Source organism: Taudactylus pleione, unplaced genomic scaffold (genome assembly GCF_031769625.1).
Source record: "Taudactylus pleione unplaced genomic scaffold, aTauple2 ptg000006l, whole genome shotgun sequence".
NCBI lineage: Eukaryota > Metazoa > Chordata > Amphibia > Anura > Myobatrachidae > Taudactylus > Taudactylus pleione.
In genome coordinates this window covers 27147033-27219121 of record NW_028284409.1, presented here as the reverse complement: position 1 = coordinate 27219121, position 72089 = coordinate 27147033, and the positions used below count along the sequence as shown (strand labels likewise).

The 72089-nt window shown below is 44.1% G+C and overlaps 1 long non-coding RNA gene and 1 pseudogene across 1 annotated transcript; one reads left to right on the top strand and one right to left on the bottom strand.

Annotated features, from left to right (window-relative positions):
* The first annotated feature begins 14888 nt into the window (after positions 1 to 14888).
* LOC148543159 (5S ribosomal RNA) lies at positions 14889 to 15007 on the top strand (annotated as a pseudogene).
* A 7649-nt stretch (positions 15008 to 22656) lies between these two features.
* Positions 22657 to 56960, bottom strand: LOC148543158 (uncharacterized). The gene is made up of 3 exons (XR_015871118.1): positions 56874 to 56960; positions 55442 to 55578; positions 22657 to 22750 (listed from the first exon to the last, which is right to left on the bottom strand). It is a non-coding gene; the product is annotated as an uncharacterized LOC148543158 (long non-coding RNA).
* Positions 56961 to 72089: the final 15129 nt, after the last annotated feature.

Genomic DNA, 72089 nt, shown 5'->3' with positions numbered 1-72089 from the left:
TTAAACCCCAGTGTGAAAAAAATAAAATAAAAGTGTTTTTTTTCTGCGTGTGCATGCGTGTTAGCCACACATATTAGCAACGTAGCTGTGCAGGGGTGCTGTCTGTGTCATTTATCGAGGGGCTGCTGCCTCGTTCAGGGGTGCTCTCCTCCCCAAGTGCAAAAAATATAAATATTAAGGTTTTTTTTTCTGTGTGTGTGCACACATTAGCCACACTTATCAGCAACGTAGCTGCGCAGGGGTGCTGCTTGTGTCTTATCAAGGGGCTGCTTCCTCGTCCAGGGGTGCTCTCCCCCCAAGTGAAAAAAATATATATTAAGTGTTCTTTTTTCCTGTGTGTGTGTGTGCATTGGCCACACTTAACAGCAACGTAGCTGTGCAGGGGTGCTGCCTGTGTCATTTATCAAGGGGCTGCTGCCTTGTTCAGGGGTGCTCTCCTCCCCATGTGCAAAAAATACATATATTAAGGGTTTTTTTTCTGTGTGTGCGCGCACATTAGCCACACTTATCAGCAACGCAGCTGCGCAGGGGTGCTGCTTATGTCATTTATCAAGGGGCTAATGCTTCGTTCAGGGGTGCTCTTCCCCAGTTTTAAAAATAGTTGGTTTTTTTGGGGTGGTTGTGTGCATAGTGGCAAGTTAGCTGCGCTATAATTGCTTGGTGACACTGCTGCAAGACTGCAGTGAGTATGGAGGACAGTCACATGACAGGAGAGCAGGAACCACATACCAGTCTTGTAGCTGCCGGCAGCAGTCATGATATCGATTCAAGGCCGTCAACGTCATCTCTGAAGGCCGATGCCCCAGGGCTTCAGTCAGGCCATGTAAAATCAATTTTTACCCTGTTAAAATCTAAAGCTAAATCAACTTTAGAAAAACAAAAAATTGGCTATATGCCATTCACTTCACAAAGTGGCAAGGAAAGGATATGGCATTGGCCTTTATTTATGACTGGTGGTTCTAGTTGTGATGATTTATTCCCTTCTGCTTGTAGTAAATTAAAATTGTTAAGACGAGTAAGACACCGCAACCAACTGTGTGCTCCAAAAAGTCACATATCCCTGAGGAGAGTCCAAGTGTGTCCACGGTTGCCATGTGTGAGCCTGACCATTCTAATACTGTACTTGAAGAGGATCCTCCTTCCACCATTTGTGTGCCCTCTGCAAATGTGGGGGTGAGCAGCACAAACCAACATGCTGACATAGAAATCGAGGATGCTTCTGTGGAATTGCACCAGTAGGATGAGGAGGATATTTATGTAGTTGGTGATAACATCAAGGATGATGAGGATGTCGATGATGATGAGGATGTTGATGCCAAGGATGTTTGTGTACAAACTGTAAATCAGGCAACAGTTGTTGCCCATGGTGGGAAATAATCACATTATCGTCATGCCTGGGCAAAGTACCAAAAAAATCCACTTTTCATGTGTGGAATTATTTCCACCCAAATGCCAAGTAAAAGTGAGTAGAGGTAAGGACCTTAACATCTAGGAACTTCCTCCCTGTTATGTCACTTGCAGCGCATTCATCAAATTGAAAAGTTTTTTTCAAATTCAGAAACTTTGGCTAAAAAAAATGTAACAACAATTAGTCCAGTGTCACCTAGCTGCTCCCTTCTATCTGGATCCAAGCACCTGAAATCTCCACGACCAACACCTGCATCTTCATCAACATCCTCAATCGTGATTGGAAGTAGTCCTGCATCCAATTTCATAATGACTGACTCCTCTCCTATTTGTGGTTCCTCAGAAGGATCCTTGAGTGCTATGCCTGTTGCTGCTGCTGCTGTGATTGGGTCTTCATCCCAGGAAGGGACCAGATAGAAGACTACTTTTAATTTAACCAAACAATTGACTGTCAAACAATCCTTTGCAATGGGGAACAAGTATGACAGCAGACACCCAGTTGCACAGCGGATTACTGACGCCATAAGAGCTATGCTGGTATTAGTTGTGCGTCCAGTATCCGCCATTAATGCAGTGGGTTTTACACAGTTAATGGAGGTCCTGTGTCACCGCTACCATGTCCCTTCTAGATTCCACTTCTCTAGAATAGCAATTCCCAGTCTGTACAAGGACATTAAAAAAAACCTTATTAATGTCCTCCAAAATGCCATTGTGCCCACTGTCCACTTAACCACAAATATGTGGACAAGTGGCACAGGGCAAACTAAAGATTACATGTCTGTGACAGCCCACTGGTTAGGTGTATTGTATCCAACAGTGCAAACAGCAGCAGCATCTAACACATGCCAGCTCATTCAGAGGCAGGCTACTCTGTGTATCACCGGGTTTCACTAAGAGGCATACCACTGAGAACCTCTTAGAAAAACACAGGGAAATCATTGCAAAATGGCTTACCTTACTTGGACTCTCCTCAGGATTTGTGATTTCTGATAATGCCAGCAATATTGTGCAAGCATTACATGTGGGTGAATCTGAACACATCCCATGTTTTGCTCACACAATTCATTTCGTGGTGCAAAAATTTTTTAAAAATGACAGGGGCGTCCAGGATATGATCTCGGTGGCCCTAAAGATTTTTGGACATTTTCGACATTCAGCAACAGTGTGTTGAAGATTGCAGAACCAGCAAGAATTGTTGAATTTGCCTTGTCATTAGCTAAAGTAAGAGGTAGTAACTCTACCCTCTATATGCTTCAGCGGATGGAGGAGCAGCAAAAGGCCATCCAAGGCTACACTACGGCCTATGACCTAGGGAGAGGAGCAGGAATGCACCTTAGTCAAGCGTAGTAGAGAATAATTTCCATGTTGTGCAAGGTTCTCAAACCCTCTGAACTTGCCACATGTGAAGTTAGTTAAGACACTGCCAGCTTGAGTCAGGTCAGTCCCCTAATCAGACTTTTGCAAAAGCAGCTGGAGAAACTGAAGCAGGAGCTGAAATAGAGAGATTCAGCTTGTAGATCAAGCCATCCATTCGCTTCGCCAGGATCCAAGGGTTGTCAATCTCTTGAAATCAGATCACTATATTTTAGCAATCATACTTGATCTTAGGTTTAAGTCGTTCCTTGTGTCTTTCTTTCCGGCGGACATAAATCTGAAAAGATGCAAAGAGCTGTTGGTGAAAAAATTGTCAGCTCAAGTGGCACATGACATGGCAGCATCTCTTCTTTCAGTTTCTGCGGCTGCCAGGAAAAAACTAAATATTCTTAACAGACCCACAGCTGGTGGTGATGCAGATCAGTCAGCAAAAACTAATGACATCTGGTTGGGCCTAAAAGAACTGCCTACAATGAGTGACATGTCTACCATGACTTTGTCTGATATGGTCACCATTCAGAGAATGGTGGATGATTATTTTAGGCATAGCATCCAAATAGGCATATCAGATAGTCAGTTTCACTACTGGCAGGAAAAAGAGGCAATTTGGAGTCCCTTACACAAACTGGCTTTGCTTTACTTAAGTTGCCCACCCTCCAGTGTGTACTCTGAAAGAGTTTTCAGCCCAGCCGGGAACCTTGTCAGTGATCGGCGTAGGAGATTACTTCCTCAAAATGTGGAAAAGATGATGTTCATAAAAATGAATTACAAATTCCATGAGGAAGACCTTTACCAGCAATTAAGTAAAAAAAAATACAGAAACGTCTGTAATGGTGGATTCCAGTGGGGACAAATTAATATTGTGTGAAGAAGAGGATGTACACACTGATGGGCATGATGATGACAATTACAACATCTGATCTTACCTATGTTGTAAAGCCTGTTTGTGTATGGGATCATTGCCACCAATTGGCAGCTTGTTTTGTGGGGGATCCAAACAAACCAATGATTTCAGCCACGAGTGGCAGTCCCTGTCGCTGAAGTGATTGGTTTGTTAAAAACTGTGAATGTCCTGTTTCATATATACATCATATTGGTGGGTGGGGGGGCCCGAGGACAATTCCATCTTGCACCTCTTTTCTTTGCATCACAGTATGTGCTCTTTGGGACATTGCTGCTTGACATTTTTCATTTTATGGTTTATGAATGTCCAGAAATTGTAATAGCCACAGAAAGCATCTCCTTCATGCCCCTTTCATTTTTTTTAAAGAAAATTCTGAACCACCAAATTGATGGGGTGAGCATAGAACCACAGGCTGCTTTTGTCACAACCCAGGTTTCGCGGCATGGAGGTTTGCAGTCCTTACCCGTGAGGGTGCTGTGGCATGGTCCTTCTGGTGGGGGAGCTGGCGTGTGGAGATTGGCATTGCGTGTGTGCAGAGAGCTGGCAGCATTGGCCCATTCTAATAGGGGTAAGACTAGTGGTGTCTCCGCGTCATGGCTGTCTGGGCACCACCATGTTGTCTTTGGCCATGTGACATAGCAGGCCAATCATCTGTGTGTCACCTGCTCTCTCAGCCTATCACGTTCTGTTGCTGGGTACTTAAGGGTGTTTGGAGCACCCTGTAGTTACCAGTGTCATGTGTTTCACAGTGTCAGCTGTGAGAGAGAGTTCTTGCACTCCTGGACCTGAAACCTGTGCTCCGGTGCTAGCCCTAGCTCCCTGCAGCCTGCACCGCTCTGCCTTCCCTTGCACTCTGCTGGAGATCGCCCTGCACCTCCCACCAGACCCACTCCCACCTGAACCTGCTTCCGCAGTTAACCCATTCCTGTACAGTCATCATCACAGCCTTACCGGATTCTCCTTTCAGTCATCATCACAGCATTACTGGATTCTCCTTTCAGCTATCATCACTGCATACCCGGATATCCATTTCATCTTTACAGTCTATCTGGATTCACCTTATTCATCTCTGTCACCATGCTGAACATTTGTTTATTCTCACTCACTACAGTTTCCCCCAGCTACATTTATTAGTTTGTTATTTCTGGACTTTACTTTATCTTATTGTTCATGTCTACCAACATTCACATTAAACAACCTACTTTTCAATTTAAACCTGTTCTGGTTTATTACTCCTGTTACCGTCCAGAACAGGTTTAATTTACGGCATGGCTTCTTGTCTGGAAGGATTGGAAACCATACAATAGCAATTAGCACAGTATGTACAGGAAATGGCACTCCGTCATGATACCTTACAAGCTACACTAACTACTTCAAGTATGCCTTCAGTTACTCCTGTCTCCACTTCATTGGTATCTGCCTCTGGAGTTCCTCCTCGTTAGTATTTACCTACACCCGGCAAGTTTGATGGCAATCCTAAACTGTGTCATGGATTCCTCAACCAGTGTGATGTACATTTTACTTTACAACCCTCCAATTTCCCTACTCCTAAAACCTAAGTGGCCTATGTTGTGTCTTTATTGTCCGGCTCAGCCTTAGATTGTGTTTCTCCACTCTGGGAGCGATCAGATCTGCTACTGGATAATTACCCAGAATTTTTAACATCATTGAGGAGGATTTTTGATGAGCCTGGAAGAACCACTTCTGCTTCTTCCAGTATTATGAATCTGAAACAAGGAATCCGTCCTGTCAGTCAGTACGTCATTCAGTTTCAGACGTTGGCATCAGAGCTCAGATGGAACAAAGAAGCCCTAACATCGGCATTCTGGCACGGACTATCGGATTGTATAAAGGATGATCTAGCCACTCAATATTTACCCTCTAGCCTTAATGATCTTATTTCTCTCTGCAACAAAGTTTATATACGCTTTAGAGAGCGCCAAGCTGAGAAGCACAGAGCTGATTGTTTTAGGCCTCATCCTCTACCTGCTCCTACCCGTTGTCGAAGCTGGATAATTGGCTGAGACAAGATCAGTTTAAAATTGGATCGCAGCGACGCCATCTTGCAACTGGCCACAAGACGCCATCTTGGAAATGAGATCGCAAGATGCCATTTTGCGAATGGACGCCTAAGCGCCATTTTAGATAAACTCACACTTTAGTACATGTGGCGATATTACTATTAGCATCATGCGATTGCATCTTACACCATTTCTCATACACACATTAATATGCACAACAGCGCTGTTAACTAGTCGCATATTAGCGAATGCATAAGATCCTGTATGAAAACGCTGAATATTAGCTCCATGCACACGCATCTGCCCCAAGTTAACTAGCTTCTTTACATCAAACCCCACATACTCACACATTACATATTCACATACAAGGTTCCATAAGCTTTAAGGTATAAGATTCGAGTATGCACATTTATTATCATTGCTAGGAAATAAAGGTTATTTCGTAACTAAGGTTTTATACGTGATAAGTAAGCCATGTTTGGTATTTTACTGATGCGTACTCTCTCAACAGTATTCCGGTAATATCGATGGAGAGATTGCAACATGCATTCTCAACTTATGGACCGCAGAGCCTTCAAGCAACAAAATGTACATTATATGAACAACTGTTAGGATTTGCATGAGGCGGGAAACCAGAGACCACCAGTTGTTAGAGGCTGGACTGTGTCTATTTGAACCAACCTGTTAAATGCCTTGTAACATATGCCCTCTCCTTTAGGACCAATGGTATTAGCAACAAACTTCTCTATTGTGTTGTTTATTCCTAGGGGGTATAAATATGTGTGCTCTGACCCTGGGTTCCTAGTCTTTGTGCTGAATGCTGATTGACGGGGGTTTCTTGCTGATGCCTACATCTGGACCAGAGAGCACTGCGTATGTATAATTGTACTTGGGTCTGTATAATTTCTTTGCACTAAGATTATATGAGGATTATAGCGTGTAACTGCTGTACTTTTACTTGAATAATACATTGTGCTTTGGAACCACAGGTTCTAGGTCTGGAGTCTTTATTTACTGTATGACTGCGTACGCAAATTAGCATCATCCTTAGAGGTTTATAGGCAGGATAATAGAAGGTATAGGCAGGGGTATATAGAGGTTCAAAGGCAGTATCATTGCCATTCTCCTCCCTCCTTTATAGATGAAGAACCCATGCAGGTTAAGCATACCCGTCTTTCTAAAGAAGAACGACAGAGATGCATTCAAAAGAACCTTTGTCTATAATGTTTAGACACGGGTTACCAGGTGGCTTCCTGTACCCGCAAGCTGGGAAACGCCAATTCCTAACTAGTCCCTGGGACACTCAGTTAGGAGTATTTATTCCATCCCTAAAGCAGAATGATTATGTCCACTACATTCCGTTAAATAAGTTACCTTTGGCATCTGATTTGGCTCACCTATCTGTTCACCATATATTTCATCTTCATGGACTTCCCTCAGATATCGTCTCAGACCGGGGTGTCCAATTCATGGCAAAATTCTGAAGAGCCCTCTGTTCTGTTCTGCAAGTGAAACTTAACTTCTCCATGGCCTATCACCCTCAAAGTAATTAGTCCACCGAGAGGCTGAATCAGGATCTAGAGACCTTTATGAGAATCTTTATGTCTTCATCCCAGGACAACTGGTCTGAGTCCCTTCCCTAGGCCGAATTTGCGCACAGCGCATCTTATCATTAATCTACTAACCAAACTCCTTTTTACATTGTGTATGGACTTCATCCTAGGGTCCCAGAGTTCCGTAGTCTGCCCACCTTTGATGTGCCACCTGTGGATGCCACTGTACGGAATCTTGTTTCACTTTGGTCTCAAGTGCGGGCTGCTCTAGTTAAAACCACCCTGAGGTATAAAGATCAGGTGAATAGGAAGCGTAGAAAAGTTCCTCAGATGCGGGTCGGGGATCAAGTATGGCTTTCTACCCACAATCTTCGCCTCAGGGTACCGTCCATGAAGTTCGCTCCCCGGTTTATTGGACCATACTCCATTACAGAGATAATCTATCCAGTCTCTTATCGTCTTCAGCTCCCGTCTTATTTAAAGATTCCCAATTCCTTTCATATACAGTATCTTTGCTCAAGCCACTACTTCTCAATAAATTCCTCAGTGTATCTCAGTTTCTGGATTCTCATATTTGCCATGGTCATTTGCAATACCTGCTTGATTGGAGATGCTATGGTCCAGAGGAGCATTGTTGGACTAGAGCTGAGGATGTCCACACTCCCGAATCAGCAAATTCCATGTGGTTCATCCCGAAAAGCCTAGAAAGTGTTCTGAGGCCAGAGGTCTGGCAGCATTGGGCCATCCTAATAGGGCTAAGACTAGTGGCGTCTCCGTGTCATGGCTGTCTGGGCACCACAATGTTGTCTTTGGCCATGTGACATAGCAGGCCAATAGTCTGTGGGTCACCTGCTCTCTCTGGCCTATCACGTTCCGTTACTGGTGCTTGGAGCACCCTGTAGTTGCCAGTGCAATGTGTTTCACAGCGTCAGCTATGAGAGAGAGTTCCTGCGCTCCTGAACCTAAAACATGTGCTCTGGTGTTAGCCCTAGCTCCTTGTCTGCCTTCAGCTCCCTGCATCCTGCACCGCTCTGCCTTGCCTTGCACTCCGCTGGAGATCACCCTGCACCTTTCACCAGACCCACTCCTGCCTGAACCTGCCTCTGCAGATAACCCATTCCTGAACAGTCATCATCACAGCCTTACCAGATTCTCCTTTCAGTCACTATCACAGCATTACCGGATTCTCCTTTCAGCCATCATCACAGCATTACCGGATTTTCCTTTCAGCCATCATCACAGCCTTTCCGGATATACCTCTTAGTCATTACTCTGCATACCCGGATATCCATTTCACCTTTGCAGTCTATCTGGATTCACCTTATTCATCTCGGTCACTGTGCTGGACATGTGTCCATTCCCACCCAATACAGTTTCCCCCTGCTACATGTATTAGTTTGTTATTTATGGACTTTAGTTTATCTTATTGTTCATGTCTACCAACATTCACATTAAAAAACATACATTTCAATTTAAACCTGTACCAGTGTTTACTCCTGTTACCACCCCAGGTCCACAATAAACACAGGGCCTCATTCAGAGCCGGACGCTCTTTCAGAGTGCTCGCTCTGAATCAATGCCTTCCCTCTCTTATTTTAGAGCGGCCTCCTGGCCGCTCGCATAGCTGTGGGTGACCACCCACAGCTATAGTGAGCAGCCAAAAAGATGGTCTGAGTCAGGCCCACAGACTCTAACAGCATTCCTCTGATGTAAACAGCAAGTCTTGGTTCCATTATCCCCAACAACCTCCCTGAGTACAAACTAGTAAACGTCTGTTTACAGTTGTTCTAGCAGCACCTCCACAAGCAAGGCCACCTCATTTTTTTCATTAGATTATGATGTATAAAAATTTAAAAAACCTCCTCCAGATCAAAGATGTCTTTTAAGAACTGAAGAACTTGATCCTAGATTGATCTTCCCTCATAAATTTTTTTAAGAATCAAAAGATTAAATGAAATAAATTAAAAACTAATCAATCCTTCCGGTCCTTTCCCTGTCTTCAGTCCATAAACATTCCAACTCCGTCGGGTCTCTGACCTAGTTAAGGAAAACATTCTTGGTTTTTAAAATTCCTAGGGGTCGTATAGTTTTTTAAACTGCCATCCTGTCTACCACTGCAATGCCACTCTGTGCCATGTTCGAAGCTGAACTGCCACATGTTAGTGCCGCCCACTGCTGTCGCTTAGCTTAGTCAGCCAGCTAGCTGGATGCAACCTTTTGGCCCTTAACTAGATGAAAAAAATCAATATTGTGAGCTGGGAGGTGGTCAAAATTGACTGGAAACGAGTGGAAATAAATGTTATTGAGGTTAATAATACTGTAGGAAGAAAAACAGGCCCATTTTATGTGACTTTAGCTGTTTTTATGATTTTTAAAAAAAAAAATACAGATCCAAAACCAAAAAACAAAGCACAGAAGGGCGGTTTTGGCCAAAACCAGAGGAGATGCAGATCCAAAACCAACACCAAAACACGGGGATCGGCGCACATCTCTAATATATATTTATATATTTGTGGCTAGATGTTTTTTCATTGGTTTGGTAACCAAGGATTTAGAAACCCTTCTTTCAAAATTCTGCATTTGCCACTGGTTGGGAACCCCTGCCTCACAGTATGTCAATTGGCAGTAGGTGCAGCTCACATTATGGGCCTTATTTTAAGGGAAGAGCAAGTAACTTTGCAATGTTGTAGTGCGGGTGGGGCAGATGTAACGTGCAGAAATTGCTGTATAAAAATAAAGCTTCCCAGTATTTGTGGGCTACATGCAAAAGCAGCCAGTATTTTACCCCGCATGTAAAAAGTAAAAATACATGTATTTGCACCCTTTGCATTGTAAATGGCTTGTTCAGGTATTGGACTGGGGCATGAAGGACATGTACATATATATATATATATATATATAGTGTACACAAAGGTTGAAATGTGAGCGACAAAAGTGCTTAGTACACTCTATTAACTATTTAAATAATTCAGTAAATCTGTGAAAAACGCTTAGTAATTCATATGTAGTGTTTTAAAACAAAGTGCAGAAATAAACACATAAAGTACCAAGTGAATAATTTAACCTCAATAAATAATATATGCAAGTGAATAAATACGTGTTTAAAATAATAGGAATATATCTAAATATTAAAAAAATTATTTAATTCATAAATATGACACCTACAATCATGAAAAGTACATAAAAACATAGCAATAAATGATATACATAGGATAAAAAGGAGGAATAAACTGAAAAAAGCTTATCTTTTAGATAAAAAAGGAATTGAAGAGTTCATGGATGTATGATCAGCCTCCCAACGCGTTTCGTCAATCTATGACTTCATCAAGGGGATACCTAGCTGTTAATGCCCTCCGGCTTATAAACCCCACTAATAGGGACAATTGACACTCATTATGACATCACTTCCTGTCAGTAATTTTCTTTTTTTTTTTTTTTTAAATCTTCCTTATTACTGATATATTACAGTGAATCTATATATTCTGTAGTCACGTTATGTCCATCAGTCCTAAAAGCATGTAATTTAGTAGTTTTATAAAATATAAATTGAATAACAAACTGCGGGCTGTCATCACTTCCGCCCAAAAGTCCGGCCAGTTTTGTCTTGGAAGTCCGGCCACTTCCACCCTGATGCTCAGTCTTGTGATCCCATCATCACCAAACACGCGACTCATTGCGTCGTGCTTACAGTGCTGTATAGGTACGCACTTCCACCCTGGGTTTCGATCTGGTAGCCGCGTCATCAAAGTGCGACTCGTCCAGTCGCGCTAATAGTGCTTGTCGAGGTGCATGCTTCCGCTCCCAGGATACGGTACTTCCGCTTGTCCTTTTGCTCCTGCGCATGCGTCCTCCTTTTTATCCTATGTATATCATTTATTGCTATGTTTTTATGTACTTTTCATGATTGTAGGTGTCATATTTATGAATTAAATAATTTTTTTAATATTTAGATATATTCCTATTATTTTAAACACGTATTTATTCACTTGCATATATTATTTATTGAGGTTAAATTATTCACTTGGCACTTTATGTGTTTATTTCTGCACTTTGTTTTAAAACACTACATATGAATTACTAAGCGTTTTTCACAGATTTACTGAATTATTTAAATAGTTAATAGAGTGTACTAAGCACTTTTTGTCGCTCACATTTCAACCTTTGTGTACACTATCTTTATTTTTAATTTATGGTGGCTAGCCACCACCAGACTTTTGTTGTTAAGAGCTGACACCTTTAATAGAGGAGTGCAATACACTGAGAGTCATTATAAACCCAGAAGGGTTATAAGGTGGTAATTTTTTCTGCTGTTGGCGCTGGGTACATCTACAATATCAAAATTATCTATTGGCCTTTTTTCTACCTAGCTGACGATAGAGTAAAGAATATACCATACTGCAATGTTTAAAAATATAGATCGCCTGAGTAAAAGGAGTAATCTATGCCAAAAAATTTTTAATGAAAATAATAATGTGCTACAAGATCCAACTCCAACAGAAAACATTGATAACATGTTTTGGGAGATTGAGAGACTGATTACAAAGGAAATAAAGGCATGGTGGGACATTAAAGGGCTTGAGCACTATATTTCTGTTAATAGAGTGCCAAGAGGACTGAGACTCTTAAAAAACCCTACATTTGGAATTGATAATCCTGAATTCATCAAAGAATGGGATAATATTTTACATTCAAGTTCCATGAGTTTAATGAAACTTATCATAAAGGAGAAAAAGCCATCATGTCTCAGCTTGAAACGGATATTCATAATAAAGAAGGAAAGATGGAAACATTTAAAGAGAAGGAGGAATACAAAGCTAATGAGAAGGTACTAACCAAAAAATTAGAAAGAATTGAAGAAGATGTCATGAGAGGAAAAGAAACTAAGTTTCTGAGGGACAAGAACGATTATGAAAATAACAAAATTAAGAATTGGAGTAGATTTGCTAAAACTAATTTAGTGAAACATCAGTCAAATCAGAAGTATGATATAAGGAACCGTGGCAATTTACCATACAGGAGACCTGTGAACATCAGACGTAGGAACAGTGATATCCACACCCCATATCATGGGGAGACCAAGCTTAAAAATAGATTTTCAACACTACAACGCATGGATTCTGGAAGTGACACTGAGAATTTTTTATCTCCGGACACGGAATTCACCATACAAAATCCAAAGAGAACATTTTTCAAAGAGACAACAAGATTAGCATCCCCTCTCAAAAGGAACCTAAGAGACGAAGAGGAAAACGGGGCGGTAGGAGGGAGAAGCCACAAAAGAAGGTATCTACAGTAAGACCTGAGGAAAAAGGGATTTTTAATCTATCTAAACATATCCTTACTAAACCGGAAATAACTCTACTCAGCAAAGGCTTGAATTTTGCCCCAACAAGTAGTATGAATAAATTTCAGACATTCATTGACTTGAATAAATTTGTTAGAAATGTTACACTTAAGAGACATTTTATTAAGAAGGACAATGCAATAATAACGAACTACAATGAAGGGGAATCCAAATCTGGACTTAAATGCAAATCAAAGTATTATCCATTAGAATCGAAAGGCAATCATTTGAGTATGTTCTATGAACTTGTTAAGAAAGATCTTTGTGAAAATGAGGTACAACCAGTAGTTAAACATGATTTAACAAACAGAGAGAAGGAAGGATTAAAGAATTTACAAAAGAATACTGATATAATTATTAAACAAGCAGACAAAGGGGGGGGGACTAGTGATCATGGACAGGACTTACTACATCAAAGAAGCTAATAGGCTTTTAGATGATGAAGTGTCATATATCAAATTGAATAAAGACCCCTTGGATGACTATATAGATGAATTGAGGAAACTCCTGGTTCATGGACTACATAATGGAATATTAACAAAAGATGAATTCCAATATCTTTTCCAGACTAGTCCCACTACCCCCATTTTTTATTTTCTTCCGAAAATCCACAAATCGCTAATAGAACCTCCGGGAAGACCCATTATAGCGGGTATAGATTCCCTTACGTCACATCTATCGGAATACGTGGACATTTTTCTATCAAAGTATGTAAAGCAACTGGAGTCATACTTAAAGGACACTACAAGTGTCCTTCAAATCATAGAACCCCTGAGGTGGAAGAGTTCTTATTTATGGGCAACTATAGATGTCCAGGCCTTATATACATGTATCGAGCATGAGAAGGGGATAAATGCAAGTAAAGAGTTTCTGGAAGCTGATGCAACAATCAATAATGAACATAGGAATTTTATTTGTGATCTTATGAAGTTCATTTTAAACCATAACTATTTTAAATTTTTAGAGCAGTTTTACCGGCAGATATGTGGTACGGCGATGGAGACGACTTTTGCCCCCAGCTTCGCCAATTTATTTATGGGCTGCTGGGAAAGAGAACATATTTATAATAACAACCCTTTTAAAGAACAGATCATTTTATTTAAAAGATACATTGATGGCATTTTAATTGTGTGGAATGGAACAAGGGAGTCTTTTGAGATGTTCTTCACACATATTATGAAGAATAACATGAATTTGAAGTTCACATTTAACATCAGCGAACACTCTATTGAATTTCTTGACCTAATTCTTATGCATGAAGAAAACAGAGTTGTGACTAAGAATTTTATAAAGAAGGTTGACACAAACAGTTATCTCCATTCTAATAGCAGACATCTGAAGAAATGGAAAGATAATATACCCCATTCTCAGTTTTCTAGGATCAAGCGAAATTGCAGTGATTCAGTTACAGCGGAAGAACAAATAAGGCTATATGCAGACAGGTTCATTGAGAAGGACTATCCAAAAGAACTTTTGATGGAAGCTGCAAGGAAGACTAATCAAAAGGAAAGATCAGAATTATTGACTTACAAAGAAAGAAATATACAAGATAACAAATTCATTCCTTTTGTTACTACGTTTAATGATCAGGAGAAGACAATCAGGAGTACTTTAAATAAACACTGGCATATTTTATTAATGGACCCCATCCTTAAAGATTTTCTCCCTCCAAAACCCCCGGTGGTATTTAGGAAGGCCAGGAGTATCAAGGATTCTTTAGCCCCAAGTATGATACAGGATATCACACTAAATAATAATATGCTACCAAAGTGTACAGGTAGTTATAAATGTGGGAGGTGCAATATATGCGGATATCTTCATCCACAAAGGAGATCTTTTATGAATTCAGATAACTCTAAAGAATATATAATAAAACAACATATGAATTGTAACTCTACCTCTATCATTTATCTTTTGGAGTGCACTTGTGGCACAAAATACATTGGGAAGACGAAAAGAACCCTTAAACTACGCATTCAAGAACATATAAGGAATATCCGGAATAAACTGGAGGGTCATGCTGTGTCGAAACATTTTCTTCTTCATCACAACTCTAATCCAGAGGACCTTACTTTTAAACCCATTGAACAGGTGCTCTTGGGAGAGAGAGGAGGAGATCTAGCAAAAAAGTTATCTAAAAGGGAGATGTATTGGATTTTTGAGTTAAGAACACTGGCACCACTCGGATTCAATGATAATTATGAAATCGCACCTTTTATATAAGAAGATTGATGACTCCGACTTAATGTCCATGTGATATGGGATATGCTACTGTAGAAGCTATTTCCTACAGTCAAACCATTTTTCAAACACCCAATCTCGTCTGCTCTTGGAAGTTAAGTTGAAATGGGCCCGGTCAGTACTTGGATGGGGGACCTCCAGGGAATACCGGGTACTGTAGTTGTAAGCAAAGTGCACAGTTAAGCATAATCCCTGGAATCCCATGGTAAAATCGGAGTAAAAAATCGGAAGAAAGATATGAAATAAGAAGCATTTCCCAAGATCAAGGCAAATTATGTTGGAACAGAGACTTCTCAATAATAAGCATCTCCTAAGATCAAAGCAAATAATGTTGGAATCGAGACTTTTCAATAAGAACAGCCATTCTACTTTAAAGCCTGGATTATAATTTTTTGAGTGAAGAAATTAATATTTTATCAATATTTTATTGATTTTTTAAAGCTTTTCCTGATTCTTTTAATACAGTTCTCAAGAAATTTATATACATATATGTGCCAAAAATTTTTATAAAAGAATTTTTTATAAAAAAAAAAAAAAAAATTATTTATTTTTTTTTTAATAGATATTTTTATACATATGTATTTATTATAAAATACACTATTAGGTTTTGTGGATTTAGGATATTTGCTTTATTTGCTATCCCCTTCTCTGAAACCATGTGGTTTTTTAAGAACATCCCCCCCCCCTTTTTTTTTTTTTTTTTTTTCTTCTTTTGTCTTTTTTCTTTTTCCTTTTCCTTTAGTATAATATGTTGAAAATAATCTTTTGGAACAATTAGCTATACAATTGTGGATTATCCTGATATATGTTTATATATAGGCATACATACATGCTTTTCTGAGTAGTTGTGACTAGTTATATAAAGTTTTTGATCAGCTATGTAAATCTATGTTTCTATGGGTTTATATAGGTGAAAGACAATATAGGTCTTTCCCTTATTAGGATGATTATTTAATAAATATTCTAATCCTTCCCCCTTCTTTTTATAGCTGGAATTAATTGAATATTCATTCCCTAAGGTTTTGCCCAGAGTTGCACAGGTTAATATAGGAGTGCCGGAGTTTTAAATATGGTGGCTGGTTAAGAAGTATCCAGAAAGATGGCCACGGTTACAAGATATCCTGAGGTGAATAGGATCCATAAAGATGGCCGCCGCCAGGAGGCACTACGCATGCGCAGGAGCAAAAGGACAAGCGGAAGTACCGTATCCTGGGATTGGAAGCATGCACCTTGACAAGCACTATTAGCGCGACTGGACGAGTCGCACTTTGATGACGCGGCTACCAGATCGAAACCCAGGGTGGAAGTGCGTACCTATACAGCACTGTAAGCATGACGCAATGAGTCGCGTGTTTGGTGATGATGGGATCACAAGACTGAGCATCAGGGTGGAAGTGGCCGGACTTCCAAGACAAAACTGGCCGGACTTTTGGGCGGAAGTGATGACAGCCCGCAGTTTGTTATTCAATTTATATTTTATAAAACTACTAAATTACATGCTTTTAGGACTGATGGACATAACGTGACTACAGAATATATAGATTCACTGTAATATATCAGTAATAAGGAAGATTTAAAAAAAAAAAATTACTGACAGGAAGTGATGTCATAATGAGTGTCAATTGTCCCTATTAGTGGGGTTTATAAGCCGGAGGGCATTAACAGCTAGGTATCCCCTTGATGAAGTCATAGATTGACGAAACGTGTTGGGAGGCTGATCATACATCCATGAACTCTTCAATTCCTTTTTTATCTAAAAGATAAGCTTTTTTCAGTTTATTCCTCCCTTTTATCCTATGTATATCATTTATTGCTATGTTTTTATGTACTTTTCATGATTGTAGGTGTCATATTTATGAATTAAATAATTTTTTTAATATTTAGATATATTCCTATTATTTTAAACACGTATTTATTCACTTGCATATATTATTTATTGAGGTTAAATTATTCACTTGGCACTTTATGTGTTTATTTCTGCACTTTGTTTTAAAACACTACATATGAATTACTAAGCGTTTTTCACAGATTTACTGAATTATTTAAATAGTTAATAGAGTGTACTAAGCACTTTTGTCGCTCACATTTCAACCTTTGTGTACACTATCTTTATTTTTAATTTATGGTGGCTAGCCACCACCAGACTTTTGTTGTTAAGAGCTGACACCTTTAATAGAGGAGTGCAATACACTGAGAGTCATTATAAACCCAGAAGGGTTATAAGGTGGTAATTTTTTCTGCTGTTGGCGCTGGGTACATCTACAATATCAAAAAAAATAAAATATATATATATATATATATATATATATATATATACACACACACACACACACACAGTACTGTGCAAAAGTTTTAGGCATGTGTGGGATCCATTGTCAATAAGAACTACCTTCAGCGTAAAGAAGAACAAGAATTCCAGGAAGTGAAGATTTGTGTTAATTGTAATACTTGTCATTGTGAAATCACTTGTTAACATTCAGTGACATTTACAACAGCTTTCACCCTGGTTTGTCACAAATATATTACTGTATCTACACCTTGATGAACATATTGATGAGACAATAACGGTATAGCTTTAATAATACCAATCCTCTGTGCTATCCTGATCAGACCACAGCAGTTTGGACTGTGGGCCTGATTCAGAGCCGGACGCTCTGACCAGAGCGCTCGCTCTGAATCAGTGCCCTCCTACATGGAAATGGAGCAGCCTCCCGGCCGCTCGAATAGCTGTGGGTGACCACCCACAGCATATGCGGGCGGCCAAAAAGATGGTCACGATGGTCAAGACCATCGCGACCACAGGGCTTGCGACGGAGACCCTGCAGTAGGGTCTCGCTGCCGCAAGCCCAGGAGTGATTTTGGCTCTATCAGAGCCAAAATCACTCCCACTGACATCACTACTGATGTCAGTGGGGCCGGCTTCAGACGGTAGGCGTTCCCATGGGTACGCCTCCGTCTGGCAGCCACACCCCCGGCACGCCCACCAAAGGGGGCGTGCTGTCAATCAACATCGACAGCACACCCCCTTTGGTGCGAGACCCGGAGCGACAGCTTGGCTCCGTCGTGCGCATGCGCATTGGGGGAACATTGACCCGCTTGCGAGCGTCCTGCGCTCACGAGCGGGTCTGAATGACCCCCTGATTACATAGGAATATTGTAATAATTGGAAATTAGTGTTGAATAGACCCATTTTTCTAGGAATATATGCTAATCCTCTCCAGATGTTAACATTTATCTCACCTACACTGAGACTTTATAATGTTTTAATATTCACCCAGTCGATGTTTATCCAGATAATTCACTCAGGGTCTCATTCAGACCCGCTCGCAAGCGCTGTACGCTCGCAAGCGGGTCGATGTTACCCAAATGCGCATGCGCACGACGGAGGCGCCTCCGTCGTGCTAATGTGCGAGACCCGGCGAGGTCTCGCACCAAAGGGGGCGTGCTGTCGATGGTGAGTGACAGCATGCCCCCTTTGGTGGGCGTGCCGGGGCCTGGCTGCCCAGACGGAGGCGTTCCCATGGGAACGCCTACCGTCTGGGTCCGGCCCCACTGACATCACTAGTGATGTCAGTGGGAGTGTTTTTGGCTCTGACAGAGCCAAAAGCACTCCTGGGCTTGCGGTAGCGAGACCCAAACGCAGGGTCTTGTCGCAAGCCCGATGGTCGCGATGGTCTTGACCATTTTTTTGGCCGCTCGCATAAGCTGTGGGTGGTCACCCACAGCTATGCAAGCGGCTAGGAGGCTGCTCCATTTTAAGCTAGGCCCGCCCTGATTCAGAGCAAGCGCTCTGGTCAGAGCGTCCGGCTCTGAATCAGGCCCTCTGTTCACTATCTGTATGATACAGTTTTGTATTAAATTTTTGCATATTTTTCTAACCAATTGATTAAAAGTTAATTAAGGGAGTGCTTATGGGCAGTCGCTGCAGGTGGCAAATTTTATTGGGGGGGGTCCATTGGTGCCACTGCCACTGGTGGGGTTTATTTATGTAAGGCAGAAACTCCTAAAATACTGTGAAAACTGTAGATTTTGTAAGATTTATGTTAATGCTTGTTTGCAAGCCCCCCTGCTGGCGAAGACTATCACTAGCTATAGGGATTGATAGCCTTCACCAAGGGACTAATGTGATGCTTGTCCATGCCTAGTTATCATGGACAGCAACAGTGCAAGTACTGCCTGGGCTACCATTAGAAATTGTGGGGCCCTGGATGAACAAAAAAGCAGGCCCCCAGCCAATCCTTATCCTGATGACCCCCCCCCCTTGCTCTCCCCAGCACCAAGCTCCACCCCACACCACCTTTGCCTTCCTCATGGGAAAAAGTAAACCTGGGTACACACTAGAACGATATCAGCCAGATATGTTGTTTCTAAGTGAATTGGAACAACAAATTGGCCTGACTGTTCAATATGTACAGCCAATGCAGTGCCATGCAAGGGATCGTTCCATCCTTCTTTAGATCGTTCTGATGTATACTGTGGATACGATACATCAGCCGCCATATCATCTGGGCATATATCTCTCCATTGTGTTCCCAGCTTAAGGTACCAACACACAGTCACAACTTAACTAAAACTCTGTCATCCTCACATAAACCACCACTGTATCCTGAAAGAGCTGCAGTTTAGAGTGTGTTCACTGTCACTAGTTCTCTATTCACCTGCCCCCAATGAGTTGTTCCATGCTTCCAAGAAGCCAGACTGCAGAAAGGGGTGTGGCCATGCCCCCCAGTTGCCAAGCAACCTGACTGCAGAACTCTCAGCTGCAATGTACAGAAAGACATCAGAGAAACATGGGGAGGGGGCTTGACCCTCAGGATATGTAGTGGTAAAACCTTTTCTCCTCCTTGGGCAGAGAGCAGCACTTTTAATGTAATTACAAAATGAAATGAGTCTGATAATGGATGGCTCCAGGCCCCCCAAGGTAGTCAGGGCCCCTAACTGCCTTATCCATGAACCCCTGATGGCAGCCCTTAGTACTGTTGCGGTCCTGCAATAACAAAGCCATCATGGTGTTAGTTCATACCTCCCAACATGACCCTCTCCAGGAGGGACACAATGCTCTGGTCCTGGTCTTCCCTGGTAAGAGGTGGGGCTGCAGCGCAGTTCAAAATTCAAATAGGGGAGCCACACCCACTGTCATTTCACACGCTGCCAAACATCACTGGCTGGGACTCACTGGCAGTTGGTGTGACTCCCTATTTGAATTTTGGACTGCGCTGCAGCCCCACCTCTGGAGCTGCCACCAATCATAAATTACCAGGGAAGTCCAGTTGAAGGTACTCAAAGGAAAAAAAGTTTATGAAAATAAAGCAAAATAATCAGTTTATATCACTATTAAAGAGAGGTGGTGATAGAGGAAATGCATTTCTGCAGTTGGAGGCACAATGGATCTCTTTCTTAAATACTGTTCATTCTAATGGATTCAATTAATATATATAGTTTAGGTGTGTTTTATAATAATATTTAACTTTCAGAGGTTGTATCGGATCTCAATATAATCTAGTCTGATAGTGGTAAATAGTTTACTTAGCCTTAGCTAATGGGCACCCGATGAAGCAATTGAATTGTTGCTCCATTCAAATGAGTAGCCACCGGCGCATACATTTCTGCTCGCAGGAAGTTGAGGTGGCGAGCAGAAATGTGTGAAAAGTCTGTGACTCCCTAACCAGGACTTTAGATGGGTTTAGCCACTTTAAGCAGCTAAACCCGGTACTTTTGGGCACAACAAGGGGAATAATAGGCGCCCCAAAAAATGTAATTGCTCTGCCGGATGGCCATTAATTATCGCCACCCAAAAAACTATTGAATTCCCCCCCTTATACATCTGTACGATTGTAATGTGTTTTTCAAATGGCTCGTAGATTGCTATGTTGTCATTTTGGTGGGTATCTCACAAAAGAGTGGACCCCTTGTTTCTAGGATCCTAATGGAGTCGGCACGTTATTGACGTAGTGATATAAGGCAGCTGATACACACTGATGATGTCGTCATGGTCACTTCACAGACACTTAGGTGAAGGTTTATAATGTAAGCTCACTTTTTATACATGTTTGTATCACTGTCCTGTATATAACACTTGTATACTGTACTTATGCTACATTGGAGTATGTTTTATTTAGAATAAACAATTATTAGACAAACTTCTGAGTTATCCATATTGATCTCCACCATTATATGTTGGGTTAACCTAATAGGCACTAATCCATATCTACTCTAGAGCCAAGGGAGTTTAAACCACTTTGATTCCATTTCATAACACAAAGATCCTGTACCATTATTACTATCCAAAACTATTTTTTACCTACACTTTAGGGATACAAGTTATGGGCCCCTATTTACTACAATCCACATTTGAAATGTGGTAGTATTGTGATATTATTTTTAATACGCATTGCTAATTTTGGAAATGTCATAGGAATTCATGAAGATACTCAAGCAGGGACAGAACTTAAAATAAAGCTCTGTCCCTGTGAATCAACTCCACACATTTTTTGCAAAAAGTACAGTGAGAAGGTGTTCGCGCATGCACCATCGGCTCACATCCCACCAGCGCGACCGTGATCACCTCCCCACTCCTGTTCAACTTACACTGGCCTGCCTGGTGCTCTGATGAGGTTTTCTGGGACTCCAGTCAGCTGGTCTCCTCCCATGGCTTCTGCACAGTGACCCTGGTCAGCTGCTCTATGCAGCAGCTAACCAGGGACACAGGGCCTGATTCAGACTCTGTCGCAAGCGCTGAGCGCTCGCAACCGGGTCGATGGTGGCAAAGAGCGCATGCGCACAATGCAGCCTGCTCCAACGTGCGCATGCGCGAGACCCGGATAGCGGCAGGAAGCCGTCGCTCTGGGTCTCGCACCAAAGGGGGCGTGCTGTCGATGTTGAGTGACAGCACGCCCCTCTGGTGGGCGGGCCGGGGGGGTGGCTGCCCAGATGGAGGCGTTCCCATGAGAACGCCTACCATCTGGGGGCGGCCCCACTGACATCACAAGTGATGTCAGTGGGAGAGTTTTCGGCTCCGTTTGAGCTAAAAGCTCTCTGGGGCTTGCGGCAATGAGACCCTACCACAAGGGTCTCGTCGCAAACCCGATGGTCTTGACGATCGCGACCATCTTCCTGGCCGCTCGCTATACCTGTGGGTGGTAACCCACAGCTATGTGAGCGGCCAGGTGGCCGTTCTAAAAACAAAAAAAGACCGGCCCTGATTCAGAGCAAGCGCTCTGTCACAGCGACCGGCTCTGAATCAGGGCTACAGTGCAGGAGCCCGGAGACTAGCTGACTGAAGTCCCAAAGGACCTCACCAGAGCACCGTTCACAGCTCCTGGGATGCAGGTAAATATTGGTTTTTATTAACTTTTTTTTTTTTTAGACCACAAAGCTGATATCAAAAGCCAGTATTATAATCACAGGGCTTTCCCAGGTATTTTTTTACAATTTATTTTTAGTAAATCTGAGCAGATCACATTTCCCATTATAAGTGTGAGAAATGAGATTTGCTTACTAAAAATTTGCAAATTAAAGGGCTTGCAGTAGTATTTCATGAAAAACACCTATTTTTTTTTTAGTAAAAATAATATTGATAAATAGGGCCCTAAGTGTGAATACATAGCTGTAGAGCTCAGGGGTTCAACAACTCATCTGAATTCTCTGAAACAAAAATTGAGTGTTCCTGAAATTTTTTTTCATCATTAAGGTTTTGTTCATCATCTGCCTGTGACCTGAATAAGATCTAAACTCACCTGTAGAGTATGGGTATAGAAATAAATAAAATACATACATATATTTATAATTATATATTTGCTATGGGTGGTGAGTAGATAGCTATCAGGGGATCATCCCAATCCTGCACCTGGTGGACGGTTGCTCCTGACTTGGTTGGAGGCACCACATCAAGAAGACTGGCTGTGACCTTAAAAGAATAGAGTATCAGTTAGGTAAAGGTGAACCCCGGTTACATGTATCTCTGTTAAAATCTGTAACAATGATAGATGGCACAGTTGTCATTTTGTATAGTTGGCAAAATGTCTAGACATACTGTTCTTATATTGAGTTGAGAAAGACATTTAATTAAAATGAATTGCCTCAGGTCAAGTAATTTCTCTTTAGAAAAATAACTTTATTTGGAATGGAAAAAACCATACAGAAATGATGTGTTGAGTCTGTTTCCATAATATGTGACTGTGAAATAAGCCTTGTTAATTTATCTAATTAAGATTCCCAGTTTGGGTTAGAGTATGTCCTAGTTTACGTTTGTTCCTTTGGCTATTTATCTTGAGCTAATATTAGCTTCCTTCTTTGCAAGTTAAGAATAACCTGTTTTGCTATGATACAAGGAGAGCTTGGAATCGCTCCACATCTAAATCTTAAGTACATCAACTTGTGTCTTAATGGGAAACTTTGCTTTCATAACTAGAGGCATGGAAACACTTTTCCCTTCTGGGTACACATTACAAAGGATTATGAAACACTTCCCTGGTATAAAACTAATAATATAACCACAGTTAAAGCTCATACAAATAATTAAATGTATCTCTTTTAGTACTATTGAGTCTTTTTATACTGCTGACACATATTCAAACAATGAAACTGATAAAATAAGAAAATCCAGTGTATATAAAAAACAGAACTATAAGCAAAAATAAAGTCATAATATATCAAGTATACATGTTTGTTAATATGATCAAACAGGTTAATTAAAAAGGTAAAACATATCAAAACCTACCAACTAAAAGTAGGACTCTAACAACAAAATAAAAAAGTCTATTTGTGTATCTCTAAAGAAATGCATGTCTTCTATACTTCTTTTATCAAGTCATTCTATTGTTGCATACATTTTTATTTTAAAATCTCTAGCACATTTATAGCTTTTATATAAAGAGGTGCCTAAACATTTATCTAATAGCAATTATATTCAGTACACATTTATTAAGTTGCAAATGTTGGGGGTACAAATAACAGAAATGGGCTGTCAAGGAGTTCCCAGATGGAAAATGATTGAGAAGCAGTGTTATATTGTATTATACTCCTTATAAAAACCAGTACTGTTACTACCTGTTGTCTTCTTGGACCGTTGTCATCATTACCAATTTATGTCTGTATTGTGGAGCTCTGGGTCATATGATGGCTGAATGTCCAAAGAAACCGGAAACTCCAAAGTGATAGTAAAGGAGAGGCTATTCAAGGTCCTTTTTGCTACTCTTCACTGATTTCTTCCTCTCAGTTACAAATATCCATAGTTTTACACAAGTCTACTGAGCATTCTGCATATGGGAGTCGCAGGAGGCATCATCAGTGCTCCATTTATTAAAAGGCTAGGCTTAAGCTAAATACACATCTGTACAATCAATATTGGGGCTCAACCTGCACACTGAATTGGACTATAGTGTTCAGGTGTGCTGCAGAAAGTGAAAGGTTGCCCTGCCCAGTGATCGGCGCGGGGAAAACAGCCACCACAGAGCGCTGCACAAATAAGCAAGTTTAACAACACCGGGCACGGCGTGACATCCAGGGGACAGACAAGGACGAAGAGGTGTATCACAGTGAGACCACATAGCGGGACACCGCTACTTACATAAGGAAGTTATTTGACTGACTTTTTACCCACCAACAGCTCTAAAGCATCTAAGTACTGTACCTATCATATATGACTGTACTCCATTAACTGTACTTACAAACATTACTATCTTGTCTGTTTACACCTACAGGTCTGCTAGTACAACATTGTCTCTTGCTAATTGATACCAAAGCAAGCAAGGGATACAAGTTACCACAAACTGATACATGTGTAGCTTACCATCAGTGCATTGTGTAGACATGGATTAATGAGAAAACATTTGCAAGATATACTGCCATATTTAATTCACATATGTGCATGATAAAAACACTGCAGCATATATGTGTTTTAACAGTCATCATTTACACACCATACATAATGATATGAGGGCAGGGTTGTCTAAACAGCAGTGTGGGCCCTGGGCAAACCAATGCACAGGGGCCCCCTACCCACCCATTCACGGGAAAAAAAATTAAATGTTCAATAAAATGAAACCCTCCTGCATACCCATCAGACCTCCCACACATGCAGAGAGACTCTGTCTGATTGGTCTGAAGCCGGTGGATGAAGAGAAACTGGGACTGAGGTGAGTACTCAACACTGGGAGGGCGGGGGATGTTAGATCAGAATACAGTGCACCAGCGGCCGGCTTATAAAAATATCACAAATTTACCAACTGGCCGTGGCTGCATGGTGGTGGGTTGGCGGGCCCCTACAAGCTCTGGGCCCTTGGGCAACTGCCCAACAAGCCCAATGGAAGAGATGGCCCTGTTGATCGCAGTGAGAAGTTTTTCTATAAATCCATACAATCAAGCTTTCGCGATGCAATGGTTTGATAAACCTAACTTCCGAGCAGGGCTGCCATCAGAAATGGTGGGGCCTGACTGACAAAATAGGCCCCCCTGCAGGCCTCACCCACCCCCAATCCCTTTACAACAATAATATCATAAACAATAATATCATCAAGGTGTAGCGCACCAACACTATCCGAAAATTAACAGACACTAGGAGTATGGACATCTCCTGCTCTAAGTAGCTCCCAAAATCCCCTGAGTACTGGACCTACCGTCCACGTCAATACCTTTATCTTGTGATAGCTACATCTGGCACATCCACTGTGTTCATCAGGTGCACTTTCAGACTAGATAATAGCAAAATAGATTCCACTTATATAGCCAAGTTTTAAGAACGCCCAAGACTAGTAGTGATTGTTGCTCCGTTTTACTGACCCCTAAGTGAATCTAGTTAGACTGGAGTGTGTATACAAAGTCCCCTTAGATTCTGCCAACTGCATTTAAACCATATCTGCTTTGAAGCGGTCATTAGTTCACTACCATCTATAAAGGTGAGCAGCCTTGCAGTATCTCTCTAGCCCCAGCCACTATATATCTTCCCAGTGCTTGAAGTGTACCAATATGCAATGGTATGGCATACCGGCACTTCAAGCACTAAACAATTTTTTTTCCTTTGACAGCAGAGCTGTGGGCGGAGGACCAGAGGCGGGCTGAGCCGGGGGGGCAGGGTGCCATCTGTCCTTTGGACCGGTATACTTTTAGGCATTTAGGGCCACACCAGTCAGGAGGCAGGCAGAGGATGCTTCCCAGGCCCAATCGGAGTGGCCGGTCAGCATTCCCTGCCAGGAGGGGGTCCCAAGTCTCGCACCCCAGGAGGGGGTGTCAAGTCTCGCACCCCAAGATGGGGTCTCAAGTTCCACGCCCCAGAAGGGGGCCTTCATTTCAAGTTTCATGCCCCAGGAGGGGGTTTCAAATCTCTCACCCCAGAAGGGGGTTACAAGTGTTGTACCCCAGGAGGGGGCTTTAATTTCAAGTTTCACGCCCCAGGGAGGGGTCTTCGTTTCAAGTTTCATGCCCCAGGAGGGGGCCTTTATTTCGAGTTACACACCTCAAGAGGAGACCATCGTTTCGTGTTTCACGCCCCAGGAGAGGGCCTTCGTTTCGAGTTTCATGCCTCAAAGGGAGGCCTTTGTTTCGAGTATTATGCCCCAGGAGCGGGCTGTAATTTCAAGTGTTACTCCCCAAGAAAGGGTCTCAAGTTCCATACCTCAAGAGGGGGTTCTGAGCCACTCTCCCCAGGAGGAAGTCTGTGTTCTTGCATCCCAAAAGGGGGTTTCATATTGCATACCCCGAAAGGAAAAGCCAAGTCAGCTTCCCCAGAAGGGGGTTTTAGGTCCCATACTCCAACAGGGAGTGTCAAGTTCTGTACTCCAGGAGGGGGCCTTGAGTCTCTCACCCCAAAAGAAGGTTTCGAATCTTGTTTCCCAGGAAGGGGCCTCAAGTCAAGTACCTCAACAGGGGTTTCCTGACTCTATACCCCAGGAGAGGGTTTCAAGTGTCGTACCCCAAGGAGGGACCTCTAATGCTATACTCCAAGTGTTACGCCCCAAGAGGGAGCCTTAAATATTCTTCCCCAGAAAGGGATTTCAAGTATTCCACCCCAGGATGGGGTTTCCAGTGTCATACCCCAGGAGAGGAATTCAAGTGTCTCACCCCAGGATGGGGTTCCCATTGTTGTGCCCCAAGGGGGAATTTCAAGTGTTATTCTCCAAGATGGGACCTCAAGTGTCTCACCCCAGGATGGGGTTCCAAGTGTTATACCTCAAGATGGGATTCCCAGGGTTATACCCCAGGAGGGGATTTCTAGTGCTTCATCCCAAGATGGGGTTCCCAGTGTTATACCCCAGGAGGGGAATTCAAGTGTCTTACCCCAGGACGGGGTTCCCAGTGTAATGCCCCAAGATAGGGTTCGTGGTGTTATTCTCCAAGATGGGACCTCAAGTGTCTCACCCCAGGATGGGGTTCCAAGTGTTATACCTCAAGATGGGATTCCCAGGGTTATACCCCAGGAGGGGATTTCAAGTGCCTCATCCCAAGATGGGGTTCCCAGTGTTATACCCCAGGAAGGGAATTCAAGTGTTTTACCCCAGGACAGGGTTCCCAGTGTAATGCCCCAAGATGGGGTTCGTGGTGTTATTCCCCTGGAGGGGACTTCAAGTGTCTCACCCCAGGTTGGGATTCGCTCGCTCTAAATCAGGGCATTTTTTTTTTAAGTTTCAGCCTCCAGGCCGCTCGCACAGCTGTGGGTGACAACCCACAGCTTGTGTGAGTTGCCTGGCGATGGTCGCGATTATCGTGACCATCGGCATTGTGAGGATACCCTAAGGTAGGGTCTTAGCATTCGCAATGCCGAGTGTACTTCCTGCTCTAATAGAGCAGGAAGTCCACTACTGACATCACGAGTGATGTCAGTAGGGCCTTTGGGAACGTCTCCATTTGTGCAGCCACCCCTCCTACCCACCTACAAAATGGGGTGAGCTGTCAATCAACATCGACAGCTGCCCCGTTTTGTTGCTAGCCCCAGAGCGTTCTCACTCGCTACGGGGCTTGCGTGCTGCGCATGCGCACTGGGCCACCATTGACCCGCTTGCAAGCGCTATGCGTGAGTCTGAATCAGGTCCATTATGAGTACCTGGTCATGCTATTTGGCCTCTCCAACGCACCGGCAGTCTTCCAAGATCTCATCAATGATGTCCTTCGGGAATCCTAGGGATATTTGTTGTCGTGTATCTGGATGACATACTAATTTTCTCCCTTTTGCTGGACCAACATCATCAGCATGTACGCCTAGTTCTTCAGAAACTATGGGAAAACCACCTCTATTCTAAGCTGGAGATGTGTGATTTTGATGTCACCCAGATTTCCTTCCTTACCTATGTCATCTCTTCCCAAGGATTCTCCATGGATCCAAGTAAAGTGGAGGCCATTCAAAAGTCGGTCCAGATGCCTTCCATCAAAGCGATCTAGTGCCCTCTCGGTTTCTCCAACTATTGCCGCAGATTCATCAGATCTTTTTCCACCATCATTGCACCCATTGTTGAATTGACCAAAAAGGAGCAGACACCTTTAATTGGTCAGCCAAAGCAATTCAGGCTTTCACAGCTCTTAAGCTCGCATTCACTTAGGCCCCAGTGCTTAGTCATCCTGATCTGGACCTTCCATTCATTCTTGAAGTGGATGCCTCGGAAGTTGGAGCTGGAGCCATTCTGTCTCAGAAGGATCTTGCCGATAATAAATTGCACCCTTGTGCCTTGTTTCTCACAAATTCACCTCAGCGGATCGCAACTATGATGTGGCAAATAAGGAGTTGTTGGCAATTAAATGGGCATTCAGGGACTGGAGACACTGGTTAGAGGGGATGATATATCAGATCATGGTTCTTACTGACCCCAAAAACCTGTCTTACATTCAGTCTGCAAAAAGGTTAAACTCACGGCAAGCACGTTGAGCATTATTTTTTACCCGATTCAACTTTCTTATCTCCTTCCATCCTGGTTCAAAGAACATCAAGGCTGACGCCATATCCAAGAGCTTTGAACCTATGTAACAGGTCTCCAGGGCAGACAAAGCTATCATCCAGATTACTTTGAATTTGTGCTGGCATGTGAGGTCTGTGCCTAGAATAAGACACCTTGGACAGCACCTTCAGGTCTATTACTTCTGCTTTCCATACCTAGGAGACCCTGGACTCACATCGCCATGGATTTTATCATCGACCTCAAAATGTCTGCTTGATGTTCCGTGATCTGGACGGTGGTGGACCATTTTAGCAAAATGGCACACTTCATACCATTGCCAAAGCTCCCTTATGCCAAAGAACACTCAGTCCTGTTTCTCCAACATATCTTTCATGTACACGGCTTACCAATGGATATCATGTCGAATCGAGGAATACAATTTGTGGCACAGTTCTGGAGTGCTTTCTGTGCTTCCTTGGGCATTGACCACCCACAGTCCAATGGACAAACTGAGCGCATTAACCAGTGTCTGGAGCAAGATCTATGCTATTATGTCTCCAAGTGTCATAGGCCCTCATTCAGAGCCGTACGCTCTGAGCAGAGCGCACGCTCTGCATGAGGGCCGGGCTCCTTTTTCATGGAGCGTCCTCCTGGACGCTCGTATAGCTGTGGGTCACCACCCACAGGCTATACGAGCGTGCATTTTGATGGCCGCGATGGTCGTGACCATCGCGACCATCGAAATTGCGAGCCGGAGCCTGCGGTTGAGGTTTTCAACCGCAAGCTCCGGAGTGATTTTGGCTCTATCAGAGCCAAAATCACTCCCACTGACATCACTAGTGATGTCAGTGGGCCGGCTTCTGACGGGAGGCGTTCCCGTGGGAAAGCCCCCATCAGGGAGGCACGCCCCCGGCACGCCCACCAAAGGGGGCGTGCTGTCAATCAACATTGACAGCACGCCCCCTTTGATCGGACACAACGAGCGAAGGAAAGTCCTTCGCTCGTCGTGTCTGGCGCATGCGCACAACGGAGCTCCCTCCGTCGTGCGCATGCTCAGTGCAGACCATCGACCCACTTGCGAGCGTACAGCCGCTCGCGAGTGGGTCTGAATCAGGCCCATAATGTTGGTGTCACGACCCTGTCTAGTTGTCACCTTTTTTGCCTTGAGACTTACCCCTGTCAGCTGCCCCATGGATCTGTGTGTGTAATTTGCCTGGAGGATTTGCTCTGATTATTGCACCTGGCCTCTCCTCTGTCTGTGAGCACTGCTAGCCCTGATTGGAATCGCAGGTGTGGTTCTGATTCTCAGAGCTGCAGAGATGAATACTCACTCTGCATGTTGTGCCTTCCACCATTCAGACTGCTACTGCCACACCACCTGTCCGTATCCACCAATTGCTGCCAGACCCAGGGTATGTATATCCTCCCCTGATAGCATTCTGGGCCTGAACATCTTATCTTCCCGTGGTATATGGTTCATGCTGTTTCTGCATTCAAGTATATCCCTGAAACCTGCTACAGCAACCCCTGGTGCAATCCAGAAAACCTGTTACAGCTGTACCTGGCAATCCAGTAAATCTGCTGGCAGCAACCCCCGGTGCTTCCAGAAAACCTGCTACAGCTAAACCTGGCAATCCAGTAAATCTGCTGACAGCAACCCCTGGTGCATCCCAAAAACCTGCTACAGTAATACCTGGCATCCAGTCATCCTGTTACAGCAATACTTGGCCTGTGCTCTGCTGCTAGTCCTACTCCTGGTTGGTCCCTGGCACTCTGTAAACCTGCATCGTGTCACCCTGACTTCCCTTCAGCAATTGTCACATTCCAGTCCAGAGTCAAGTTCCAAGCTCATCAGTTCAGTCCACGTTGCTCCAGTCCAGAGTCAAGTTCCAAGCTCATCAGTTCAGTCCACGTTGTTCCAGTCCAGAGTCAAGTTCTTAGTTCATCAGTTCAATTCAACAAGTCTTCCTGCCGGTCCCAGTCCGGTTCCTCCAGTTCCTGTCATTTATCATCAAAGGCAGTTTTCACTGCTACACAAGTCTTGTAAATAGAGCTATCTACATCACCCATGGTTCCAGTCCAGCCGGCCTACAGAGAATCCAGTTCATCACCTGAGACAGGTAACTCACAAGCACCAATCATGACAGACATGACAGCTGGGTATCCCATCTATCGCCCGCTGAGTTTGCTTTTAACAAGTTGTGCCATTCTGCATCTTCGGTATCCCCATTCTTCTGTGTTACAGGGCAACATCCAGGGCGAACTCTTTCAACTCCAGTTCACCAGTGTCACCTTCTGTCTCTTGGCTCCGTCATATTTGTAGTAAGGTTCATCAAAGCCTTTGGAAGGTATCTCTGCACTCCAAAAATTCTGCTGACAAACATCGTGTGGATTTAAGAAGGGTGACTTGGTTTGGCTCTCCACCAAAAACATTAAACTCTGCCAGCCTACGCAGAAGTTGGGTCCTAGGTTTATTGGCCAATTTCGTATCATTTCACAGGTGAACCCGATAGCCTTCAAACTTCAATCACCCAGCTCTCTCCGTATCAACAATACCTTCCACTGTTCCATGCTCACGCCGGTCTTCTGTTCAGCCAAGTTCAAACCTAGGTTCTCATCCAGGCCTGCTCCAGTTGTGGTTCACAGTCAACATGAGTTTGTAGTGGAGAAGATCTTGACCTCCAGAATTTCCAGGGGTTGTCTGCAGTTCTTAGTCCACTGGAAGGGCTATAGTCCGAAGGAACGCTCCTGGGTCCCTGAAACGGCTCTATATGCTCTGAGGCTGAGAAGACATTTCTTTCAAGATTTTCTGGACAAACTAGGTTCATGGGGTTTTTCAACCCCGCGTTAAGGGGGGTACTGTTACAAGTCGCGGTCACCTCGAGCAGTTTACCCAGTCAGGATGGGGTTACTCCAGCTTACCCTTTTGCTAGGTGATTGGCATGCTCAGGAAGTGACGTGTCATCCACAGTGCAGCATGATTGGTGGTTCCTCCTATTTGCACACACTGGACTTTTGCTGCCTCGCTGACTATAGCATATCTGAGAGTTCCCTCGGCTCGGCTGCATGGTCAGTGTTGTGTTCCTCCTCGTTGTGAAGATTTTGGTTTTCCCGTAGTGGCTTCTGTGCTATCTCCGGCTCCCCAGCTTCTTCTATGGTCTCCCTAGCCACACCAATACCACCATGCTGCCATCGTCTACCCAAGCCGCAGCACTGACTACCTACTCCTCTACCATCGGCTCTTGCCACACCTTTGGCACCTTTGCCGCACAAACAGTTTCCATGCTGTCTCCGGCTCTCCAGCTTCTTCTATGGCTCCCTAGCCGCACAAATACCACCGTGCTGCCATCGGTTCTCCAAGTTGCAGCACCGATTACCTACTCCTCTACCATCAGCACATTTGCCGCATCATCGGCACATTTGCCACACCATCAGCTCTCAAAGTCGCAGCATCTACTGTTAAACTGTCTACCATCGGCTATTGCCACACCATTGGCACACAAGCCGCACCATCGACACATTTGCCACATCATCAGCACAATCGGCTCCCAAAGCCACAGCATTTACTATTATCTGTCTATTACCAGCTATTACCACACCATCGACACATTTGCTGCATCATCAGCGCATTTGCTGCCCCATTGACTCCCAAACCTGCAGCATCTACTGTTAAACTGTCGGCTATTGCCACACCATTGGCACATTTGCTGCACCGTCAGCACATTTGCTGCACCATCGGCTCTAAAATCTGCAGAACTCATTATCAGCTTGCTACCATTGGCTCTAGCCGCAACATCGGCATATTGGCAACACCAGCGGCTCCCAAGCCACATCTCTCTAAACTGCACCATTAATTCTTCCTGAACAAGACTCTTTCCCTCATCATAGGATTCCAGTTGACATCCCTGTAAGCTGCTGCTACTCCGAGCAGTAAGTCCAGGCGGCCGCCTAAGTACCGGTGAGCAGTTCATCTCTAAGGGAACAATGGGCGGTTGTTAGTGGGAGAAAACAGATGCAGAACTGGCACAGGAGAATAACACTTAGGAGATGGTACTCAGATGACGTACTGAGTACACACACTGTGGATCCAGACGCTGAACTGGCACAGGAGAATGACAATTAGGATATGGTACTCGGATGACGTACTGAGTACACATACTGTGGATTAACACTAGGAAGATAACACTAGATGAAAGGAGCTTGGAACCTGGAACGCTGCAGCAAGTATTCACTGGAAGTAACGACGTTGTACAGGCAACTTGCTGTTGTCCAGAGCCTGGCTAAATACCCTAAGGTAGCAGTCCATTGGAGGACAGTGTCAGCTGACAGCAACCAATGCTACCATTGGGTAAGGGCTAATCAGGTGATGTAGACTGTCATGGCTGCATCCATAATGGTTACCGCAGAAACCAAATCACAGAGCAGCACCTGGATGTCCTAGCAGACCCCAGGCATAATTCTCAGCGCGTCACTCGCTGCCGCACCTGGCGTCTGACTGCTTGAGAGGTCAGGGGAAGCCGGCGTTGAGGTAAAAAAATGGCCGATCCTAGGCCGCAACCTGACACATGACTTCAGCGCTGGAAAGCTACATGCCTCTGCCTACTAAAATGATGCTGCTCACAGGCGGTCAATCACAGAAGGACAGCCCATAGTACAGCCCCTAAAGCAGCAGTAGGAGGGAGTGAAAGGTGCAAAGGGTGAGAAATGGAAGGAGGGAGTGAGAGGTGCAAAGTGTGAGAGATGAAAGGAGGGAGTGATAAAAACAAAGGGTGAGAGATGAAAGGAGGGAGTGAGAAGTGGTAAGGGTGAGATGAAAGGAAGGAGTGAGAGATGGATGCATGACATTCCCCTGTTTTGAGTGGCCACACCCCTCATGACACATAGCCATGCCCCTCATAGGCACGCCCATTCTTTTTGCACGCCATCGGCACAAGCACATAGTTTTGTTTCCATACCCCCACTTCAAAATTCCCACTGTATCTGCCCATGATTACTGTATATTTGGTCATTGGCAAGTATAATCTGCTATAGTGTGCAGGATGTCACCTACGTCTTTTATTACACTTAGCTCCTTCTTCTGTTCTAGCTGCTCCTCAGTTCTCCTCCCACGGCGGTGGCTCCTTCTCTCTTTCAGTGCGACGTCATGACACCACGTATGCCGACTCACAAGTAAAAAATAAACTATTCAGAACGGCCACTGCATTAGTAGGAGGTGAAGTGGGAGGGCAGCCCTGGGTTGTCACTCACTTTTATTGTGCAGCTGGGGGTAGTAGCCGGGCCCACGGGCCTGTCACTTTTAATTCAATGGGGTAGTATTAACAGGCGCAGGGAGGTAGGAGCGGGCGGGACCACCGAGTGTCCAGGCCCAGAACTCCAGTCCCGGCAGTTATTATTATTATTATCATCATTTATTTATACGGCGTCACAAGTGTTCCGCAGCGCCTTACAAAGAACATAAACAAATAAGTAACTAGCAACTTACATTACAATAAAATACAATAGCAGTACTCCTGTGATGGCGGCACTGTTCCCAACCACAGTGCCAATTACGTGTGTACACACCTACAAAATTTTACATGTCTCCCTCCAAACTATCCCTCCCTCCAAACTATAGAAAGAAAGTAATTGTACCAGCATACAAACTTTTCCAATTCGGCAGGGCCGGATTAAAGGCAGGGCGACAGGGGCGATCGTCCAGGGGCCCCCACACACTGTCCCCGACCCCTGGCCACATGCCTCAGGTCAGGTCCGGCTAAGGTTGGTCGCGATCTACTAGAAGCTTGTGGAGCTCCTGCATGTAGATCGTGACCAACTAACTGGGAACGCTGGCCTCTGATCGCTTCAGAGGCCAGCGTTCCCAGTGATTAATTGCGCAAGTGACGTCATGACGTCACGTGCGATGAGAGGAGCCTGCGCGCCTTTACTGGATCCAATTAGATCCAGCAGGCAGCGGCAGCAGCAATGGCGGGACCTAGGAGCCCTGGCAGCGTGGAGCGAAGACAGGTAAGTTTTCACAGGGGTGTGGGCGGGGAGGGGGAGTTAGTACTGGGGGCACTACATTAGGGTGCACGACTACAGGGGGCATTGCAGGGGGCACAACTACTGGGGGCATTGGACAAGTGGCACAACTACAGGGAGCATTGAATAAGAAACACAACTATAGGGGGCATTAGAGAAGGGGAACAACTACAGGGAGCATTGAATAAGAGGCACAACTACTGTAGCATTGCAGGGGCACAACTACTGGGGGCATTAGAGAAGGGGCACAACTATTGGGGGCATTGGAGAATGGGCACAACTTCAGGGGGCATTGCAGAAGGGGTATTTTATATGTGACCTTTATTGATAGGGGCCCCCACATGTTTGTTACCCAGGGGCCCCCACAGAGCTTAATCCGGCCTGCAATTCGGGCTATTGTCTCGGCAGATGTAAACAAAATTACCATAATGGGCAGGAAAAGGACATAATTACAGAGAGAATATGTTTGTTCATTTCAATCCCCATCATGAGTTTGAGGAGAACAAAGGCTCATGCTTGTATTGTTGTTGCTTCAGTCATGTCTATTATTTGTGTGGGAAAATATTAAAGGTGTACTATGGTAAGGAAAATTTTTGAAAAGACCGATATTGTTCAGTTATGATATTTGGGGAGGACTTGGAGTGTTATCTTTTATCTATAAGAACAAATTAATGGTTAATTTGTGTTTGATGTGAACATACAGTGGTATGTGTCGCTCATATAGTTCCATGGCAGGAATACATCACATGGAAACAGACTGGTATGTTACCATGTGATGTATTGTTGGCATGGAAGTATATACTGCTATATGTTTGCCCATATAAAACTGGCATGGTATATAGGCATGTTGGTTACATTGTTTAGTCTGCAAGCTAAAATAATGTTTAATTTGTGTTTGCTGTCAACATACAGTGGTATATGTTGCTCATATAAGTCCATGCCAGCAATCCACCACATGCAAACAGACCGGGATGCAGGGGTGTATCTAGGGGTCCGAGCGCCCATGGCAAAGTAATGGAATGGCGCCCCCTCCCCTCATATTTACTGTATAAATACTAGGGATGTGCAGGCTCGGATAGGTTCGAGTTTGCACGTGGAGTTCGGATTTTTCCCTCCAAAAAAACGGAACTCAGAACGAGGCAAAACGTCATCTTACATGGACGAACATCATCATTCCTGGACAAAAGACCAGGAATGATGATGTTCGTCCATGTAAGATGACGTTTTGCCTCGTTCTGAGTTCCGTTTTTTTGGAGGGAAAAATCCGAACTCCACGTGCAAACTCGAACCTATCCGAGCCTGCACATCCCTAATAAATACACACTCTGTATTTAAAACCTCTCCCTAGCCAGCCCCCATGTCTCACCTGCCAGTTACAGTAACACTACACCCTGTGCACATACTCAGCCTGTCACCTGTAACACTACACCCTGTCACACACTCACACTACACCCTGTCCCGCTGTCAGCCCACCCAGGAGCAGGAGCAGTTAATATATTAGTATGCCATAAGAGTAGTAACAAAGTGATTATTCACCATATATTTAACCTTTATATATTGTTCCATGTTTTATACTATTTTTCATACTACATATAAGAGGAAAGGGGGGCATGTGACTAGCAGTATGCCATAAGGGTGGAAACAGGTGTAGAGTGATTATTCGCTATTATTATTATCATCATCATCATCCTTTATTTATATGGCGCCACATGGGTTCTGCAGCACCTTACAAAGTACATAAACAAATGAGCAAACAAGACAAGTACATAGACAAATGAGCGCACAAGAAATAGTTATTAACAGTACAAACAATACAGGACAAATACATGATTTATAAACATTGCAGCATAACACTTAAATAAGCAGCATGGTGTCAGCAACCAAGTGTTAGGTGCTGTTGTAAATTAAAATAGAAGTAAAGGAAGGAGAAGCACATGAGGTAAGAGGGCCCTGCTCGTGAGCACTTACATTCTAAAGATATATACTTATCCTACATATTGTTCCATGTATTAAGCTAATTTTCATACTACATATATGAGGAAAGCGGGACATGGTGAAGCCACATGTAAAAGCATACCATGCTTCATGCATAGTTTAGTAATAAAGTATAATACATGTGTTTAACAAAAAAAAAAGGCGCTGCTGGAGGTGTATAATTGCAAGAACGGCCAGAGGAACGATCGAACATGCATACACACTGCACTTTTAATACGATATTACCCCATCTAATCGGCTGAAAATTAAACTGTACATGAGATGCGAGCGACCAAGGCCGTCCATTGCGGTGCATTTTAAGCCATTTATCGGCTAATGCTCGTGCATCAGGACAGCGTACACACCTATACAATCCAACGGCAGTTCAGCCAAGATGAAGAGATTGGCCCGACAATTGCATAGATGTGTACCCAGCTTAACATTTAGTCCCATTGACACAACCTGTATGTCTGATTGGCATTAATGGGAACAAGCTCTTGGAATGTGCCATTCATTTTCAGTATGAGCTTGGGGCATTGCATGAGGAGACTCTCTCTTTTCTGATATCCCTAAACTGTACAATTTAGCTTCCTGTCCACAGGTCCGGATTAAGGCCCACATGGGCCTGGAGCTGAAACTGTTCAAAGGCCTATACTGAGAAGGGGAAGAGCTGTGATCGGTGCTGTGTGAGTGTGTTCAGAGTCACCTTGGTGTGTACACCCCCTACACTATGAACACTAACTACAAAGAATTAGAAAAATTGCATAATCTTTTTTGGGGGTGGAGGGAACTAGAAAAACTATTTAAATAAATACAACTGCTAATCATGCTGTCATGTTAATGGGCCTATATTTATGTGGAGGCCTGGAGCTGTAGCTCCATCCGCCCCATTGTTAATCTGGCCCTGCCTGTCCAGACATTTAAATTTCCTGATGTTATTAGCCATCTGCCCCTCCTTAAGTTTTATTGTGATTATTCTGTTGTGTGCTTTTATTTGTATTACTGTTACTTGTTCTGCATTTGTATACCCTGGTACAGCCAGAGTTGCTATTATTGCCATCTTATCTTTAAAACACTAATTCTTTTTTTTATACCCCAGTTTTGTTGAAAGAGGAGTGCACTACTGTGCAGACTCCAGTCTTCCTGTTCTCAAGGGAGGCCTCATGTCCTATCCCAAATAGCTGCATGGTCACTACTTAGCATGTGCATGGGCCATCTTGTTTTTACTGTGTAGAGTGGCATGGTGGGAGACAGTAGCCTACAATTTAGCTCCTAAAGAGAACCTGGTTAATTCCTGCATTGAATGCTGATTCAGTATCCTTGCACCTCTACCTATTTGCATTGTACACTCACCAGCTGGTGAGCTGTATAGAACCCTATTCCACTCCATTAACAGTGTGCATGTAACATTGAGTACGGCTGTACCTACAGTACTATACTTCAATAAACCAACACCATTGGTTAAGTAACTGTGCTTTTCATAGTTTGAGTCATCTGCTGGTGTGTGCCTACATAATCTGTAATATCAACAAGAGCAACAATCAGACGCAACAAGGTATTTAAGCTGCAATACGAAATGGTTCACCAAGTTAATCAAATGTGACCCTACCAAAAGAATTGGCAATCAAGTCCTTATAGCTACTATAGTTGGCACAATCAGGGGCACCGAGAGGGAGGGGAAGCGGGTACTAATTACCCGGGCTTGCTGGAGGGGTCCGGTGTGGGCCTGGGTCCGACGCCGCCCCTCCCTTTCAGTTGAGCAGCCCAGTACAGACTGCTGTGTGCTGGGCTGCAAAGGGAGACCTCTGTTTGTGGGTGGGAGCGCCCCCCCCCTGGATATGCGCTGGGCTAACAGTATTTTTTATTTTTTTTTCTTAAGGCAACGCCTCCCGCGATTAGGCCATGCCCCTTCACCCAGGCACGGCATGGCTCTTGGCAGCCCTGGGGACAATTATAGCTTACTTAGCAATTGGAACAAGAACAAAAGTTACAGAAATCCAAGATGTAGTTTATGTACCAGAAATGGGAACAAATCTTATCGCCATCAATGTCCTAGAATAGAGAGGCCACAGATTTCACTTTGCTAAAGGAAAGTGTATTGTGAAAAACAGAAGAGGTACTGTCATAGCTACATGCCTATGTAAGTGCCTAAACCTAACGGGGCTTCCCCGCCTCCTAAACCTAAGTCCCCCGGGGGGGTGCCTAACCCTAAGTCCCCCCCAGGGGTGCCTAACGCTGACCCCCCCTTCCCCTAGCCTAACCCTAACCTCCCGGGGGGATGCCTAACCCTAAGTCCCCCCCGGGAGCCCTAAACCTACCCTCCCCCCCGGCGCGGCTGTCCACAGCGGCGCCTGGCATCTCTTCGAGCGGGGTGTCAGGCGCCGGTCTCCCGGCGTCGGTAAAATGACAGGCGTCTAGAATTAGATGCCTGTCATTTAAACCTCTCCGGGATAAAGCAGTCAGGAAGCCGGCTGTCGGGCTTACGTCCGCCGGCTTCCCGATTGCATACCGTCTGTTATAACCCTTACTGTGAGGAACAGTGTTTGTGTGTCCCTCCTCCGGACACCTCCTCACCCCCTGCCCCTAAACAGAACCCCCACACACACCCTCACTACCTTCATACATCATTCCACCCACCTACCTCTACCCTGCTTCCAGAGACCCTGCACTAGCCCCCTCACCCTGCTTCCAGACATCCCCTTCCCTCCCTCCCTAATTCCAGAACACTCCTCCTTCCCCTCCTGTCTTAAGTACCACAGACAGTACATCTATCCCTGCTACCTGTCTTAACCTCTCCCTATTACCAGACACCCCATTCTTGCTGCTACGCATACTGCACCTTCTATGCTTCCATACCCCCCCATACTGCCATACTTCTCCCTCTTACTTCCAGTCCCCCCTCATACTTTTATTTTACAGTATATGGATCTAAGGAGGGGCCCATGAATATTTTGCTATGGGGCCTCCCTAGGTCTAGTTACGCCCCTGCTGCTGACACTGTAATGTAACATTTCACAAGCACATACACCTGCACACAGAATATAGGCAGGCCGCAGATCATTTTAATCAGCAGAAGCTGCTTGTGCATTCTATTCACATCACTGTGCAAACAAGACACATTTGAAGGGAAAAATTAGCACAAAAAGATGCTCGGCACTCTGCGCTAATGCGTCATGTATCGCATCGAGGATAGATAGTGACCTGTATGGTGCTATTAGCATGAGGCACAGAGTCCTCCTGGGAGTTGAAAGCCACCTGATTTGGAATGGGGAGTCCTCCGGATCCCCCTGATGGAGGGGAAAACCACCTGATGTGGTGGATTTGAGGACCGAGTTTAAGTCAAAACACTGTAAGACTGCCACTCTGGTGGGACTACAAATCACAAAATGCCCAGACTGCATTACATGCTGGGAAGTTGCTTCACCAAAGATCTGCCCTCAGACTCAGTTGTTGGTGCCACAGGCCACTGCCTCCCATGCCCTCTTACCTACAGCTTCGTTCTATGCATTCTTGTTAACATCTAGCTCCTGGAAGATCTGCTGTCGTGTTTATCCTCGGGCCAGCCACTCAAGACTCTGATACACGGGTCCGCGGTTGGGACTGCTGCCAGGGAGGAGTGGGATGGACAATTGTGGGTGTGGGGGGCGCTGGGACTGCTGCACGAGCCCACAGATAGGCTGTCCCCAGGGAGGAGTAGGACAGGAAGTTATTAGTGAGTGGATGCACCGGGACTGCTGCGCGGGTCCGAGCAGCTAGGGCTGCCGCCAGTGAGGAGTGAGAAAGAGAGTTGTGGGGAGGGGGATGCTGGACATGTCACACTGGCATAAGAAGCTGTGACACCAGTGAGTAGGGACAGGCTATAGATAGACAGAGATGGCAGCTGATGATCTGACATGGAGCGCTCCACGAGTGTATGGTGGCTTCTCAGGTGCCGGGAAGAGGTGCCATGTATTAGGCGGCCCTAAGTGGGGTGAATATGTTCTGGACAATGTAGGAGGTGCCCCTTCAATGCTGGAGCCCAGCGGTAGGAGACTCTATTATTGCATACTATTGTCTCCCATAGTTCTGCCCCTGTCCATAATACACAGCACTGCTACACAATGAGGACAACAGAGTTACAGCCACTGGAACTGTGGCATAAAATATTTGGTCACCTTGGATATGTCCAAAAGCTACAGAGCAGGAAGTTCACAGGAATGTCTGTGACTAACAGAAAAACCTGTATGTGAAAGCTGTATTGTGGGAAAACAGAGTCTTCAGCGGGTTCCGTCAACAAACAGATCTACAACACCACTTGAAATAGTACATAAAAATGTGTGTGATCCAATGGAAGTAAAGTCTGAGATTGGATACAGATACTTTGAGACATTTTTAGATTACTTCTCAAGTGTTATGAGACATCATGACAGCTCATATCTGCTGCAGGTTCCAGGCAGAGCTGAAAGGGTTCCAAAGCAAAGACAGCCACAGTGAGGTTTTGTCCAGGCTGATTGCTCCCAGCTGGGAAGCCTCAGTGAACATGCAGCACTACTACTCCAGTTTTACCTTGTGAACTCCCGCTGTTTGTATAAGCCCCTACTGTTTAGAGGTTAAGACCTGGCAAGTACCAGTAAGTGCATCGTACTCTATGGGAACAATGGGCAGCTCATATAGGCAGAAGTCCTCACTAGAGTGACTCTATGGGACTTATGCAAATACAGGTCCAGATTCATTACAACAAATATGACAAGTATAATTCATCAGAGAGAAATTTGAACTGCTAAAAAAGATTGCAGATCACAAGAGGCTTGTAGAAAATCAAACAAGTTACAGAGTCAAGACTCTGAGATCTGATAACCATAGAGAATATCTGAACAAGAGGTGAAACAATTCTTAAGAAAATATGGAATAGATTGACCATTGCCAACACTCCTGAGCAAAATGGTGTATGTGAATGAGCAAACTGTACACTAGTAGAGAGAGCAAGATGCATGCTAAAGAACACAGGGCTAGACAAGCAATTTTTTTGAGTTGAAGCCATGTCCACAGTTTATCTCAATTGCTGCTCTCCTACAGATGTCTTAACCACTTAACTGATGATTTTTTTTTCAAAAACTGCTCCTTTTTTATGAGTGAATCAGGTGAGGAACATCCATTTTAACTTACCCAAAACTGTTTTTTTTTTTACAAATCTTAAAAAAAAAAAATTGGTTAATAAAATAATGGAACATCGGAACCACCATCAGAACAATGGAAACATCGCGACATTCAATTTGAGACCAAATACAGGAACCAGGTATGTCAGGTGTGTGAGGGGGAAGGTTAACTTACTTCTCCCCAGCGGCTGGTCAGTTCTACAGGTGCTGGGTAGGGGTCCTGCTTTGCTGACTGATCAGCAGTGATCGGAAGCACAGCAGACACAGGGGGAGGGGGTGCTGGCAAGCAGAGGGACCAGAAGGTCCCTCTGAGAGCAGCAGCTGCTGGAAGAATCTCTTCCTGCAGCCGCCCTCATATTTATCTGACTGGACAAAATTTTACATCCAGAACAGATAAAGAACTGCCTGGTGTGGTCAAAAAATTATGACCATGCCAGGCAAGTGGTTAAAGGACATAACACCTATTAAAGCATGGTCAAAGAGAAAACCAAGTGTAAGACATCTCAGAACATTTTGAAGTACGGCCTATATGCATATTCCAAAGGAGAAAAGACGAAAACTGGATTCAAAGTCAGTGAAGTGCATCATGCTTGGCTATTGAAAGCAAAGGTTACAGATTGTGTAATCCAAATACCAGAAAGTTTGCTACGTCCAGACATGTTATCTTTAAAAAAAAAACACAAGTTGAAGAAAAGTTGGAAGCTGATATGCAGAGCAGGTGTGTGTCACTGGACATTCCAATAACTGAAGATATATCTGAAATAGGGACTATCAGCATGGAAGTTCAACCAGAGAGAATATCTTCTGCAAGGTCAAATATCAGCAAGTTACCTAAGAGGTATGATGTGGAATTTGCAAACAATGCTTTCAGGGCCTGATTCAGAGCCGCTCGTAAGCGGTAGCTCGTTCGCTCCGAGCGATGTTTTCCCAACTGCGCATGGATACGGATCGTTATACGCATGCGCGAACCAGTCAGTGCGGTAGAAATTCATGTGCTCGCAAAATAGCGAATGCCTGATAATTTGAGTGACAGAAAGAGGCGTATGTGGGTGGTAACGGGGGAAGGTACTTGAAAACGGGGAGTGGAGATCCAAACGCAGGCGTGCTTAAAGGTCAAAACGGGCGTTTTATGGGTGTGCATAATTAAAACAGCAGCGTCATTGACCACGTCACTGGGTTATTTTATAGTCAGAACTGCTCGCAAAATTGTGGTTGGAAAAACCAACCCCAAGAATAGTTCATACCCTGGTCGATGTACTCGATTAATCTAATAAATAGCGGACATGACGTAGGATGCGAGCGGCCAGGGGGCGTATTTTTTCAAAAAACTACAGCAAGTTTGGTTCGCTCGTTCAGACCTAGAGGCGTGAACAGACCGCAAAGAGCGAATGGTTGATTTGAATAGCCACCCCTATTTTCTGGACTAATTGCGTCCAGCTCTGAATCAGGCCCTCAGTCAGTCTCAAGATATCCAGAAGCCAAAACCAAAGACTGATTGGTATGAATGGAAATCCAAATAGGCAGAGAGACTTTGCTAGATTTAAAAACCATAAGTGTGAAAAGCATCAAGACAGCAGTCCCAAGTACCTGTACCTGAGTTGAGAGACTGTTGTTATGGCCCATGCTATCAGTAAAGGAACTTTTGCTAAAGTATTTTCCAAGAAGGCCTTCTCATAGTTTTTGTAAAATATGTGGGTTATACTCTAGGGGAACAGATGTTATTAAGTCCATTCCACCCTTCCAGCTGGTGTGACCACCTGGTGGACCTAGTTTAGTTCTTTATTAGAGGGACTCCACTTAAACCACCCAATATGTTTATCTGAGACTTCTTCAGGGGTATAATGTTCTGAAATCTATACCCTCTCCTACCAGTGTCTATGTTTTTCTACAATCAATCCTCTCCTGTCAGTGTCTGTGTCTGAAATGGTATTATGACAATATGGCGGCACTCATCGGTCCTTTGCTAATAATAACAACACGAATCCTTTGATGTATCCTGATGACGGGTTGAAATAAACCCGAAACGGTGAAAAGCTGGATTGGTGTTGTTGTTATTAGGGAAGGGCCGACGAGTGTCGCCGTATTGGATATATATTATCTCGTATTTAGAAAGATAGCCTATGTCCATTATTATGCTCCCATCTGTATAACAAGTAATGTTCTCGCCCTTCTCATGTAATGTACCTTCCCCCTTCCCTATAGCATAGTCATACTATGTAATTCCTCCCCATAGCATAGCATGTACTGTGCCTTCCCCCCTCCCCATAGCATAGTCATACTATGTACCTACGCTTCATAGGATATCATGTAATGTGCCTTTCCATCTCCGCATAGAAATCATACTATTATACCCTCTCCGGGGATGCAGTTAATTTACAAACGCCTGGAATGCCGGTAGTCAGAATCTTGACCCAGGACTAAAGATAGGCCTCCAAATTCTGACGCCTATCTTTAGCCCGAAGCTGAAATCCCAACGGCCGGCATCTTGAATGAGGTAAGCCAGGGATAGTTAGGTTGTAGCCGCAGGGGGGAGGGTTAGGTTTAGACACCCCCCGGGGGGACATAGGGTTAGGGTTAGGCTAGGGGAAGGGGGATTTAGGGTTAGGCACCCCCGGGGGGCTTAGGGTTAGGCACCCCCCAGGAGGGTTAGGTTTAGGGTGCGGGAAGGGGGGAGTAGGTTTAGACACACCTGGGGGGGACTTAGGGCGGGGACAGGGGAGGGTTAGTATACTTACGAGCCACTGTCGGGATGTCCTCCTTTCGGACTTCCGGCATCGGTATGAGAATCGGCGGCTATTCAGCTGCCTGTATTTCATACCGATTCCCTCCTCCCCATAGCATAGCATGTAATGTGCCTTCCTCTGTCTGCATAGAAGTCATACTATTTACCTCCCCATAGCATAGCATGTAATGTGCCTTCCCCTCTCCACATAGAAGTCATACTATATACCTTCTCCCCATAGTATAGCATCCAATGTGCCTTCTACCTTCCCCATAACATAATCTGTAATGTCCCCCCTCCCATAGCATAATCATGCTATGTACCTCTTCCGCATAGCATAGCATGTAATATGCCTTCTCCATAGCAGTCATACTGTGTACATCCTCCCCATAGAAGAACATGTAATGTGCCATCCCCCCTCCCCATAGCATAGCCTGTAATGTTCCCCTCTCCATAGTACAGCAGCATGTAATATACCTTCCCCCTCCTCATAGTATAGTCATACTAGGTACCTCCTTCCCATAATATAGCATGTAATGTGCCTTCCTCACTCCCCATAGCATAGTCGTACTATGAAACCTCCTCCCCATAGTATAGAATGTAATGAGCCTCCCCATGGTATAGCATGTAATGTAACCCCCCATAGTATAGAATGCCATGTGTTACCACATAGTATAGAATATAATGTGCCCCCACACTCCCCATAGTATAGAATGTAATGAGCCTCCCCACTGTATACAATAAAAGGAGCCTCCCCTCTCCCCATAGTATAGAATATAATGTGCCTCCACGCTTCCCATTGTACAGAATGTAATGAGCCTCCCCATTGTATAGAATAAAAGGTGCCTCCCTCTCCCCATAGTATAGAATATAATGTGCCTCCTCACCCCATAGTATAGAATATAATGTCCCTCCCATAGTATAGAATATAATGAGCCTCCCCCCTCCCTAAAGCAAAGAATATAATATGCCTCCCACTCCCTATAGTATAGGCTGCAATGTGCCTCCCGCCTTCCCATAGTATAGAATAAAATGAGCCTCCTCCCTCCCAAAAGTATAGAGTATAATGCGCCTCCATGTTCCCCATAGTATAGAATGTAATGAGCTTCCCCTCTATACTCTCCATGGTATAGAATAATCCCCCCATAGTATAGCATGTAATGTGCTTCCCCCTCCCTATAGTATATAATGAGCCTCCCCCTTCCTACAGTAAAGAATATAATGTGTCTACCCCCTCCCTATAGTATAAAATGTAATGTGCCTCCCGCCTCGACTTAGTATAGAATATAATGAGCCTCCTCTCTCACCATAGTATAGAATATAATATGCCTCCCTATACTATAGAATGCAATGCGCCTCCCCCACACCATTGTATAGAATATAATGTGCCTCCCTTTAGTATGGAATGTATTGTGCCTCTCCCTCCCCATAGCATAGAATATAATATGCCCCCCTTCCAAATAGCATAGAATACACTATAATGTGCCTTCCTCCCCCTCCCCATATTATAGAATACATTGAGCCCCCCCTTCCTCATAGTATAGAATATAATGTGCCCCCTCCCCATAGTATATAATATAATGTGCCCCCCCTCCCCATAGTATATAATGCAATGTTTTCTCCCCATCCCCAGTAGGTACTGTAACTTACCTAGCTTCTGTCTGTCCTGTTCCTTGGGAAGGGCCGCAACTAAGGGGGAGGGGGGGAGGCTCAGGGGGCACGGTACAGTGTGTTATCTGTATGCCATGGCATGCTGGGTCATGAAACCTACCTAAACAGCTGAGCCCCCTCTATGTGTACAGCTAAGCCGCTCCTCCCCCAGCTATACAGCTGAGCTCCCTCTATGTATACAACTGATGCTGACACTCTCCTATGTATGCAGCTGAGCCCCCATCCCCTATGTATCTATGTATAGAACTCCAGGACCAGATTAAGGAGGTAACAAACAGGGGGCAAGTACATGTACAGTATTTATGGAAGAGGGGGCGCCAAGTTGCTGCTTGCCTCGGGTGACAAAAAATCCTTTATCCCTGCTTTGTGCAGTTGTCTCGGCACCTCTTCGCACACTCCAGCAGCAACATGTTGTGGTGGGTCTCTACTCCAGTCCAGGCATGCTGAGTGCTGACACTCTTGCCTAGCAATGTCACAATGTGTTACATCACATGTGACGTTGCCAGGGTCAACGGGTACCACATAGGCGCTGGCAGTGAATGCAGACGGAGGTGCTGGAGTCCTCTGGGCACAAAAGCGCTCCTTCAGGCTGCCGGGACCAGTGGTGTGAGGGCAATGGCAGGTGGCTCTGAAGGCACCCATGCAGGGTCTTGCACCATGGGTGACGGGCAAAGTTGCAGCGCTGTAACTAGGTCAAACTTTTCAACTCTGTGCAAACTGCTGCTTCTCCGACTTCCAGAAATTTTGCTCTGCAACCTACAGTATGTGCCCCAGTGGGTATCTAGGCACATTTGTGTAAATCAAGGTGCACAGGAAGCCCAAGGCTGTATATAATTTCAGATCACACTGTAAATATTGCCCAATTTCATGCTACACCCCTGTACACCTTTGCCAGTACACTTTAACCTCCAGTTTCAGTTTCTGGTAATGAAAACAACTAAGTAAAGAATATATTTTCCTTATTCTCCCAGTAAAAAGAGTAGAAAATGGGTAGAATCCTTTTAAAAAGGTATATAAAATGTTACCATACAGTATTTACACTGCAAAAGGCAAATGGCTTCAAAATAAAAAACATCTGTTGACAAAAAGGTAACACAATATTACTGAACTAGTATTTGTAACAGTAGTTGAATAACCTTCACAAACATTATAAAAAAAGTTCCTCTAAACTCTTATTCTAAAACTCACCTTCACTATAAATAACAAGTTATGACAGAAACTGTTTTATTGCTCAAGATAGTGAAAAAATTCTTCAACACAAACAACATGTTTCAGACGTCATTGCTACCCTATATCTCACAGGAGACCCTAGAACATCTGGAAACTATCACAAAGTATCCAGTGCTTAGTTCTCCAAATTTCAACGGTTAATAAAGCATTTTGAGGAAAGTACAGAATTAATATAGTTTTTCCTTGAAAATGCCAGAAAAATGTAAGTGTAGTAGATCTAATAGAATATTTTATTCCAGTTGCTGAATATATCAATATATTGTTATTATTATCTAAAAAATATATATTTATTAAAATACAAACTCAGCATCAACACAAATGAATTAAATGGATCACTATCCGAATAGCTAATCAGATCGGCTTGTGTCTGATTGGCTGGAGTGTGGGAAAACAGTTTCAATTGGCTGTTTGCCTAAATACATGCAGAAATCAAGTTAATTAATTCATGTTGCAGCTCTGCTATGAGCAACATCTTGTTATTCTATAAAGATGCATACACATGGAGCAATAAAACTGAATGATATGAACGATAATGATATCGTTCATTTTTCTGTACTTACCAACCTGTCAACAACCAACGATGCGCGTTCCCGTATGAATGATAACGATATCTTTCATCGTCCATACATGCAGGCCAACTTGGACTATATCGTCAACTTTGCCTGGGCAGAGATGTGGCAGTATGACTGCACTGAAAGATATCTTTCAAGCTGGTGGTACAGATCGTACCGTGTGTAACGATTTTCCTGAACAATATGAACGATAACGATATAGTTGAATGATATATCATTCATATCGTTTTAGGCAGTAAACGATCGACCAATGACCAAATAATGTGCGTTCCCACATTATTCCCACAAAGATAAAGATATCTTTCATCGTCCATGAATGCAGGCCAACTTGGACGATATCGTCATCTTTGCCTGTTCAGAGATGTGGCAGGATGACTCACTGAAAGATATCTTTGAAAGAACTTTGAACGATATCTTTCAAGTCGTTGGTGGTACAGATCGTAACGTGTGTATGCACCTTAATATGCAATGTTGTTTTTTTCAGTGGTCCATGGTTGCTATGTATGCTGGTTCTTGTAGTTCCACAAACTCTTTGTTGCTGTGACAATTACTGGTAGTTATGGGAATGCTGGGGCTTGCAGTTCTACAAGTATCAGCATACTAAAGCTGCATACACACGTAAAGATTTTCTGTACAACCATCCAACTAGTTGATTGCTGGAATGAAAATCTGGTAACGTATGGGAGTAACAGATGATCAGCAACTTGCTCCTAAATGCCAGAAAACAGATATAAATGGTCATCAGACAAGTTTGTTAAATGTTTGATCTAAACAATTTTTTCAAACAACAGTTTTTGTCCATTTTCCGGCATTTGGGAGCAAATTGCTGATTGTCATTTGCTTTCATACCTTACCAGATTTTCATTCAAACCAATCATCTAGTTGGATGGTTGGACAGAAAATCTTTAGATGTGTGTATGCAGCTTTAGGCAAGCATTGGCTGCCAAAACTTGCTAGGATTTGTTGTTCCACAAACGTACTTAAATATTTTTTTTTAACTATTAATTTGACACTTATGATCCAAGGATTCAAGTATGAGCCCAAGTAGAAGGGATGCGCATTTATGTGAGCATAATACAGGGATGGCCAATCAGTGGTTTTGTTTCGATCTTTTGGATTGATACTGGATCAATATCTTTGCATTTAATACCATTAAATATCATGTAAATAATATAAATCTTTTCCCTGATTGATATTATTTCCATGTATTCGCAGTTGCATAAAGAGAAAAGGTTGACAATGAATGGTTGAAAAAAGAAGTAGAAGAGGAGGTCACTCATGTGTAGTAAGAATAAAGATGCTGGGGACGGACAAAGATATAAAAATTGCCACCACCATTGCAATTTCTGCATCAATCCTATCTTTGTCTCCATGATCAATAAAAAAATTAGCAATAATAATAAAAAACAAAAGAACGCAATGTATCAGACATGGAGATCAATCTTTCTGAAAGGTCAATTTTCGATGTCCATCCCTAGCTTAACAAACATGTAACTCCAAAAAAAAATATGCTGCTTCCAAAAATTTTCTCTTACTGTAGGTCCAGGCCATAAAATTGCAGGCTACTCTAAATCAGGTTCTCATTGGTTGCTTTACAGTCTCAAGAGATCTGTAAAACAAGTTGACTCAAATTGTAAATCTTTTAGTAATACTCTTCTGTGGTTCTAGAGGTTTTTATCTGAAGTCACAACACTTTCTGAGGTAATACCATACTCTATCTTGGATTTCTGCTGTTCCAGCATTGCAGCAGTTAATCAATCTGAGTAGAACGGTCTATTTGCCCATTTGACTGTGGCTGGTAGGCACTGAACAAATATCTTTTTATTTGGAGCATTATCATACAAAGCTTTCCAGGTCCATTCAGCAAATTGGATACCTTAGTCCAGTGATTCTCAAACTCGGTCCTCAGGACCCCACACAGGTGACGTTTCCCAGGTCACCCAGCAGGTGCACAGGTGCAGTCATTACTCACTAAACACATTTTAAAAGATTCACAGATGGAACTAATTCTTTCACTTGTGATTCTGTGAGGATACCTTGAAAACATGCAATGTTTGGGGTCCTGAGGACCGAGTTTGAGAGGCTGTGCAATATATTACCATGCAATGTTGCATAGTTGGCCACAATAGTGACAGCTGATTAATTCTAGTCTTATGTCCCTAAGGTAGTGGACAGTTAAAGGATTATGCTACCTCTCTTTGTAATTTTTGTTACAGTAGCTAGCTAGAAAAAAAGGGGAGATGGGCTCCTGGGCAGGTTATATTGTAAGTAATGACCAGTATATAGCAGATAATAATGCAGTAGATATAAGGTGGTGCTCTCAAGACTAAGTAAAGCATGCAAATGGAGAAAAAGCAACAATAGAGAAATAAATGTATAACATAGGGCATGTGTAAGGGGTGTGGTATGCTAGGTCAACAGTTCTCATGTCAACATGCATTAGGTCGATATGAGAATGTCAACATTGGTGAAATGTCAACATGCTTAGCAGATTGGCAGTGATCATGTTGACATTCATCATGTCTGAATGAACAGATGACATGTTGACATGGCAGAATGTTGACCTATTGTTCCTGATGACCCAGCAGTGACTTGCCATGTCCTGGTGGCAACAGCATATTCCCCTGGGTCACGGCAGGCATTTGACCGTGAATGATCTCATGCGCAGGTGTTCCGGTAAGTATACATGACCGAACCCTCCATCTGGTGCCTAACCCTAATCTCCCCCCTCCCCACCACAGCCTTTAACCTAGCCCTCTACTTGCAGCCTTACCCTTCAGGCAGCGCCTAATTCTAACCATCAGCATTCAGAGAATGTCAACATTTCACATGGCGACATTTCAGATGTTGACATTCTGATTATGTCGACATGGCCCTTTCTGACATGTTGAACCATGTGTTGACATTATGGGGTATATTTACTAAAGTGCAGGTTTTTAGAAGTGGAGATGTTGCCCAAAGCAACCAATCAGATTCTAGCTATTATCTTCTAACAGATGCTAGATAAATGTTAAGTAGAATCTGATTGGTTGCTCTGGGCAACATCTCCACTTCTAAAAACTCTCATTTTAGTAAATTTACCCATATGAATTGTCATTGTGGTGTTGACACATGGTAACTGTCAATCAACTATCAACTATGTGAAAGTTGTGGCCATTAGACGGTTAATTCCAGTTGTATCCACACAAATGTGAAAAACCAATACAAATGATTGCGAAATATAAACAAATTTAAAAAAAAAAAAATCTTTATTTCTTTATTTTGGCTGTAATTATACTGCATATCTTATATAAAACTGTAAGAAAAGTTTGATCTATGTAATCATGCCCCTATCATAGATTGTTGGGTTCCAGTTAAAAAGGTTGACAATGTCTAGATGCACAATAGATGTTAGGCAGGCAATAGGTCGACAGGGACAAAATGTCGATGCAGAAAATGTTGACATGGATGACGGTTGACAGGGTCAAAATGTCCGCACAAAAATGGTTGACACATTTTAATGTGTGTTTTTTAGGGTTAGGCACTTACTCCGATGGTTAGAGTTAGGCACCAGGAGGGAGGGTTAGGGTTAGACACCAAGAGGAGGGTTAGAGTCTGAAAACAAAAAACACATGTGTTGGCCATTTTTGTATCGACCTTTTGACCCTGTCAACCTTTTGCATCTGTCAACCTTCATCCACGTCAACCTTTCTGTGTTGACCTTTTGTCCCTGTCTACCTATTGCCTGTCTAACATCTGTTGTCTATCTAGATATTGTATATTTCCTGTCTATCTTTTATACCAAATCCTAGATTGTGTTGCCCCATTCTATTTGATTTCATGAAAGAAGGAGTCTGTATATGGTGCACAAAAGTAATAATAAAAATTTTACCTTCTCTTAATATTATTAAAATAGTTCAATATTTATACTGTACAAGCAACAAAATATGGTTAAAATTATAGTAAAGTTAGAGATTGTGTATAGATTGAAAAATGTATGTGAAATTAAAATACTTTTTTCAGCTGTGTGTCTGTGTTCTTTTATCATATAATATATGTGAGTATATGTTTGTAATAGCAAAGTTCAGATAATATATAATTGGATAATTATATTATACAGTTATAGACAACAGTCTATACTTTCACAACAAGAATTAGAAGCCGAATTATATTTAATGGAGCATACACACGGTCAGATTTGACAGATGAACGATTTGAACGATTTTACCAAAGTTTTGAACGATTTGAACGATTGAACGATTTTTGACTACATTAAAATGAAAGGAATCGTCCAAGTCTGACTGCAAACACATCAGATGTCAGATATCGTTATCTGACAAACGGGAACGCGCATCGTTCATCGTCCATCGTTCAGGCATGTCAGATATGTCAGATTTTCCTTCAGATATGAACGACTGAACGATTTTTAAATCGTTATCGTTCAGATCTGAAGGAAAAATCTGACCGTGTGTATGCACCATTAGGGTTTGAACACTGTAGTTCATATAACTGATTTAAATTATTTCAGATGGACATATTAGTGCCAGAGAACACGTTTAACACATTTATTTCCAAACAACTCATTCCCCAAGCAAACTAGGCAATACAACAACATCTAAGGAGAAATTGGGTAGATACACTGCTTACATATTTCCTCAAATGTCACGCAAAACAGAATAGCAGCTGCTATTGAGGCTCATAAGATATGAATTTTAGCTGACTTAGCTTATACACAACAGTGGGCCTGATTCAGATTTGTATGCAAACCCGATGGTTTACGCACAAATCGCATGGTTCTGGGTCTGCGCAGGACCCATTCTGCGCATGTCCAGAACAGGTCCTGCGTCATCACCGTAGTCCTCCCTAAGCCGCAGCATGATTGACCAGGATCTTTCTACAAAATGGGAGCGTGTCACCTCCGTTATGTAGGCGTGTTGAGCCCAGGGCAGGCGCAGACATCCTGGACGCGGCAGAGGGCTGAGGGCAGCGATCATGAAGCAGCATCTATGGAGCCTGCACTTGGAACGCAGATGCCAGCAGGAGGTGTTTATTTCCTACAGACATCTCCTGCTGCATTAACATTTTAGTTGGACAGTATGGCACAGCCGCTTCCCTGCGTTAGGAAGCAGAAAAATAATGTTGTGTCAATGTCTGCACAATTTGTTGCTCAATTACCTGAGCAAACGCCATCGTAATTGAACAGCAGTACCCCAAATTTCCCCCTACTCCATCTAGTCATGGTGCTTGCATCAGAGGACGGTTCAGAGGTCTCCTAGATGATGCCTCCCATTCCTCTATTGCAAAGGGGAGAAAGTAAAAACCTAAATTATTAAATTAAAAACACAGTTATGTGCTTTTTATTATTGATTTCTTTCAATTTTAATCCATTTTTACATATGTAACAGAAATAAAGCATGTTCCATGTTCAGCTTAACAGTCATGGCCATTAAACTTGTAACCTATAAACTATTATTTTGACTTTCAAATTATTGATGCACATGCCTAACTTTTCTCAAATAAAACACGTTACCATCCTACACATGCACTGTCATTAGGGGCATATTGGGAGCTATTCATTAAAGTGAATGGGCCCGTTACACATGCAGGAACAGTAGTTTCTGAATATTTTAAGTACTGTAACTGGCCATCATTTGTGCCCGATGTCACCACCCATACTCTGGAAACTCAAAGTTTTTAAGAGCTTTATGCCAGGAACTGACACCATGTTCAGATGGTGTTAGTTTCCAAGGCCCCTCTCCTTCCTATTGGCAGGATATCTATTTGGAGCATCTGCCCTGGCACCGAAGCAATGCTAAATCAGAACTTTGATATCCAACTTTGAAACTCACAGCAAGTTAGACACTTTATTAACGGGGGCCGATGATGCTTAATAATGAATAGGCCCCATAAACAACACACAAAAACCATATAAAACACTGTTTAGAAACAGGAAAAACAAAACTATGACAATTAGTTTAATTAGTGTCTGCCTTGCCTCCAAGTTCTGTACTATGACCTTACTAGGGGCTCTATTTACTACAATCCGCATATTGAATGCGGATTGTAGTGTGATATTACAGAGTGAATTCGCATTGCGAATTCAGGCAATATCACAGGGATTTACTATAAATCCCTTGCAGGGACAGAGCTTGCGATAAAGCTCTGTCCCTGTGGATCCCATCCGCACTCTAGTCGCGGTATTTTTGGAAAAAATACCGCGACTAAGAGCCCGCGCATGCGCCGACCGACCACCGCTACTACCCCCCCACCGACGCTAAGCCACGCCCTTGGTGCTAAGCCCCTCCCCCCACGATCGCGGACCCCCGCGACCCCCCCTCCCCCCCGCGACCCCCCCCTCCCTTCATTACACTTACCTGCATCCTCCTGGCCTCCGGTGGTCTTCTCCGGGCTTCCCGATCAGGTGATCTCCCATACTGCACTGGGGCCCGATCACCTGATGACCGGGCCCCAGTGCACTGTGGGAGACCAGCTGACCGGAGAGGAGCCATCACCGGAGGCCCGATCACCGGTCCCTGGATTCAGGTAAGTAAAAAAAAAATGTTTAATTTTTTTTTTCTTTTTTTTACAGCAATCAGCTGATTACTGGTACCGGCTCCCGCCTCTGCTCTCCCCGTTAGAGCAGAGTGGGAGCCCGGTAACCGGGGGAGACCCTGGATAACGCCACCTTTAGGTGGCGATATTATCACAGGGCTGCCCCCGGTATTTTTTTACAATTTATTTTTAGTAACTTGCACACAGATCACATTTCCCATTACAATTATGGGAAATGCGATCTGCTTTACTAAAAATAAGTGATACTGGGGGTTGGAGTAGAATTTTACTAATTCTACTCCAATTGCCCTGTAATAACTACAGGTGAAACTAAAATAATGTGAAAAGGGTGTGAAAACACCCTTTTTCACTTTATTTTAGTAAAAATAATGTTAATAAATAGGGCTCTCGGTGGTGAATAGACCCCTGCAGGATCACTGTCTACAAAAAAGATCTAATAATACCTAAGGGGGAAATCTATTCTGAGCATCTGCCCTGGCACTGTAGCAATGCTGAATCACTATGGTACTTTGATAACTTCGCAACTCACAGCAAGTTAGAAACTTTATTAACAGGTGGGCGATGGTGCTTAATAATGAATAGGCCCCATAAACAACACACAAAAACCATATAAAACAGTGTTTAGAAACAAAACTATCACAACAATTAGTTTAATTAGTGTCTGCCTAACTTGCCTCCATTGTCTATACTATGCAACTCACTAGGTGGTGAATAAACCCTTGCAGGGTCACTGTCTACAAAAATATCTAAGGGGGAGGTTGGTGTAATACCAGATTATGCAATAGACAGCAACTCACCACAATATCAGCAATATCAGACACATTTGGAAGGCTGTAGAAGAGCACACCACCAGAATTGTACCTGGTTTCAATAGCCCAAATGTTCACTCTATCACACGTCCAGTGGCATTGCGTGCCTCATTATATTTGTGTTGAGCAGTAGTCAGTGGTTGCAACAGAGGTGTCAGAAGCCAGGAGTGACATCCATAGCCTGAGTCACTTCGGGGAATAAAAACAAAAAAGCATACACATTATGAAAGACAAATAACATACATTCAATTGTACAATTATGGCTTGATGACAGATGGGTACAGGGGGGACACTGCCTGGTGACAGGGAGGTACAAGACACTGTATGAGGTTTTCCTCAGTTCACAGTAAGTGGTCAGTCACGTAGGTACAGCATTGCAGCATTCAGTGCATATGGCCAGAGCCACCGACAGCCGCGAGGGCCCTGGTGACAGGGGGTGTGGCCTAATTGCAGGAGGCTTGGCCACATCACCTTAGAAAAAAAAATAAGAAAATAATTTTTGCAGTGCCGCTGCGTGCTGGGGAGGGGGGCGCTGTGTGCCCCTCAGCCTGGTGCACAGCCAATGGGGGGTGTGATCCATGTGATCACTCCCCCCATAGGTATAGTAGACTGATCCGGCTGCTGCTTTAGTAGCCACGAGCTGTCTCCAAGTGCAGCCAAGCACACAGCAGCGTGTACTGGGCTGCTGTGATGTAAGAGGGAGGGGGAGCAGTGATTAGTACCCACCCCCCCTTCCTCTCGGCGCCCCTGCATATGGCCGGGGAGGTAGAGACACATACAGCAAGTTTGTTTAAACAAGCACTCCGCTCATTTATTGTATCTTCACATGATTATAAAGTATTCTGATAACAAAAGAAGAAAAAACATCACTGCGCATATGCAGATTAATTTTCATGCTGACATTGCTGCTTGCTAGAAGCTGATTGGTCTGCACACTATTTCTAGAAGTTCTACTTAGTTCTCCTTAGCCTTGGGTAGCTAACCATGAAAATTTACTGTGGCTGACTTAACCCTATACAGATGCAGTTCTATGTAACATTCTGTTGCAATACATTTGAACATTTAAATATATATTAATTCACAGTTCCCTCTTTTGTTCAAATTAATACTCTACATTACAAGCTATACTACCTGCTACTGGTGGTTGCCTTTACACAGATACTACTTCACATTACTCTTCACTATAAGAGCAATGGGTGGTGGGCACAATGACCATTCACACCTGCCGGGTATACCCCAGTTTACCCTCTTCCAGACCCTGGATTCTAAAGTCTTTGTACGTGTAGCTATACCAATTAGCAATGGGGGTTGACAGCACATAGCCTGCCAAATGTCACTACACATATACCCAAATATTCCTGGACCTTATACCCCATTCAACTTCAGGTTTACTTATAGAATTGCAGCATATTCAATTGGGTTAGCCTCCTTATTAAGTCCACATATTAAACAAGAATTGAGTCAATAGTGTCGTGGTGACTTACAATTCTGACAATGTGTGTTCATCATAGTCTTGTGCTCCGGTTTGCCGGTCATCATCAGTCCAGTCATAACGTACGGGTCTTTTTCTGGTTCGCCCTTAAAAGAACAGCAATACAGTAAGTATTTTCTTAATCAGTCATATAGCAAACTTAATAACAATAAAAACAATGACTAGTAAGGCTAGGCCCTAAAGTATCATTCATGTGTAAAATACCAGAAAACCATCCTCCAAGACCCTTAAACCAATTAGCTGGATTCAACCATGAAAACCATCCTGAAAAGTATTCATTATCATTGCTATCGATAGGTAAATTTTTAGCTTTCTGATATCATCCATGTATTCATTTATAACAGTCTCTGGATTATCAGTGTTGTTTGTGAAAAAGGTGCAGCACTGGGCTCCAAACTGAGGACCTGATTCAGACCCAGTCGCTAAGTTGCACTCGCTCGCTCTGAGCGATTTTCGTCCGTCTGCGCATGCAGTGACAGATAGTGCCATTTGTGGGTGGTAACTGGGGAAGGTGCTTGTAAACGGGATAGTGTTGTTGTGGGTGCAGGCGTGTCAGGCCACCAAAACACTGTTTAAAGGGCGTGCATAATTAGCAAAGTAGCGTCATTGTACACGTCACCTGCATGTATTTCAGCCCGCACTGATCGCTGTGCTTGCGGCGGGTTAAGGCAACCACAAGGGCTGCGAGTAGCTCAGATGGCTCTCAATGTTACCGATTATTCCTACATTTCCCGGAGATACGTGTGTTGTGAGTGGCAAGGGGGCGTATTTAAACACTTGCGAGGGCACATTTTACCGTAGCTCGCTAAAACATAGAGGGCGTCTTTACGTGACGCAGTGCAAGCACATCATTTAAATATCCGGCCCCTTTTTGCCAGCGAGCGGTCGCAACTTGCGATCAGGTCTGAATGAGCTCCTGAGTATATAGTATAGTGCAATACTCTCCAGCTTGGGCCATCAGATAATCAACAATCATACGGTGCTGGACCTGTTCCCTCTTTATCATTTTTAACTCCGTGCTCACATATCTAAATGTGCTGCCATAGATATATGTAATATTATCTATAAGATTGAGATAGAAAGGATCATCGCTCATAATCAGTTGTTTCATAACATCATGGGGTACAATGTGGATATCAGTCTGCAATCTTACTAGTGTTAAATTGCCATGCGCACCATACGGAAGCCATTTGTAAGCCCTCTTACCACATAAACAATATACCCCTGCTGGTGGCGTGTACACATGCCCTTCAGTGATCCTGTCAGTCAAACGAATTGTCATCAGTAATTTGAGGGACACACCTGATGTTGCCCTTACTATTAGTGGAATATAAGACATCATATCCCCTGGATTTCCAGAAATCCATACAAAATCTCCTAGTGACATTGGGTTAGGCAGGGTAGTTGGAAACTCAGCAGAACATCGGGTGAAGTTAACAATAATGTCCCTGTACCAAGTATCACCCAGATTTTTATTAATTCCAAGTACTTGTTCCCTGGAGGGGTATTTTACATGCCAACCAGGGGGGGTTATATAATTGCTTTAAAATGTAACTGGTTTTGACATAGTTAATAGGCATCATTTGCTCCTTTAATTTTCATTGTTTGCATTTCCTTCAAAGTGAGGGGTGCTGCAACCAAAAGGAATACTGTTAAGGCCCCCATACATCAGAGATGGATTGCAGCAATCGTGCAATTTGCAATCGATTGTGTATAAAAATCTGCAATGTATGGGCTTCACAGATCGCAGATTGCAACCAAAAAGTGATTGGAATTGTTTAATCAGATTGTCCAACATGTTGGATTTAACAGATCGATTGGGGCTGTAGAATGCTAGTGTATGGACATGATCAGCAGATTTGCAGACCGTTACTAGTAAAATGATGGGCCTTTCAAGATTGTCAGATCTGTGTTTGCTGCAATCGATCTGCAAATCACTGAAAAAGATCTGTAGTGTATGGGTGCAGATTGCTAGATTGGGAAATCCTAAGATCGGGCAATAAATCTTCAAATTGTTCAATTGTGGTTTTCAGATTGTTGATGTATGGGGGCCTTAAGAATACTGGTGTGATTAAGAAGAGTTACAGTATTGGTGTCTGTGAATCTACAAATAGTAACCATACCAGTAGTATGGCTTGAACACATAATAATGACCAACATGCAATACATCCCCACAGGCCCTTGTCTGGCTTGGGGCCTATGAGATTATATCTATTCATGTGTTTGGACACTAGTACTCCCCTTATTAACTTTCTTGCAATGGGAAGTGTGGATCCAGGTGTCACAGCCTGCTACCTTGACAGAGGTGGCTGTGGTCAATAGGACTTGGTATGGACCCTCAAATCTTGGATCCAGTCCTGTCCTTTAGTGTTTCTTTATCACTACCCAGTCTCCTGGTACCAACTTGTTGGTACCTTCAAGGGAATTGGGGTCTGGAATAGAGGCAAACATTTTGCGCATTTTGGTTAGTTCATTGTGCAAATTTATAACTAATTGCGTCAAATCACCATGCTAATTTTGCAATTGCTGTGGAAAATAACACCCTGTTCTAGCTGGAGACCCAAATAAAAATCTCTAAGGGGGTAAGTTTATGCTTCCCACTGGGACTATGCCTAACTAAAAACAGTGCAAAGGATAAACATTCTAACTAGGGGTGTGCACCGGACACTTTTCGTGTTTTGGTTTTGGATCTGGATCTTTCTTCGTGTTTTGGATCTGGATTGGTTTTGCCAAAACCACCCTTCCGTGTTTTGGGTTCTGGGTTTTGTGTTTTGGATCTGGATTTTTTCTTAAAAAATAAAAAAAAACCGCTAAAATCACATAAATGGGCCTTTTTTTGTTCCTACGCTATTAATAACCCCAATAACATTAATTTCCACTCATTTCCACTCTATTCTGAACACCTCACACCTCACAATATTGTTTTTAGGCCAAAAGGTTGTACCGAGGAAGCTGGATGACTATGCTAAGCGACACAAGGGGGCGGCACAAACACGTGGCCCATCTAGGAGTGGCACTGCAGTGGCAGACAGGAAGCCAATCAGCGTTATGGTGCCCATTTGCATGTAGCACGAACCCGGGAGATCCGTGCTACATGCATCTGTGTGATTGGCACAGAGCAATGACAGGTCCGTGAGACCCGTCTGTGCTGCTGTGGTAAAAAAAAAAAAAAAAAACCTGTGTAAAAAAAGAAAAAAATGGCGTGCACCCCCCCAAAAAAGAGCAACCAGCCCCGGGCATTAGTAACCCAGTGCTGGGTGTGCTTAAATACAGGGGACAAACGACGTAGGGGTCCCCTGTACTTAAGCACAACCAGCACCGGGCTAGTCAGAACCAGCGCTGGTTGCCAAAATACGGGGGACAAACGACGTAGGGGTCCCCTGTATTCTGCGCAACCAGCTCTGGGCTCTGATCCGGTCCTGGTTCTGGAAATATAGGGGACAAAAAATGAGTAGGGTTCCCCTGTATGTTCCAGAACCAGCACTGGACTTTTTCTAGCGGGGGGCTGATGCCACAGCCAGGGGAGCCCTTTCACCGGGCCCCCCAGCCGCAGCATCAACCCTGACCGCTAGTCAGCCCAGGCCGGGGATCCCTGGAGAGCTGGGGACCCCCCCAATAAAGGGGTCACCCTCTCCAGGGCACCCCAGGCCCAGGCTGATAGCCCGGGGCTATCCCCGCCACCCCTGGTGGCGGTGGGTGGCGGGTTGATTGTGTGGTGTGGTGTAAATAAAGAATATCAAACATTGTCTTTACAAGTAGAACTGCAAGTCCCAGCTAGCCTGCCCCGCATGCTGGTACTTGGAGAACCACAAGTACCAGCATGCAGGGCATTAAGGGCCCACTAGTACCTGTAGTTCACCTGTAAAAAAAATGTTTAAAAAAACACAGGACACACACACCGTGACAGTATAAGTTTATTAAACATACATACACACACACACACACACATGTACACATACTCACCTATGTAACCTGTAGCATCGGTCCACTTGTCCGGTAAAGTATCCCTAGGGGACCTGTGAAAAAAAACATACTTACCATCTCCTATGCGAGGTTCTGTCCTCTTCGTTCCAAAGTAGGCATCCCCGGACTTGGCAAAAAAAAAAAACGAAAACGCGATCCACGAACTTAGTACCGTTCTATAGAACGGTACTTCCCGAATGAGAGCTTAGCGGCGGGGTATCACCATGGAAACCCCGCTGCTAAGCGTTCATTGGCTGAGAGAGGTCATCTCCCGTCTCTCAGCCAATGAACGGCTCCCTCCATTGTAGTCAATGGTGGGAACCGCAGGGTAAACTTTAATAACCTTGCGGCTCCCAGCATTGACTACAATGGAGGGAGCCGTTCATTGGCTGAGAGAGACGGGAGATGGCCTCTCTCAGCCAATGAACGCTTAGCAGCGGGGTTTCCATGGTGATACCCCGCCGCTAAGCTCTCATTCGGGAAGTACCGTTCTATAGAACGGTACTAAGTTCGTGGATCGCGTTTTCATTTTTTTTTTTTGCCAAGTCCGGGGATGCCTACTTTGGAACGAAGAGGACAGAACCTCGCATAGGAGATGGTGAGTATGTTTTTTTTCACAGGTCCCCTATGGATACTTTACCGGACAAGTGGACCGATGCTACAGGGTTACATAGGTGAGTATGTGTACATGTGTGTGTGTGTGTGTGTGTGTGTGTATGTATGTTTAATAAACTTATACTGTCACGGTGTGTGTGTCCTGTGTTTTTTTTAAACATTTTTTTACAGGTGAACTACAGGTACTAGTGGGCCCTTAATGCCCTGCATGCTGGTACTTGTGGTTCTCCAAGTACCAGCATGCGGGGCAGGCTTGCTGGGACTTGCAGTTCTACTTGTAAAGACAATGTTTGATATTCTTTATTTACACCACACCACACAATCAACCCGCCACCCACCGCCACCAGGGGTGGCGGGGATAGCCCCGGGCTATCAGCATGGGCCTGGGGAGCCCTGGAGAGGGTGACCCCTTTATTGGGGGGGTCCCCAGCTCTCCAGGGATCCCCGGCCTGGGCTGACTAGCGGTCAGGGCTGATGCTGCGGCTGGGGGGCCCGGTGAAAGGGCTCCCCTGGCTGTGGCATCAGCCCCCCGCTAGAAAAAGTCCAGTGCTGGTTCTGGAACATACAGGGGAACCCTACTCATTTTTTTCCCCTGTATTTCCAGAACCAGGACCGGATCAGAGCCCAGAGCTGGTTGCGCAGAATACGGGGGACCCCTACGTCGTTTGTCCCCCGTATTTTGGCAACCAGCTCTGGTTCTGACTAGCCCGGTGCTGGTTGTGTTTAAGTACAGGGGACCCCTATGTCGTTTGTCCCCTGTATTTAAGCACACCCAGCACTGGGTCACTAATGCCCGGGGCTGGTTGCTCTTTTTTTGGGGGGGGGCACGCCATTTTTTTCTCTTTTTACACAGGTTTTTTTTTTTTTTTTTTACCACAGCAGCACAGACGGGTCTCATGGACCCGTTAGTGCTCTGTGTCAATGACACAGATGCAAGTAGCACGGATCTCCTGGTCCGTGCGTGCATCTGTGTCATTGAAATACACAGCAGCACAGACGGGTCTCACTGACCCATCTGTGCTCTGTGTCACTGTCAATCACACAGATGCATGTAGCACGGATCTCACGAGTCCGTGCTACATGCAAATGAGCACCATAATGCTGATTGGCTGAGAGCCGTGACAGACGGCTCTGTCAGCCAATCAGCACTTTGCCCATTAAAGGCAAAGGCATTTTTTTTAAAATGGCCGCTCGAGGCAAAACCTCGAGATCCGACAGCAGATCTCGAGGTTTTGCCTCGGGAGAGGGATCCGGGACAGACAGGGAGATCCGAGCTTGGGCTCGGATCGCCCCGGATCCCCGAAGTTCGGGTGGGTTCGGTTCTCAGGGAACCGAACCCGCTCATCCCTAATTCTAACCAGCTCCTTTGGGTTTCAGCCATTAGTTTCTGCAATTTTAATTTGAGTGTATAGTTTAGTCTTTCCACTCTGCCACTGCTCTGGGGCCTATATATGGGGTATGTAGGGCCTGTGTGATTCCCAGGTCTGCCAAGATGTGTTTTAAAATTTCCCCAGTAAATGAATAACTCTGTCACTCTGTATTACCTCAGGTATTTCATATCGGCATACAACTTCTTGTAGTAATTTCTTTGCAACTATCTTTGTGTTTGCTGCCCTGCAAGGCCATGGCCAATTTGAAACAGGTCTGCGTACACTAAAACATACATACCCAGAACATTTAGGTAACTGGATAAAATCAATCTGTAATCTCTGGAAGGGATAACATCAGGGCTGGATTAAGGTCTGTGGGGGCCCCTGGGCAACAAACTTGTGGGGGCCCACAGGACAAATAAAATAAATGAAACTTTTAGGGCCCCCCACAGAAATAAACTACTTTTATGGCAGCCTCCAGCCAGCACAACACCACACTAATAAAAAAAAAAAAAAACATGAACAAACTCACCCTCCAGGCAGTGCAGCACAGAGAACAGCCTTGTTCTGCTCCTCAATCCTTTTCCTTCAGTGGCGGCAGCGGTGACAGTCCAGCTAAGGAGGCGGACCCAGCACTCCTTCTCGGGCTCCCCCAGTCCCCAGTCAATCTGCAGTGCAGCTCACCTCCGCAGCCGCTGAGGGGGGGGGGGGGGCGGCATGGGGCTGCGCAGCGTGCTGCGTGACCCCTGATGGCACGCCCGCTCAGCTACACACAGCCTGCCCACTGCACTGCATGCTCGCTGCCGAGGGCCGTGCAGCACGCTTTAAGCAATGTGCTTAACTGCGCTGCCCGGCCAAACTGCGCAATGCACAGTTCAATCCCGGGATTGTAATCCCGAAGTATTTGTCCTAAAATCCCGGGACCACCTCGATCCCAGAATTGGCCTCCATAGTAGTGGGGGCGTTTGTCAGTGTGTGGGGGCCCTCTATGTGTGGGGGCCCCGGGACGACCGCCCCGTCCGCCCCGCCTATAATCCGGCCCTGGATAACATGTCTGTGGGGTACTTTTTTACTGGCATCTTGATCACTTTTCCAGGGTTGTGCAAAGCACAGACTACACACTCTGTAACATAGGCCTGTGCTGCCTGTATAAAGCCTGGTGCTACCCAATGCTGGTTTATCACCCTTACCATAGCATATCTTGAATGGTGAGTGTTTCCATGCAATATCTGGGCTAATACTGGGAACAGTGCACGTGGCAGACAGAGACTGTGCTTTATCATTCATCCATCTGTTACATGTGCAGGGTTGGTGCCTGCCCAATTGGCTCTCAGTTGCTATCCTAGCTACCTGGACTCTGGCTGCTATGTGCAGCTACTCACCTGTTGGTAGTCTCATTACCTGACCTCAGCCTGATGGACCAATCACAGGAGACCTCTCCCTTAATTAGGGATTCAAGTGAGTTCCCACCTGCTGATAATATTACTAGTTCCGGCACCTAGTGGATGGTCATGTGGTCGCTGCACTCTGTGCAGTTCCTTGCTCCTTATCCTTTGTTGCTGTCTGTTCCCGTGTCCATTCCTACTACGTGTTTGTGCCTTGCCAAGACCCTCCAGCTTACCTTTTGTGTCACCTCCGGTTTGTGTCCAGTCCAGCGTGTACCTGCCAGTTCAACCATTTCAAGTACTGATTCTGTTACAAGCTCCAACCTGCATTCACCTGTCAGTTCAACTATAGCAAGTACTGGTTCTGCTACAAACTCCAACCTGCATCTGCCTGCCAGTTCAATCATTTCAAGTACTGATGCTGCTACAAACTCCAACCTGCATTCACTTGTCAGTTTAACCATATCTAGTACTGGTTCTTTTACAAGCTCCAACCTGCAATCACCTGTCAGTGCAACTATATCAAGTACCGATTCTGTTACAAACTCCCACTTGCATCCTGAGTAGCTGGCCTGCCACAATCAAATCCATATCTAGCATTACTGCTTCAGCATAATTCCAGCCTGCATCCAGAAAAGCTGGCCTGCTACTATCCAGATCTACACATCCTTTCTGCTTATCCACCTGTGCCAGTTAATTGCAAGTCTTCAGACCATCAAGCCAGTTTCCCAACAGCAGACTCTAGCACACACCTGCATCTATTAGCCTCTGCTATTAACCCCTACCTTGCTTGCTGCTTTACTCCAGGTAAATTATTCTCTGTGGATCCCTGCCTATTGCATGAGCCCCATCAGCGAGCTCTAGGGGTCTCATGCAAATAGTGCAGGTACATTCATAACACCATCACCCTGAAGTTTCGCACCTAGGACCTCATTCAGAGCCGCTCGCAAAATGTGAGAGCTCGCTCTGAATTAGGGCGGCCGCTTTTCTTTTGAAAGGCGGCCTCCTGGCCGCTCGCTAAGCTGTGCGTTACCACCCACAGCTTTAGCGAGCAACTAGGTGATGGTCGCGACCATCGGGGCTTGCGACGAGACCCTTGCGGTAGGGTCTCGTCTACCGCAAGCCCCAGGCAGCTTCCTGCTCTAACAGAGCAGGAAGCACCCTACTGACATCACTGGTGATGTCAGTAGGGCCGCCTACAAACGGCAGGCATTCCTTCAGGAACACCTCCGTTTGTCTGGCCACCCCCCGCCATCACGCCTACAAAATGGGGCGAGCTGTCGATCAACATCGATTCAGCGCGAATCGCGTCACCAGGCCACCCGCTGCGGGGGTTTTCCTAGTAACTCAGCAGGGGGGGTAGGGAGGGATGGCAGCTTGCGGGAGGCTTGCCTGACTTCCCGGGGGGCCGGGACTGCACCCAATAATCGGGAGGCTCTCGGCCAAATCGGGAGGGTAGGCAATCTTGGTGTAAGGCACAATCAGGGAGATTACTATTTCAGGGAGTCTCCCTGACAATGAGGGAGAGTTGGCAAGTATGCTCTAGTGTGTGTTCTTTAACCTTAATTACAGCTAAATTTTTAGGCAATTGCAAAGCAGCAAACAAGAATCTAATGCAATCTGCATAAACTGCGTGCGGCTCACCCCCCACATAATAACATGATCTATCAATAAAAAGGTTTCATTAATTCAAGAAAAAATGAAAGTGGAGTATTTTTCTTTTTTTCTCATCATCACTTTATCACTCCCTTCTCTTCTGTCACTTTTCCCCTCTTTTGAACCCAATGGCAAAAGAATAGCTAGGTTCAAAACTGTACATCCTTTGATAGTGATATTAGATTAATGCTACTCCATACTTGGTGAATCTGGCAGCTAAGAGCTGTCTCTATTGTTTCTGTTGGCTGTTTTTATAACAGGCGGACTGAGGAGAAGGTTTAGTATATATTTCTACTCTCTTTAGATTTTGCTCTATGGTTCTCAAAATAGTGAGAAGTGTGTTGGGTTCTGGTGTTGCAGTCTCTGGTCTACTTTATACTCTTTCTCTATTTTGGGGGGATTTAGGCCATTAAGTACTTTTAAAAAATTATGATCTCTTTAGGCTCTACCAACCCAAACCCTTAATTTGTATATCTGTGGAGTATTAAGTCATAGTTAACCCTTCTCCTGCCTATGTTTTATATTTGCAGGAGCCTTTTCTGCAAGCTCTCTTTCTGTGCTTCTCTGTAATGCACAACCATTTGTTTTCTTTTCTACTGAGATCTCTGCAGCAATTAGCATCTCAGCTTGTAAGTGTAGTCTTTCAGCTGTTTCAAAAACATTAACTAATAAGGTTTTGTCAGGAAATACATTGGAGTCGGAATTTCATTACCATTCACAAAACCTACGTACCTAATTCCCAGTCAGCTTGTCTCTTGTGGATGCATGTCCCTTATGCATTGTGATGGCCCATTGAATATCAGAGTGCTTTTTCCAACCACTGTTTCATCAGTAACGGATAACATATAAACATCAGCTGCAATGGATGCTTTCTCATTACAAACGCTTTGTTCAATTTTTTTTGTTATATTCTACAATGATCTTCCACGCACCCCCTCGCTTCACACCAGTTATGGAGAGAATATCAGAATTCCTAGGCAATAACAAATACTGAATTTCATCATAAATGCATTCAGAATCAACCCGTTTTGCAATCTTCCAATCCAAGGTTTCTACAGGCGCCCCCATAGAAAATGGCAATTCACTCATATTGCTTGACAGCATATTGACCATTCAATTTCTGCTTAACTTTTCTACACCCACGCACACCTGCTAGGAACCCAGCCAACTGTGTCCATCTTATCTCTTGCAAGTGTAACGTATTCTTAAATCGTTTATACATTTCTTTTCAGTAAGACAAAATACGACATACACTGTTTCTAGCTGAGTGGAGTGGTAGCCTAGAGGCTTCTGTTTGCCCCAATGTTCTTGTGTAAGTACACGCTGTGCATATGCTTGAGTCCAGAGCCGGCCCTTGCCAATTTGGTGCCCTAGGCAAAATTTTGACTGGTGCCCCCTACCCCTACACATATATATAATTTATATATGTATATATACAGTGTATATATATATATACCGACAGAAGATGCAGCACTCCATGCTCTTAATAAAAGTCCAAGACAACGGCATAATATAGCAACGTTTCAGTGCCTTTATTACAGCACTGTCATTAGGCTAAAGTGATATGACATACAAACACGGTTTAAATACAACCTACTTACCACCACGTGCATCAGTGCCCAAACAGCTGGGCAGCGCGTACATGTCTGACGCGCATAATGATGACATCATCGTGCACGATGAGTCCTACATGATTACCATCACCATAGTTACAAACAAACACATACAAATAAAATTAACCTATTCACCGCTACATACTATGTGATATAGTTTCTGTGCAATGACATACATGTAACAATCAAGAAAGACATTAACCATTAATGCATATTTCCAATAATCCAATGTATAATCGCTGATGCAGTAGCATACAATAATAACCCATCGACAATATATGAAAATATATATATATATATATATATATACTACAGGGCTGATAAAGATCATGTCCCTATTATATATATATCAAACTAAATCCCTAATATTAGTAATAAAAAATTATTATTAACAACTGAGGCCAGTATTATATCAATAGTCCTATATAATAATGAATTATGCAGCAATATTGAATAGTACGCATTAACATATAGACACCATATGCCACAAAGACTCCATAGGTACACTAGTTAAAAATGCAGAAGATATAATCACTCAAATTATATACGAATATGCAAGCCATAAAGTACTATCTAAGACATTATAAAAGGCTGAAATGCATAATATAATATAATAGGAGAATTATCATAACCCAATAACAATATATCACTATAAAAAGTGGTGGAATCCAGTATGTTCATTGAGTCCCTTGGGAGCAAGGGTCCCCAAGCGATATATCCATTTGCTTTCAACTTGCAATAACTTTAACCCACGATTACCACCTCGAATCGAGAGGGGCACATGGTCAATCATTCTATTTCTAAGTGATGTTAACGAATGTTGGGCATTATAGAAGTGTCTGGCAACGGGTTGATCACTATACCCTGTATTCAGAGCACTTCTAATAGCAGATCTATGGACTGCCATGCGTTCCTTAAAAGTGCGTTCAGTTTTCCCTATGTACGATAACCCACATGGGCAGATAATCTGATACACCACAAATTTAGATGAACATGTTAATCTATGGCGGATGTGATACAACCTGCCAGAATGAGGGTGGCAAAAGGTGTCTCCTGTAATCAGGAAACCACAAGTAGTACAAGAGCATCTATAACATCCATTTCTACCTTTCAAAAAATTGCTTGGATGTATTACTTTAGAACTAGTAATCATAGGTTTAACTAATCGATCTCTAAGGTTGCGTCCACGCTTAAAACTAGCTATCAATTTAGTATCTTGTAAACCCAATTCTCCACCAGATTGTAATAATGGCCATAACTTTTTAGCAGTCTGATGAATAACTTTACTCACTGGGTTATATTGCATAACCCATGGGAATATCGGTGCAACAGAATGGTCGTTTGCTTTAGTGAGTACTTGCTCTCTATCAAGGCTCAACACCTTTGTTTTAGCCTCAATCAGGGATTCCCAACTATAGCCTCTTTCAAAGAACTTATTGATCATAGAGTTCATTTGGGATTCTGCCATTAATGGGTCTGATGTAATTCTTTTTATGCAAAGTAATTGAGAGTAGGGGAGTCCTCTCTTAAGGGGTTCTGGATGAAAAGTATGATTATGCAAAAGATTATTACGATCAGTGGGCTTCGAGTAGAGAGATGTAACAATACTGCCATTCTGAATTCCAATTTGGACATCCAAGAAGTTCACCTTTGTATCACTAACAGTGTACATTAACTTAACAGGGTGATCTCTGCAATTATGGTCATCAATAAGTTTTTCAAATGCCACATTACTCCCTCTCCAAAAGATCAAAATGTCGTCTATAAAGCGTGTATAATAGACAATATTATTAGATATATCCATATCCTTAAAAAATATCTCATGCTCCACCTCGAACATAAAAATGTTGGCGTACGATGGCCAACATTTTTATGTTCGAGGTGGAGCATGAGATATTTTGCTGCCTGTGTTTGTTGAAATTGTTTATGCGATCTTTGCTGATGCTTGGACTGATTGGATTAGTGCACCCTGGCTATTGGACATCATAAATGGAGTGCCGATCTACAGGATATGTGTGTGTGTATATATATATCGTGATAGGATCACTGGTAAAGTGGTCTGTGGCAGGTACATTTGTCCCAGATTCCTGTCTTATGTGTTCTAAACCCCCAGGAGAAAGTCTGCAGTGTAGCAGGCTTGAGTCTCGGCTTTTTGAAAAGCCGGTTTGGGACCTGGGGGTTGTGGGTGAGAGGAGAGGGAGGGCTCCACCCATGGCCACTCCAGGTTTTGGTTCTCGCAGCCTGGTAACAGGCTTGATTGGGTTCCCACCTGAGGGTGGCCAATATAAGCCTAGTGTGTTGAGGGCTGATTGTCTCACCTGGGAGAGCAGGCAGGGAGTTTGCTCAGAGACACTTGAAAACCTATCTGTAAGTGTTGTGCTGTGCCTTGGTTGCTGGTGAGGGCATTAGGCCCTGCCAGGTTCTGGTAGTGAGGGAACTACCAGTGAAGTTAGTGCCCCGACAGGGCTAGGATTTACGTTTATGTTTTCTTTATGTTGTTTCTGACATTGTACAATAAAGACTGGCGCCGACCAGCTTGTACTTGCATCCAGACTGGTGTGCTGCTTCCCTGCTGCTGTGGGTGTGTGTAAGAAAGGAGTCCTTCGACCCAGGAGAGGGAACCCCTAATCTGACTGACACAATATGGTGGAGAATGCGGGCACCCACACACACTGAAGTTGCAGCGAGAGGAAAACTTTCCATTTAAAAATTAAAGGGACAGACACCCAATTTGTGAGTGTGGAAATAACACTGTGTTCTTGGAGTCCCATAGAGGAGGCGTCAGCCAATGCTCAGAGAGGCAAGGTTCAGCTTCCAACCTACACCCCAGGACAAAATGGAGGACATTATTAAGGCCTTGCTTCAAGCTACAGCAGCTCAGCAGGAGACAAACAAACTTCAGCAGGAATCTACCAGAGCTCAGCAGGAATTTACCAGAGCTCAGCAGGAGACTAACAGACTTCAACAGGTCGCCATTGAGGAAACCCGCCAGGCCTCAGCGGAAAACAGCCAGGCCATAAGAGAGGTGGTACAGCACCTGGTCGACCGGCCCAGAGATGTTAATACTGGTCCTCCCACCACCACTCACTCCGTACGAGCCAGTCACTTCCTCCAAAAGATGACTTCGGGCGATGATGTGGAGGCCTATCTCGCCGCATTTGAAAGAACGGCCGAAAGGGAGAGTTGGCCCCAGGAGCAGTGGGCAAGTCTGGTGGCACCTTTTTTGTCTGAGGAGCCACAAAAGCATATTTCGACTTATGCCTGGCTGATGCCAAGGACTATAAAAAACTAAAACAGGAGATCCTAACTCACTTGGGAGTCACCACCTTTGTTCGTGCCCAACGGGTCCACTGCTGGGAGTTCCATATGGACAAGCCTCCACGTTCACAGATGCATGACCTCGTCCATCTGTCCTCAAAATGGCTACAGCCCGAGACGCTGACGGGACCACAGATCGTGGAAAGGGTCGTGATGGACCGGTACCTGCGATCATTACCCGCGACTCTGCGCAAGTGGGTGAGCCATGCAGACGCTAAGACCATGGACCAGTTGGTCGAGCTAGTGGAGAGGTACGTGGCGGCTGAGGAGTATGCCCCACCAAGCCCCGATGGCGCCCCAGTGAACTCCCACCAACACTGGTAAGACTGTTCCAGGGGAGAAGGGTGCTGGGCGGCGGGATGTACCTAAGACTGAGGGTGTAGAACCTGGAGACAGGCCTTCCAGGCCAGGAAGGTTCTTGCCCCGTAAACGACTAGACATTAATATGATTCAGTGTTTCCGGTGTGGTGACTTCGGCCATATTTCCGCTAATTGTTCACTTACAACTGAACCTATGCAATGTGATACTGCTCATGTGTACCGCAGGGGGTCTTTCTTTGCACAGACAGCCTGTACGGCTGACCGGCAGGCTGAGACTGATAAGCACATGTGTGTACTCACTGTAGATGGCAACCGAGTAGAGGCACTGTTAGACTCTGGTAGCTTGGTGACACTTATAAAAGCTGAGCTGGTGAACCCCTTGAGGCATAAGGGGAAAACTGTTGGTGTGACCTGCATACATGGGGATAATCGATATTATGTTACTGCCGAGGTGAACATCGAGACACCATGTGGCTCTGCTATAGTTTCTGTGGGTTTGGTGCCTGGTCTGATGTACGATGCAATATTGGGGAGAGACTTTGCTCACTTCTGGAAATTGTGGGAAAGCCATTTTGTTCCAGAAGTGAACAACCCCGGTCCACTTGAGAAGGTTGTCGATATAGTGGAGGAGGGAGTTTCTTATGAGTCAGAGTTATTCCCTTTTCCTACTATGGTTGGCGAACTAGAGAATGCGGAGCATGACGGTGGCCCGCCAACTGATGTGCCTCCCATTAAGGTGGGTAGTGTTGTTGGGCCAGTGGGTCATCTGCCTGATTTAGAGGTCAGAAGAGAGGTCTTTGCCGTGGAGCAGTTGAATGACCCTACTTTGGTAAAAGCCAGGGAGAATGTAAAAGTAGTTGATGGTAAACCCGTAGACCCTGATAGTCCTTTGTCCTATCCCCACATGGCAATGTGGCAGGATTTGTTATATCAGGTGACTAAGAAGGGGGAAGATATTGTGGAACAA